Source organism: Oncorhynchus mykiss, chromosome 11 (genome assembly GCF_057628025.1).
Source record: "Oncorhynchus mykiss isolate SJ-2025 chromosome 11, ASM5762802v1, whole genome shotgun sequence".
Lineage (NCBI taxonomy): Eukaryota > Metazoa > Chordata > Actinopteri > Salmoniformes > Salmonidae > Oncorhynchus > Oncorhynchus mykiss.
In genome coordinates, this window is record NC_143032.1 from 15,489,850 (window position 1) to 15,547,500 (window position 57,651).

General features: G+C 45.8%; 2 protein-coding genes across 2 annotated transcripts in view; both read left to right on the forward strand.

Moving 5' to 3' along the window:
• Positions 1-1,175: 1,175 nt before the first annotated feature.
• Positions 1,176-29,818, forward strand: LOC110536557 (suppressor of tumorigenicity 14 protein). The gene is made up of 19 exons (XM_090189195.1): positions 1,176-1,232; positions 6,440-6,647; positions 7,231-7,355; positions 12,669-12,736; positions 12,896-13,086; positions 13,430-13,528; positions 13,670-13,889; positions 15,154-15,294; positions 16,061-16,160; positions 16,309-16,418; positions 16,928-17,061; positions 17,919-18,023; positions 18,159-18,269; positions 22,585-22,698; positions 22,831-22,950; positions 23,870-24,053; positions 25,807-26,078; positions 26,341-26,477; positions 26,643-29,818. The coding sequence occupies exons 1-19, from the start codon at positions 1,176-1,178 to the stop codon at positions 26,808-26,810; spliced, it is 2,664 nt and encodes an 887-aa protein (XP_090045321.1). The 3' UTR covers positions 26,811-29,818.
• A 5,658-nt stretch (positions 29,819-35,476) lies between these two features.
• Positions 35,477-57,651, forward strand: part of flt1 (fms related receptor tyrosine kinase 1) — a 32,721-nt gene continuing 10,546 nt past the window's right edge. Inside the window, exons 1-6 of the mRNA XM_090189522.1 lie at positions 35,477-35,771; positions 42,290-42,395; positions 42,692-42,903; positions 45,499-45,623; positions 56,441-56,603; positions 56,812-56,948. Coding sequence (XP_090045648.1) covers positions 35,714-35,771; positions 42,290-42,395; positions 42,692-42,903; positions 45,499-45,623; positions 56,441-56,603; positions 56,812-56,948 — 801 coding nt within the window. The 5' untranslated portion in view covers positions 35,477-35,713. The remainder of the gene's footprint in view (positions 35,772-42,289; positions 42,396-42,691; positions 42,904-45,498; positions 45,624-56,440; positions 56,604-56,811; positions 56,949-57,651) is intronic.

Sequence of the window (57,651 nt, forward strand, 5' to 3'; positions counted from 1 at the left end):
GAATGTTAATCTGATTTCCTCCTAGCTGATTACTGTCTGCAACCCGCTCTGATTGTGAAGTAATGAAACAGACAGGGAGAAGAGAGCCTGTCCCACAAAACCATGCTGAAGTGGTCAAGTGACATCCACCTAAACACCAAGTTGCTAAAGTCATTACTTGTGGTGCTAATCATTTTTTGGTGAAGTCTATGACTGGGGAGGATGTGCACATTTTTATTTACAGGACAAGGGGAGGGTCATGTGATAATATTTGTAACGTTGGGGGAGGGCGATTATTTTTTATGACACCTCGAGTTGGACCTGGCTCCTAACCCCCCCAGTAAATTTCGATCTGTCTTGTTACACTGTCTGGCCAATAATTACAGGTTATTGTGGTTCCACAGAACCCTATGTAACACCCACGGACATGGCAGCCAAGTTTCCATTTTTGTAATACCTTACACACAGTGGCATCAAACATTCTTTTGTCCAGCCAGGCACGCGGGGGAGCAAGTTTGCCCCCAATTTCTGTCGCACGGATGGTTGTGTGGATTGTACTCTTTCATAGTGGTCCCATTGTGCCGCACTGCATGCTGGGGCTCCGTGTGACACCTGCTCGCACAGGTATATGGGGGAGTGAGTGAGTGAATGCTCCCGCCGCATCCGACCCGCTCAGGTCCGGTTTCTGCGCTTTTTCAAAGGAACTTTAGGGTCGCAAAAAGGATCTCCTCCCTCTGTAATTTCTATGCCTGGGGTATCATTGCATATCGCCGCCACGGAGCCAAACGGGACAGTGCCATGAGGACTTTCCCTAAAAGCAGAACTTGTGAGGTTTACAGTGTCTCGGGATATGGACATTGTTCTGCTGTTGGTTCACCTGCACAGGTAAGAGAGATGGCTTCAGCACTCACCTCACTTTTCACCCTGTCCGCAAAGACAGGGGGAGACAAAGGGATGCTGTTCAGGCTGCACAATCAAAGCAGCAGTCTTCTCAGGTATAGGTTTTTATCAATTTACTTTTCATCATATTAGGTCTACTTTTAGCTGTTATAAATTGTTTCAATTGGATGTGCTGTTATAATTGGATGTGCTGGCTCACCGGTAATGGTTTTGAGTCGGTCGCCAACTTTCCCCACTTAGTTCTGGTTCATCTTAATTGTAAAATCAGTCTCTAGGGATATCTGGTTCTCACTCTCATGAATGTCCGTCAGAGGACGCCGCTTGATTCAGTGCTGACACTGCTGCGCAAGGCCGTGGGAAAGCAGACCCCTGGAGCCACGCTTTGTGTGCTCCCTTGGGGAATCCTGCCAAGACGCCAAATGTTTTATTTCAATTCCTTCAGAAACAAAGGACGGTTCGCTGCTGTTGTCGCTCTCGGTAACTTGATTTAGGTATGTGTTTAGTGTTTACCCTACTGCGCTAAGTAAACAGTAGGCTACATGGTGGAATGGAAAGGTGGGTACTGGGTAGGCCTACATGTAAGATAAATGAAGTTTTTAATGATTTTTTTTATTGACTATGTGGCCTGTTAAACCTTTGTAATGCTGACCACTTGAATATGCTCTAACCTAATGTAGCAGGCATAAAATAAATGGCTGAAACTAGATCCCCCTATATACTAATCTTGATCAGAATAAATAAAAAACGGGGGTGGAGGTTCAATTCTGCGCTGTTCAACCAATCCTGTAAATGTAGAGGAGGAGTTAAGATGGAGTGTGGCCAGAGAGGAAGAGGTAAAGAGAGAGGCCCAACTGTCTCCCACCAACCAAGCAAGGAGTTTTTCTATGGAGGTCTATAGGCTACCACAGTATGAGTTATAATACCCATAAAACCTAGCAGTCAAACAAGGAAATTATTCCAATAATTTTTCCACCATTAATTTTTCCCATTGGGGATTTAATAAACTTCAAATAAGGGCTGTGTTTGGCTTACCCTGGCGTGACGTTTTTATAACTGTGTAAATCTCTCTAGGACAAGCTATTTACCCCTCAAAAATGAAGCGCTTACTAGCAGCTAATGTCGCTATCATAAAGAACTACAAATGCCATGATGTTCTGGATGAGACTGCCGAATCAAGGCAAAGGGAAGAATCTCTGGATTAACTATCTAATGTTAGCTAAATTTAGTAATGAATAAATTAGCTACATTTATTTAAATTGACAATTCTGTAAATTGTCTTGTGCAAGTTTTAAATTGACACAATAGCTGTAAGAAAAGGTCTCAGCTAGAGATGGCGTGTAGGAGCTAGCAGGGAGTTGTAGTCTTGCATGATGTCTACTTTTGTGCTAATTCGCATTTTCGAATCTGAAAGTAGATAGAGACGAATATATTGATAAAAGTCACCTTGTCCGAGAGAGATTTACACAGTTATCAAAACATCACGCCAGGGTCAGCCTACACCAAACACAGCCAAATTCAAAAAATGAATGGTGGAAAAACGATTGGAACACTTTCCCTGTTTGACCGCTTGGTTTTATGGGTATTATGACACATCCACTGTGGGGCTCTATGAGAGAGTGTCGAATTTGGTCAACAAAAACATTTATGGCTTTTTGCTACAGAGGTTTATTTGATTTGATATAAGTTTCGTAATTCTTAGGTTGTTATGAGTGTACTGATATGACATCCCCACAACTTTGAATAAAAATACTTAATATCAAAGTTGTCTCCAGATGGCTATGCATGTTCATGGCATGAGGCTAGTAGCATAGCATCTCTCTCCATTGAATACAGGCAGTTGACGTCAACAAACCTCATCGAATAGTGCAAAAAGTAACGAGATGTATTCACCAATCCAAAGAAAAGATAGGTGGGAGTTAGACAGTCCGCCGTGCCGCTTTGTGGACAACGACTACCATTGTTAGAGCGGATAGAAAAGTATCTTGTCAGTATATCCATGATCTTTGGTGTCACCTTGTTATTAATGTCCAAAAGAGGAACTTGTTCAGGTTCTATTTCCATTTTCCCTGAAAACCGGCACATCCGGTGGTTGGGGACTGGCAGAAACGAAATATGCTGAGACAGAGAGGGAGTGCGAGAGAGACCATACAGAAATATTTTTGTATTTTCTAGGCAAGTCAGTTAAGAACAAATTCTTATTTATAATGACAGCCTAGCCTTGAGCCTAACCTTGTCGGCTCAAGGATTCAATCTAGCAACCTTTTGGTTACTGGCCTAACGCTCTAACCACTAGGCTAACTGCTACCTGACATAGCCTACTTGCACACAAAGAGAGAGGCCTACTCGCACACAAAGAGAGAGGCCTACTCACACACAAAGAGAGAAGCCTACTCACACACAAAGAGAGAGGACTACTCACACACAAAGAGAGAAGCCTACTCGCACACAAAGAGAGAGGCCTACTCACACACGAAGAGAGAAGCCTATTCACACACAAAGAGAGAGGCCTACTCGCACACAAAGAGAGAGGCCTACTCACACACAAAGAGAGAGGCCTACTCACACACAAAGAGAGAGGTCTACTCACACACAAAGAGAGTGGTCTACTCGCACACAAAGAGAGAGGCCTACTCACACACAAAGAGAGAGGCCTACTCACACACAAAGAGAGAGGTCTACTCACACAAAAAGAGAAGCCTACTCACACACAAAGAGCGAAGCCTACTCACACACAAAGAGAGAGGCCTACTCACACACAAAGAGAGAGGTCTACTCACACAAAAAGAGAAGCCTACTCACACACAAAGAGAGAGGCCTACTCACACACAAAGAGAGAAGCCTACTCACACACAAAGAGAGAGGTCTACTCACACAAAAAGAGAAGCCTACTCACACACAAAGAGAGAGGCCTACTCACACACAAAGAGAAGCCTACTCACACACAAAGAGAGAGGCCTACTCACACACAAAGAGAGAGGTCTACTCACACAAAAAGAGAAGCCTACTCACACACAAAGAGAGAGGCCTACTCACACACAAAGAGAGAGGTCTACTCACACAAAAAGAGAAGCCTACTCACACACAAAGAGAGAGGCCTACTCACACACAAAGAGAGAAGCCTACTCACACACAAAGAGAGAGGTCTACTCACACAAAAAGAGAAGCCTACTCACACACAAAGAGAGAGGTCTACTCACACAAAAAGAGAAGCCTACTCACACAAAGAGAGAGGTCTACTCACACACAAAGAGAGAAGCCTACTCACACACAAAGAGAGAGGTCTACTCACACAAAGAGAGAGGTCTACTCACACACAAAGAGAGAGGCCTACTCACACACAAAGAGAGAGGTCTACTCACACAAAAAGAGAAGCCTACTCACACACAAAGAGAGAGGCCTACTCACACACAAAGAGAGAAGCCTACTCACACACAAAGAGAGAGGTCTACTCACACAAAAAGAGAAGCCTACTCACACAAAAAAAGAGAGAGGTCTACTCACACAAAAAGAGAAGCCTACTCACACAAAGAGAGAGGTCTACTCACACACAAAGAGAGAGGTCTACTCACACAAAAAGAGAAGCCTACTCACACACAAAGAGAGAGGTCTACTCACACAAAGAGAGAGGACTACTCACACACAAAGAGAGAGGTCTACTCACACACAAAGAGAGTGGTCTACTCGCACACAAAGAGAGAGGCCTACTCACACACAAAGAGAGAGGCCTACTCACACACAAAGAGAGAGGCCTACTCACACACAAAGAGAGAGGCCTACTCACACACAAAGAGAGAGGCATACTCACACACAAAGAGAGAGGTCTACTCACACAAAAAGAGAGGTCTACTCACACACAAAGAGAGAGGTCTACTCACACACAAAGAGCGAAGCCTACTCGCACACAAAGAGAGAGGTCTACTCACACACAAAGAGAGAGGTCTACTCACACACAAAGAGAGAGGTCTACTCACACACAAAAAGAGAAGCCTACTCACACACAAAGAGAGAGGTCTACTCACACACAAAGAGCGAAGCCTACTCGCACACAAAGAGAGAGGTCTACTCACACACAAAGAGAGAGGTCTACTCACACACAAAGAGCGAAGTCTACTCGCACACAAAGAGAGAGGTCTACTCACACAAAAAGAGAAGCCTACTCACACACAAAGAGAGTGGTCTACTCACACAAAAAGAGAAGCCTACTCACACAAAGAGAGAGGTCTACTCACACACAAAGAGAGAGGTCTACTCACACAGAAAGAGAAGCCTACTCACACACAAAGAGAGAAGTCTACTCACACAAAGAGAGAGGTCTACTCACACACAAAAAGAGAAGTCTACTCACACAAAGAGAGAGGTCTACTCACACAAAAAGAGAAGCCTACTCACACACAAAGAGAGAGGTCTACTCGCACACAAAGAGAGAGGTCTACTCACACACAAAGAGAGAAGCCTACTCACACACAAAGAGAGAGGTCTACTCACACAAAAAGAGAAGTCTACTCACACACAAAGAGAGAGGTCTACTCACACACAAAGAGAGTGGTCTACTCACACACAAAGAGAGAAGCCTACTCACACACAAAGAGAGAGGTCTACTCACACACAAAGAGAGAGGTCTACTCACACACAAAGAGAGAAGCCTACTCACACACAAAGAGAGAGGTCTACTCACACAAAGAGAGAGGTCTACTCACACACAAAGAGAGAGGTCTACTCACACACAAAGAGAGAGGTCTACTCACACACAAAGAGAGAGGTCTACTCACACACAAAGAGAGAGGTCTACTCACACAAAAAGAGAAGCCTACTCACACACAAAGAGAGAGGTCTACTCACACACAAAGAGAGTGGTCTACTCACACACAAAGAGAGAAGCCTACTCACACACAAAGAGAGAGGTCTACTCACACACAGAGAGAGTGGTCTACTCACACACAAAGAGAGAAGCCTACTCACACACAAAGAGAGAGGTCTACTCACACAAAGAGAGTGGTCTACTCACACACAAAGAGAGAAGCCTACTCACACACAAAGAGAGAGGTCTACTCACACACAAAGAGAGAGGTCTACTCACACACAAAGAGAGAAGCCTACTCACACACAAAGAGAGAGGTCTACTCACACAAAGAGAGAGGTCTACTCACACACAAAGAGAGAGGTCTACTCACACACAAAGAGAGAGGTCTACTCACACAAAGAGAGAGGTCTACTCACACACAAAGAGAGAAGCCTACTCACACACAAAGAGAGAGGTCTACTCACACACAAAGAGAGAGGTCTACTCACACACAAAGAGAGAGGTCTACTCACACAAAGAGAGAGGTCTACTCACACACAAAGAGAGAGGTCTACTCACACACAAAGAGAGAGGTCTACTCACACAAAGAGAGAGGTCTACTCACACACAAAGAGAGAAGCCTACTCACACACAAAGAGAGAGGTCTACTCACACACAAAGAGAGAGGTCTACTCACACAAAGAGAGAGGTCTACTCACACAAAGAGAGACGGGGGGTGTTGTGATGTGAATAAGTGAAGCAGGTTTGTATCTGATATAGGGGGTCATTACAGAGCCCACCCAGTCACTTAGCCCCCCCACGGAGTCCAAGGCTCAGAGCGACTGGAAGGACCAGGGCGACAAGGGAGGCCAGGGGGACCAGGGAGGCAGAGGACCTGTCTGTGTGGGAAGGAGGAGGTGGGCTCTGGCGGTCCTACCCCTCCTGCCCTTCACTGTCGCCATTGCACTGAGTCTCCATTTCTTTACATGTAAGTAAGCAGTATCACGTGTGTGTGTGTGTGTGTGTGTGTGTGTGTGTGTGTGTGTGTGTGTGTGTGTGTGTGTGCGCGCAGACTCTGGGTTTCGACACAAACCCTCCCTTTTTTATATATTGTCTTAGAAATGATGCTTCGATTATTTAAAGACATGCTCTGGATCTTTGGTGATTAGTATTTTTTAAACCTCCCGCTTTGGCCTGGGTGTGCATAATCTGTAGTTCATATGTGCATAATCTGTGAACAGAATTACTGTCTTACCTCAATTAGCCGTGAAATCCTTAGTTTGAAAGCAACTGTTTATCTGGAAGCTGTGCTGCGCCTTTTCCCCCAGGTGGGCCAGCCACCTAGCAATTCAAGTTCAATCAGTGAGCTTCGAACCCCTCGCCATATAAGTGACAGCTAGCAAGAGGCACATGATGCACCCACAGCAGAGCGAGAGTGAGCAGTGATGTGGTACCTACATATGCACATGTGTCACGCAGTATGCCATTTTCAGGGGACCATTTTTGGCTCGTGAGCTCTACTTTCAGGACTACTGGCTAAAAAGCATAACAATAATGTGTTTGCCTTCAAGCTCCACCCCTTTCAGTGTTCTACCTTGGTGGCAGCGTGGAGTTTCCCAACATTAGCTTCTCATTGGACCTGACTGACCCCGCCTCTCCACAGTTCCGCCTTCAGGCTCAGGCTCTAAGCCTTTATGTAAGTGTTATGGTCTATCTGCCCTGTCCTGTCTTTTCCTGCCCTGTCCTGTCCTGTCCTGCCCTGCCCTGTCCTGCCCTGTCTTTTCCTGCCCTGCCCTGTCTTGCCCTGCCCTGTCCTGCCATGCCCTACCCTGCCCTGTCCTGCCCTGTCTTTTCCTGCCCTGCCCTGTCCTGCCCTGTCTTTTCCTGCCCTGTCCTGTCCTGCCCTGCCCTGCCCTGCCCTGTCCTGCCCTGTCTTTTCCTGTCCTGTCCTGCCCTGCCCTGTCCTGTCCTGCCCTGCCCTGCCTTGTCCTGCCCTGTCTTTTCCTGTCCTGTGATGCTCTGAGATAAAAAAAATCTTTATTTAACCTGTCTCCTCCCCTTCATCTACACTGATTGAAATGGATTTAACAAGTGACATAAATAAGGGACCATAGCGTTCACCTGGAAAGTGTAGGTGTTCCTAATGTTTTGTACACTCAGATTAGAACATATCAAGTCTAGAACCCTAGTGTTTCTAGAACCTCCCTCCCTGTGTCATTTTAGAGCATACTCCTGAATGATATGCATCTATTTGGCACTTTACAGAATACTGTGGTACTAATTATACTCCTGAAGGCTGCTGGTCTCTCTCTCCCCTCTTCCTTCTTCCCTTCTCTCCCGTCTCTCTCTCCCCTCTTCCTTCTTCCCTTCTCTCCCGTCTCTCTCTCCCCTCTTCCTTCTTCCCTTCTCTCCCGTCTCTCTCTCCCCTCTTCCTTCTTCCCTTCTCTCCCGTCTCTCTCTCCCCTCTTCCTTCTTCCCTTCTCTCCCGTCTCTCTCTCCCCTCTTCCTTCTTCCCTTCTCTCCCGTCTCTCTCTCCCCTTGTACATGTGTGAAACCGGACAAATATAAGCACCCAGCTTCTCTCCCCCATATCCCTTCCTCCCTTTCTCCCCCTCCTTCTCTGTGTCTCAGTGTTAAATGTAAAGCGAGTGTGTAACAGGAGCCCAGGTCTGTGTGTGTGTGTGAGTCCTGGGGCGCTGAGGTCTGAGGCCCCTAGAGACCAGGCCCTTTTCAGCAGCGAGGACAAGCCCAGCGTTTGTGAGAACCGCAGGGCCCAAGTAGCTGGAGTGAGAGGAAGAGCAGGCCCTCAATAAAAACATTGTCTCTCTGGCTTTCACACAATCAGCTACTCTACTCTACCGCCACACCACACAGAAAGAGAGAGAGAGAGAACTGAGCTGCACTTCCTAACCTCCTGCCAAATGTATGACCACATTAGAGATACATATTTCCCACAGATCACACAGACCCGCAAAGAATTTGAAAACAAATCGAACATTGATAAATTCCCATATCTGTTAGGCGAAATACCAAGATTTGTGGCCGTTATCTGTTCATTTATTTCCCCTTTCTTACTGCAACTACTTGCACATTGTTACAACACTGCACATAGGCAATTATATAACATTTGAAATGTCAATACTCTTTTCATGTTTACTAATGTTTCCCTTGTTTATTGTCTATTCCATTTGCTTTGGCAGAGAGAGAGAGAGAGAGAATAAGAGAGAGAGACCAAAACAAAGACAAATAAAAATTGTGCAGTTAAAATGGGCAAAAAACACACATTTCATTCCACAAGGCCGTGAGGTGAGACAGGGATACTGCTTAAGCCCCACCCTCTTCAACATATATATCAACAAATTTGCGAGGGCACAAGAACAGACTGCAGCACCCGGCCTCACCCTACTACAATCTGAAGTCAAATGTCTACTGTTTTCTGATGATCTGGTGCTTCTGTCCCCAACCAAGGAGGGCCTACAGCAGCACCTAGATCTTCTGCACAGACTCTGTCAGACCTGGGCCCTAACAGTACATCTCAGTAAGACAAAAATAATGGTCTTCCAAAAAATTTTCAGCTGCCATGAGCACAAATACAAATTCCATCTAGACACTGTTGCCCTAGAGCACACAAAAAACTATACATACCTTGGCCTAAACATCAGCGCCACAGGTAACTTCCACAAAGCTATGAACGATCTGAGAGACAAGGCAAGAAGGGCCTTCTATCCCATCAAAAGGAACATAAAATTCAACATACCAATTTAGGATCAGTTATTGAACCCATTGCCCTTTACGGTTGTGAGGTCTGAGGTCCGCTCACCAATCAAGAATTCACAAAATGGGACGAACACCAAATTGAGATTCTACATGCAGAATTCTGCAAAAAATATCCTCCAAATAATGCATGCAAAGCAGAATTAGGCTGATACCCACTAATTTTCAAACTCCAGAAAGGAGACATTCAATTCTACAACCACCTAAAAGGAAGCGATTCCCAAACCTTCCATAAGAAAGCCATCACCTACAGAGAGATGAACATGGAGAAGAGTCCCCTAAGCAAGCTGGTCCTGGGCCTCTGTTCACAAACGCAAACAGACCCCACAGAGCCTCAGGACAACAACACAATTAGGCCCAACCAAATCATGACAAAACAAAAATATAATTACTTGACACATTGGAAAGAATTAACAAAAAAACTGAGCAAATTAGAATGCTATTTGGCCCTATAAACAGAGAGTACACACTGGCAGAACACCTGACCACTGTGACTGACCCAAACTTAAGGAAAGCTTTGACTATGTACAGACTCAGTGAGCATAGCCTTGCTATTGAGAAAGGCCGCGGTAGGCAGACCTGGCTCTCAAGAGAAGACAGCCTATGTGCACACTGCCCACAAAATGAGGTGGAAACTGAGCTGCACTTCCTAACCTCCTGCCCAATGTATGACCATATTAGAGACACATATTTTCCTCAGATTGCACAGACCCACAAGAACATCAAAAACAAACCCAATTTTGATAAACTCACATATCTACTGGGTGAAATACCACAGTGTGCCATCACAGCAGCAAGATTTGTGACATGTTGCCACAAGAAAAGGGCAGCCAGTGAAGAACAAACACCATTGTAAATACAACCCATATTTATGCTTATTCATTTTCCCTTTTGTACTATAACTATTTGCACATTGTTACAAAACCTTATGCAGTATAGTCATGACAATGTAAACATATGTTTCCCATGCCAATAAAGCCCCTTAAATTGAAATTGAATATAGAGAGACGGGAGCCCCACACAGCCAGACTGAGAGATTGGGAGGGGAAGGGGTTGGGAGGAGGGAGGGGAAGGAGGGGAGGGGTGATAGAGTAAGAGATGAAGAGAGAGGAAGATGAAAGGAGGATTCGGGGGAAGGGGTGGAGAGAGAGAGAGAGAGAGCGAGAGAGAGAGAGAGAGAGAGAGAGAAAGAGAGAAAGAGAGAGAGAGAGAGAGAGAGAGAGAGAGAGAGAGAGAGAGATCAGGTTGGGACAGGGTGAGGAGTGAGAGAGAGAGAGAGAGAGATCAGGTTGGGACAGCGTGAGGAGTGAGAGAGAGAGAGAGAGAGAGAGAGAGAGAGAGAGAGAGAGAGATCAGGTTGGGACAGGGTGAGGAGAGACAGAGAGAGAGATCAGGTTGGGACAGGGTGAGGAGTGAGAGAGAGAGAGAGAGAGAGATCAGGTTGGGACAGGGTGAAGAGAGAGAGAGAGAGAGAGAGAGAGAGAGAGAGATCAGGTTGGGACAGGGTGAGGAGTGAGAGAGAGAGAGAGAGAGAGAGAGATCAGGTTGGGACAGGGTGAGGAGTGAGAGAGAGAGAGAGAGAGAGAGCGAGATCAGGTTGAGAGAGAGAGAGAGAGAGAGAGAGAGAGAGAGAGAGAGAGAGAGAGAGATCAGGTTGGGAGAGAGAGAGAGAGAGAGAGAGAGAGAGATCAGGTTGAGAGAGAGAGAGAGAGAGAGAGAGAGAGAGAGAGAGAGAGATCAGGTTGGGACAGGGTGAGGAGTGAGAGAGAGAGAGAGAGAGATCAGGTTGAGAGAGAGAGAGAGAGAGAGAGAGAGATCAGGTTGGGACAGGGTGAGGAGTGAGAGAGAGAGAGAGAGAGAGAGCGAGATCAGGTTGAGAGAGAGAGAGAGAGAGAGAGAGAGAGAGAGAGAGAGAGAGAGAGAGATCAGGTTGGGAGAGAGAGAGAGAGAGAGAGAGAGAGAGAGATCAGGTTGAGAGAGAGAGAGAGAGAGAGAGAGAGAGAGAGAGAGAGAGAGCGAGATCAGGTTGAGAGAGAGAGAGAGAGAGAGAGAGAGAGAGAGAGAGAGATCAGGTTGGGACAGGGTGAGGAGTGAGAGAGAGAGAGAGAGAGATCAGGTTGAGAGAGAGAGAGAGAGAGAGAGAGAGAGATCAGGTTGGGACAGGGTGAGGAGTGAGAGAGAGAGAGAGAGATCAGGTTGAGAGAGAGAGAGAGAGAGAGAGAGAGAGAGAGAGTTAGAGAGAGAGAGAGAGAGAGATCAGGTTGGGACAGGGTGAGGAGTGAGAGAGAGAGAGAGAGAGATCAGGTTGAGAGAGAGAGAGAGAGAGAGAGAGAGAGAGAGAGAGAGAGAGAGAGAGAGAGAGAGAGAGAGAGAGAGATCAGGTTGGGACAGGGTGAGGAGTGAGAGAGAGAGAGAGAGAGATCAGGTTGAGAGAGAGAGAGAGAGAGAGAGAGAGAGAGAGAGAGAGAGAGAGAGAGAGATCAGGTTGGGACAGGGTGAGGAAGGAGATGATTTAGGTGCAGTGGTGGAGACAAAGAGAGAGGGAAACTGCGGAGACTGATTGAAAGGACTCACAGACTCACAGAGATAGTGTAAGGAGAGAGTGAAAAGCATTGAAAGACAATAGAAGAGATGGATACACTCTTTAGACAGAGAAAGGTTAATATATATGGTAGAGTTAATTGATAGGGTTGAAAGTCCTAATAGGTCTGCAGTAATTGCTGTAATTTGGCTATACTGGTCTCTGTTACCTTATTAGGTCTCTGTTGATTAAACCCGGGGCCACAGACCCATACCACCAAGGATATACATTACCTCTACATGGCTGACTGGGATGTATGGAGACAATGAAGCTCTGTGCTGCACAAAACCAGTCACACACACAGATGGGCACACACAGACACACACAGACAGACATGCACACATCCACATGCACACAGACATCCACACATGCCCCCCCCCCCCCCCCCCTCCACACACACACACACACACACACACACACAAAAAAGAGAAGGGCTTTTGTTCTCAGGTTGCAGGTTCCGCCAGGTGCGCTGGTGTCACATATACACAGACATATGCACACACACACAGTTGTGACCTCAGTCTTGGTGCTCTGACTCTGTGACATCACATTCAGTGGAACATTTCCTCAGTTAAAAGTTTATCCCATTGTATGTTTTCCAATGTGTGTTTTTTTCTCAACGTTGGGATGACATTATAACAATGTTGTGATCAGTTCTCAGAGCTGTATGAGTCCTCTCCCTGGAGCGCCTACTACCTACGCTCAGGAATTACTGCCTTCAGGTGAGCCCTGGATGTGAGCCTACACCAGGAAACCAGATAATCACTGTTAGTAATGTAGTCCCTTTGTAACGGTGTTTGCTTCTGTGTGTGTGTGTGTGTGTGTGTGTGTGTGTGTGTGTGTGTGTGTGTGTGTGTGTGTGTGTGTGTGTGTGTTGACAGTGAAGGAGCAGATGGACTGAACGTGTTCTACTGGAGTAAGTTCTCGGGCCCTGGGGGCGTTGCCATGGAGATCCAGCGGTGGAGTACAAAGCGTGTACAGCGCCGTCTCCCTGGCACCAATAAGCTGCTGTACAGCCAGAACGAGGAGCGCTATTACATGGAGAGAGACGACGAATCACTCAACCTGCTGGGTACTGTAACTTCTCTCGCTCGCTCTCTCTCTCTTTCTGTATCCCTCTCTCTCTCTTTCTGTATCCCTCTCTCTCTCCCTCTCTCACCCTCACCCTCTCTCTCTCTCTCTCTCTCTCTCTCTCTCTCTCTCTCTCTCTCTCTCTCTTTCTCTGTCTCTCTCTTTATCTCTTTATCTCTCTCTCTCTCTTTCTCTCCCTCTCTGCCTCTCTCTCTCTCTCTCACTCACGCTCTGTCTCTCTGTGACTACAGCTCCCAGAATCCTTTCTTTAGTGTGTATTCTTGCTTCTCATGCCATTTAAAACTCAATTTTGTACCTACCATATTGTATGTATTTGTGTACAGGTTTAGACTATGATTCAGATGACAAGGCAGATAAAATCAAGAACCCCAACTCCCTGCAGAACTCTCTACAGAGCGGCAAGTGGCAGCTGGGATTCCAAGGTGAGGAAACATAAACATATAGATATGGTCAATCCAAAGACTCTTCAACCAAAGACACTTCCAGGTATAACCTATAAAGTATGAACCCACAACCTTGGTGACAGCAACCCCACACTTCCACCAATCTTTCCCTCTCCCTAGCAATGTCCTTTGACCTCTATGCGAAGTACGGTAACAACCGTACCCTGAGCTTGGTGAGTCCCAAGAAGCCATACTACCAGTGGCGCCTTCGTGTCCCGTCAGGTCATGTGGTGCGTCTGGTCGTCCTCACCCTGCACGGAGCCACACCCGGAAGCTGCTCCTCCCACAAACTCTCTGCCTACGACTTCCTGTTGCCACTACAGAACAAGATCATCGCCAGGTAGGACAACATCCTCCATTCCTCTGGAATGCCTTTCCATTAGATGTTGGAACATTGCTGCTTGGACTTGCTTCCATTCAGCCACAAAAGCATTAGTGAGGTCAGGCACTGATGTTGGATGATTAGGCCTGGCTCGCAGTCAGTGTTCCAATTCATCCCGAAGGTGTTCGATGGGATTGAGGTCAGGGCTCTGTGCAGGCCAGTCAAGAAAAATTAAAAACAGCCCCAGAACATTATTCCTTCTCCACCAAACTTTTCAGTTGGCACGATGCATTTGGGCAGGTAGCGTTCTCCTGGCATCCGCCAAACCCAGATTCGTTGGTCAGACTGCCAGATGATGAAGCATGATTCAACACTCCAGAGAACGCAATTCCACTACTCCAGAGTAAAAAATCACTCCAGCCGACGCTTGGCATTGCGCATTGTGATCTTAGGCTTGTGTGCGGCAACTCTGCCACGGAAACCCATTTCATGAAGCTCCCGACGAACAGTTATTGTGCTGACGTTGCCTCCAGAGGCAGTTTGGAACTTGGTAGTGACTGTTGCAATGAGGACAGACTTTTACCCACTTAACTACTCGGCGGTCCTGTTCTGTGAGCTTGTGTGGCCTACCACTTCGGGGCTGAGCCATTGTTGCTCTTAGACGTTTCCACTTCACAATAGCAGCACTTACAGTTGCCTGGGGCAGCTCTAACAGTGCAGAAATTTGATGAACTGACTGCCACGCGAGCTCTTCAGTAAGGCCATTCTACTGCCAATGCTTGTCTATCGAGATTGCATGGCTGTGTGCTCGACTTTACAAACCTATCAGCAACAGGTGTGGCTGAAATAGCCACATCCACTAAATTGAAGGGGTGTCCTTCACACTCTTGTGTATTTAGTGTATGTGCACAATATTATTGTGCGTGGGTGCGTGTGCGTGCGTGTGCATGTGTGCGTGGGTGCATGCATGCGTGTGCGTGGGTGCGTACGCGGGTGCGTGTGTGCGTGTGTGTGCGTGTGCATGGGTGGATGCGTGGGTGCGTGCGTGCGTGGGTGTGTGCGTGCGTGGGTGTGTGCGTGGGTGCGTGAGTGCGTGCGTGGGTGGGTGTGTGCGTGGGTGCGTGCGTGCGTGCGTGCGTACGTGGGTGCGTGAGTGCGTGTGTGGGTGCGTGCGTGGGTGCGTGCGTTCATGGGTGCGTGCGTGGGTGCATGGGTGGGTGCGTGCGTACGTGGGTGTGTCCGCGCCTGTATGTATTGTGACATTTCTATCTGCCTATTCCAGGTGGTGTGGTCTCCCAGTGTCTGGCTCATCTCCTGTAATGAAGCTGACGTCGTCTGGTAACGTGATGCTGGTCACCTTCTCCTTCAGCAGACAGAGAGATGGAGCCATCTTCAAGGCCTACTTCCAGGCCATCCCCAAAGCAGGAAAGACACACTATTACCACAGACAGATATTTCACCGGATGTATAAATATGAAGCATCCGCTTGGCATTTCCTCTAGTGAGAGGAAACCAAGTGCCGGCAGTGGGAGAAGATGGAACGAGATGGATTTTGACCGTCATTCTGCAAATTTTGATATCGATGAAACATCTCAATACAGTTTTCTGTTCCCAAAACTAGAATCTGTTGTGAACAGAGTGGACTAAGTTCAGCAGAAAAAGTTTTCTAAAAATGTAGTTCTTTAGACAGAAGCAAAGGAGAATTCAGTTATTGCACACGTGCACTTCACAGACTAGACGTTACCTAACGTAAATGTGCAAATATATGCTAGAACGCGCCAATAGGATCTCGCTAGCTTCTGCTTGGCTCTGCCCACTATGATTAATTTGTTCCCGTTTGACATGACAGGCTGTGGTCCATCTTGGTTTAGTTATAAAACATATTTTCTATTACCACACACTACAACCCTGGGGATGGCACTGCTTGCCGAAACGCTGGTTGTAAATTAAATTATTGGGTGCATGTTTAGAGTGTTCGACTTTCTTTCGTTCTTTATTAAACCTCTGTAACAGACATTCTAGAATAAAGACCATGTTAGTCCAATGCCTTGGCTCTGGGAGCTAACACAAGTCACCAAGATACCGTCTGTATTTTACAATAGGTCTTATGTCTTATGTAATAACTTGTCTATTACAGCTGTCCTATAGACTCCTGTTGATGTGTGGTCTGTGTCACCGTCGCCCCCTGTAGGTTGTGGAGGCTCTCTGTCCTCCTGGAATGGCTCTCTGTCCTCTCCGTACTACCCTGCCCACTATCCCCCAAACATCGACTGCAGCTGGACCATACGGGTGAGCTCACACCCCAGGAGACCCACAGTGTGTGTGTGTGTGTGTGTGTGTGTGTGTGTGTGTGTGTGTGTGTGTGTGTGTGTGTTGACAGTAGGTCTCTCCACATTCCTGCATCTGAACCACTACTTCTCTCCGTTGTCTCTTTCAGGCGCCGTTGCCTGGATACCTGATCTCCATGACAATTGTGACTTTGAATATCCAGGACTCTTCGTCTTCGGACGGCTGTGAGAAAGACTGGCTGGACATTGGAGGGGTCAAGTAAGTGTTGCCACGGTAGCAGTACTGGTGACATACTGCACAATGAATGTGAATACTGTCTATGTGGTGTGTGCATGTTACATGAACTGTATGTATGTATTTAGTGACTTTAAAAACTCTACCTACATGTACATATCACCTCAATTACCTCGACTAACCGGTGCCCTCGCACATTGACTCTGTACTGGTACCCCCTGTATATAGCCTCGCTATTGTTATTTTACTGCTGCTCTTTAATAATTTGTTACTTTTATTTCTTATTTTTGTAGGTATTTTTCTTAAAACTGCATTGTTGGTTAAGGGCTTGTAAGTAAGCGTTTCACTGTAAGGTCTAGGTCCTGTTGTATTTGACGCATGTGACAGATACAATTTGTGTGTGTGTGTGTGTGTGTGTGTGTGTGTGTGTGTGTGTGTGTGTGTGTGTGTGTGTGTGTGTGTGTGTGTGTGTGTGTGTGTGTGTGCGTGTGCGTGTGCGTGTGTCATATTAACTGTGGTGTGTGTTGTCTCAGGCTGTGTAACCCCATGACTGACAGCAGCAGAAAGAAAACCTACTCCTCTCCCGTCTCTCTACACTTCCACTCTGATGAGTCTGTCACTCACAAGGGCTTCTACCTTCTCTACAGAGCCTTCTCCCCTGAGAGCAGTATGTCTCACACACCTCTACCTCACACCTGTCTCACGCACCTCTACCTCACACCTGTCTCACACACCTCTACCTAACACCTCTACCACAGACACCTGTATCAAACACCTCTACCACAGACACATGTATCACACACCTCTGCCACACACCTCTACCACAGACACCTGTATGAAACACCTCTACCACACACCTGTTTCAAACACCTCTACCACAGACACCTGTATCACACAACTCTACCACAGACACCTGTATCAAACACCTCTACCACAGACACCTGTATCACACAACTCTACCACAGACACCTGTATCAAACACCTCTACCACAGACACCTGTATCACACAACTCTACCACAGACACCTGTATCAAACACCTCTACCACAGACACCTGTATCACACAACTCTACCTGACACACCTGTTTCACACACCTTTACCAAACAGCTCTACCACACACCTCTACCTCACACTTCTACCACAAACTAGTAAGACAGCAAGTGTAGTTCATTTGGATGTGAAACTTACTCCTCAGACTGAAGTGTCACCACCTGCGCCGCCAAATTGTTAACTTTCACTGGCGCCGACTGGTAAGAGGCTTCAAGAGGGCTGTTACGTGTGCTAGCAAGGCAGAGGTGCTAGGTTCAAGACTAGGTGGAATCAGGAGGACGTGATACTGGCTGAGCAAGCAGTGTGACGTCCTTTACACTAGCCCTTACAGAGCTATACAACCGAAATACTCAACTCTACCATACAAACTGAGACAGACCTGTAGATTCCAGGTTCTCACCCATACAGAGATACTGTAGTCAGTCTTTCTTTCTCTCATCTCTCCCTTTCTCAACCCCCGCTCTCTCTCTCCAGCATGTCCTCGCCAGTTCCGCTGTGGGGATGGGAGGTGTGTTCCTCTCAGGAAGGTGTGTGACGGAGTCAGAGACTGTTCAGACGGACGGGACGAGGCTAAATGCTGTATGTTACCCTCAACACTCCTCACATACTGTACATGTATTCAGTAAGGATGACGAAGATCACCATAAATGATCTGCCTGTGCAATAAGTACTGTGTTTCTTCAAAACAAGACCAGTATATTGTGTTGTGTGTAGCGACCTGTCGTCCAGGTGAGGTGTATTGTGGGAACGGTCAGTGCCGGCCTCACAGCAGCCAATGTAACAGCCAGAGTAAATGTGGAGATAGCAGCGAGGAGGCCGACTGTGGTGAGTACCATACACATGCCTGGACCACACACTTTATCTTAATTATAAACTACTTATAATCATTGCATTGTTTGTTCATCATAAGGTTGTGTGAGACCATTTGTTACTTGTCTTCATTATGCCAGCTGCATGGAGGACTGGTCTGTGGTAAGGATGGCCCCTCTCCCCATTTCTGGGTCTTGGTGCATTTCTGTGGTGTGCGTGCGTGCGTGCGTGCGTGTGTGCGTGCCCTAGGTCAGATGTTTACTCTGTAATAATAATGCCCCCGGGGGGATGGCTGCCGTTTTATGTGCTCCTAACCAACTGTGCCGTTTTGTTTGTTTTTTTGCATTGTTTACAACTTATTTTGTACATAATGTTGCTGCTACCGTATCGTATGACCAAACATAGCTTCTGGATATCAGAACAGCGATTACTCACCTCGAACAAACTTAATTTGCGTGAAGAAAAGACGGAAATACAGGGGGTAGAGATTGGGGTGCCTTGTGAGAATTCGTTGGCGAGTGGGTAACCCGCCTCTACCATCTGTTCTATTGGCCAACGTGCAATCACTGGAAAATAAACTGGATGATCTCCATTCGTGATGGTCCTAACAACGGGACATTTAAAAACTTGAATATCTCATGTTTCACTGCGTCGTGGCTGAACCACGACACAGATAATACAGAGCTGGCTGTGTTTTCCATGCATCGGCAGGACAGAACAGCTACTGTACGTCTGGTAAGACAAGGGGTGAGGGTGTGTGTATATTTGTCAAGAACAGCTGGTGCACGATGTCTAACATTAAAGAAGTCTCGGGGTATTGCTCGCCTGAGGTAGAGTACCTCATGATAAGCTGGAGACCACATTATCTACCAAGAGAGTTTTCATCTATATTATTCATGGCCATCTGTTTACCACCACAAACCGATGCTGGCACTAAGTGTAACGGTTGTCGTCTGGAGATAGAGAGGACCAAAGCGCAGCGTGGTTAGTGTTCATCTTTTTAATGGAAAACTGAACACTTCAAAAACACAAAACAACAAAGTGACAACCGAAACAGTCCTATCTGGTGCAGACACACAAAGACTGAAAATAACCATCCGCAAACCCCAACAGAAAACAGGCTACCTAAATATGGTTCCCAATCAGAGACAATGACTAACACCTGCCTCTGATTGAGAACCATATCAGGCCAAACAAGAAACCCAATCCTAGAAACACAAAACATAGAATACCCACCCAACTCACGTCCTGACCAACTAAAACAAAGAAATAACACAAGAACTAGGGTCAGAACGTGACACTAAGACTGAACTGAACGAACTGTGTAAGGCCATAAGCAAACAAGAAAATTCTCATCCAGAAGCGGCACTGCTAGTGGCCGGGGACTTTAATGAAGGCAAACTTAAATCCGTTTTTACCTAATTTCTACCAGCATGTCACATGTGCAACCAATGGAAAAAACTCTAGACCACCTTTACTCCACACAAGAGAGATGCATACAAAGCTCTCCCTCACCCTCCATTTGGCAAATCTGTCCATAATTATATCCTCCTGATTCCTGCTAACAATCAAAAACTAAAGCAGGAAGTACCAGGGACTCGCTCAATATGGAAGTGGTCAGATAATAAGGATGCTAAGCTACAGGACAGTTTAGCTAGCACAGACTGGAATATGTTCCGGGATCCATCCAATTGCATTGAGGAGTATATCACCTAATTTACCGACGTCATCAATAAGTGCATCGACGACACCCCCACCCCACTGTGACCATGTGGAACATATTTGAACCAGAAGCCATAGATTACAGGCAACATCATCACCAAGCTAAAGGCTAGAGAAATCCCACTATGCCCTCAAGACAAACAATCAAACAGAAAAAACGTCAATACAGGACTAAGATTGAATCCTACTACACCGGCTCTGGCGCTTGTCGGATGTGGCACGGCTTGCAAACTATTACGGAAACCCAGCTGCGGGCTGCCCAGGGAATCAAGCATTACCAGACAAGCTAAATGCCTTTTATGTGTGCTTTGAGGCAAGCAACACTGAAGCATGCATGAGAGCACCAGCTGTTCGGGAAGACTGTGTGATCACGCTCTCCTTCGCTGATGTGAGACCTTTAACCAGGTCAACATTCACAAGGCCGCAGGGCCAGACGGATTACCAGGATGTGTACTCAGAGCATGCATGAACCAACTGTAAAGTGTCTTCACTGACATTTTCAACCTTTCCCTGGACAAATCTGTAATACCTACATGTTTCAAGCAGATCACCATAGTCCCTGTGCACAAGAAAGCGAAGGTAACCTGACTAAATGACTACCGCCCTGTAGCACTCACATCGGTAGCCATGAAGTGCTTTGAAAGGCTGTTCATGATTCACATCAACACCATCATTCTGGACACCCTAGACCCACTCCAATTCGCACACCGCCCGTACAGATCTACAGATGACACAATCTCAATCGCACTCCACACTGCCCTTTCCCACCTGGACAAAGGAACACCTATGTGAGAATGCTGTTCATTGACGACACCTCAGCGTTCAACACCATAGTGCCCACAAAGCTCATCACTAAGCTAAGGACACTGGGACTAAACACCTCCCTCTACATCTGGATCCTGGAATTCCTGACATGCCGCCCCCAGGTGGTAAGAGTAGGCAACAACACATCTGCCAGGCTGATCCTCAACACGGGGCCCCTCAGGGGTGTGTGCTTATTCCTCTGTTGTACTCCCTGTTCACCCACGCCTGCGTGGCCAAGCACAACTCCAACACCATCATTAAGATTGCTGACTACACAACAGTGTTGTTCTCTCTTTATCTCTCTTTCTTTCTTTCTCTCTTTCTCTCTCCCGGAGGACCTGAGCCCTAGGACCATGCACCAGACTACCTGATGAATCCTTGCTGCCCCCAGTCCACCTGGTCGTGCCGCTGCTCCAGTTTCAACTGTTCTGCCTGCGGCTATGGAATCCTGACCTGTTCACCGGACGTCCTACCTGTCCCAGACCTGCTGTTTTCAACTCTCTAGAGACAGCAGGAGCGGTAGAGATACTCTGAATGATGAACATTTGAACATCTTGGCCATGTTCTGTTATAATCTCAACCTCGCACAGCCAGAACAGGACTGCCCACCCCTCATAGCCTGGTTCCTCTCTAGGTTTCTTCCTAAGTGCTGGCCTTTCTAGGGAGTTTTTCCTAGCCACCGTGCTTCTACACCTGCATTCCTTGCTGTTTGATGTTTTAGACTGGGTTTCGGTACAGCACTTTGTAACATCGGCTGATGTAAGGGATTTATAAATACATTTGATTTGATTTGATTTTGTAGATCTGATCACCGACAATGATGAGACAGCCTATAAGGAGGAGGTCAGAGACCTCTCCCTCAATGTGAGCAAGACAAAGGAGCTGATCGTGGACTACAGGAAAAGGAGGGCTAAACACTCCCCCATTCACACCAACAGGGCTGTATTAGATCAGTTCCTTGGTGTCAAGTTCCTTGGTGTCCACATCACCAACAAACTATCATGGTCCAAACACACCAAGACAGTCGTGAATAGGGCACGACAACAACTTATTTCCCTCAGGAGACTGAAAAGATTTGGCATGGGTCCCCTGATCCTCAAAAAGTTATACAGCTGCACCATCAAGAGCATCCTGACAGGTTGCATCACCGCCTGGTATGGCAACTGCTCGGCATCTGAACGTAAGGTGCTACAGAGGGTCCTGCGTACGGCCCAGTACATCACTGGGGCCAAGCTTCCTGCCATCCAGGATCTCTATACCAGGCGGTGTCAGAGGAAGGCCCAAATAATTGTCAGAGACTCCAGTCACCCAAGTCATAGACTGTTCTCTCTACTAGCGCATGGCAAGTGGTACTGGAGCACCAACTCTAGGCCCAAAAGGTTCCATAACAGCTTCTACCCACGAACCATAAGACTGCTGAACAATTAATCAACTGGCCACTCGCACTATTTGCATTGACCCCCCCTCCCCTTTTGTTTTACACTGCTGCTAGTTGCTGTTTATTATCTATGCATAGTCATTTTACCCCTACCTACATGTAGAAAGGACCTCGACTAACCTGTACCCCTGCACATTGACTGACCGGTACCCCCTGTATATAGCCTCGTTATTGTTATTTTATTGTGTTACTTTTTATTTATTTTTTTACTTTCGTTTATTTAGCAAATATTTTATTATCTCTATTTCTTGAACTGCATTGTTGGTTAAGGGCTTATAAGTAAGCATTTCACGGTAAGGTCTACTACACCTGTTGAATTCGGGGCATGTGACAAATAACATTTGATTTAATTTGTTGTCCCCCCAGCAGGTCAATGCTACCACATGTGCCACAACAAGGTGTGTGTCTCCAAGTCCTCCGTTTGTGATGGTGTCATAGACTGCAAGGACCGCAGTGATGAGATCAACTGCACTAAAGCATGTGAGTCCGTCTGTCAATTGGTCCATCCGTCCTTCTATCATTCTGCATCTTTCTTTGTTTATATTCATCCAATCCTCAATCCCTCTCTCTTTCTCTGTTTTTCCCTCCCTCCCTCTCTTTCTGTGTGTCCAGTCCATAAGGGCTGCTCTCCATCCTCCTATAAGTGTGCCAATGGGAAGTGTGTGAATAAGATCAACCCAGAGTGTGACGGCGTCAAAGACTGTTCTGATGGATCAGACGAGATGCGCTGCGGTGAGACTCATTACCACTTATCACACACGTATGAACCTATATATAGCAGTTATAACACACGCATGAACCTACAAATACCAGTAATAATACACGTATGAAAGTACATACACCAGTTACAACACACATATGAACCTACATATACCAGTTATAATACATGTATGAACCTACATACACCAGTTATAACACATGTATGAACCTACATATACCAGTTATAACATACGTATGAACCTACATACACCAGTTATAACACATGTATGAACCTACATACACCAGTTATAATACATGTATGAACCTACATATACCAGTTATAATACATGTATGAACCTACATATACCAGTTATAACACATGTATGAACCTACATACACCAGTTATAACATACGTATGAACCTACATACACCAGTTATAACACATGTATGAACCTACATACACCAGTTATAATACATGTATGAACCTACATATACCAGTTATAACACATGTATTAACCTACATACACCAGTTATAACACATGTATGAACCTACATATACCAGTTATAATACATGTATTAACCTACATACACCAGTTATAACACATGTATTAACCTACATACACCAGTTATAACATACGCATGAACCTACAAATACCAGTAATAATACACGTATGAAATTACATACACCAGTTACAACACACATATGAACCTACATATACCAGTTATAATACATGTATGAACCTACATACACCAGTTATAACACATGTATGAACCTACATACACCAGTTATAATACATGTATGAACCTACATATACCAGTTATAATACATGTATTAACCTACATATACCAGTTATAACACATGTATGAACCTACATATACTAGTTATAACATAGGTATGAACCTACATACACCAGTTATAACACATTTTTACACCAGTTACTTTCCCCCCCAGGTTGTGGCACCCGGCCCAGGAAGCGTGCTAAGATAGTGGGCGGGTCTGATGCAGGGACGGGGGCATGGCCATGGCAGGTCAGTCTACAGATGGAGCGCTATGGGCATGTGTGTGGAGCGACCCTGGTCACCAGCCGCTGGCTCATCTCTGCTGCACACTGCTTCCAGGACTCTGACACCATCAAGTGAGATGCCTAGTTATTGTAGTCAGCATTGCTGTGTTCATTCGTTTCTTCGTGATGATGATCATCGTCAACATAATCATAGTCCTCCTCCTCATCATCATCATCATTGTCCTTATCATCATCATCATCATCATCATAATAGTCCTCATCGTAGTCCTTATCATCATCATCATAGTCCTTATCATTATCATCATGGTCCTTATCATCATCATCATAATAGTCATCATCATAGTCCTTATCATCATCATCATATTCCTTATCATCATCATCATCCTCATAGTCCTTATCATCATCATCATAGTCCTTATCATCATCATCATCATAGTCCTCATCATCATCCTCATAGTCCTCATCATCATCATCATAGTCCTTATAATCATCATCGTAGTCCTTTTCATTATCATCATCCTCATAGTCCTTATCATCATCATCATAGTCCTTATCATCATCATCATAGTCCTTATCATCATCCTCATAGTCCTCATCATCATCATCATAGTCCTTATAATCATCATCGTAGTCCTTTTCATTATCATCATCATCATAGTCCTTTTCATTATCATCATCGTCATCATAGTCCTTATCATCATCATAGTCCTTATCATCATCATCATAGTCCTTATCATCATCATCATCATCATTGTCCTTTTCATCATCATCATCATCATTGTCCTCCATCATCATCATCATAGTCCTCCTCCTCCTCATCATAGTCCTTATCATCATCATAGTCCGTATCATCATCATCATAATAATCCTCATCATATTCATTTTCATTATCATCATAGTCCTCATCATCATCATCATCATCATCATCATAGTCCTTATCATCATCATCATCATCACCATTGTCCTCCTCCTCATCATCATAGTCCTCCTCCTCATCATAGTCCTTATCATCATCATCACAGTCCGTATCATCATTATCATCATCATCATCATAATAATCCTCATCATCATATTCATTTTCATTATCATCATCATCATAGTCCTCATCATCATCATCGTCATTGGCCTCATCATCATCATAGTCCTTATCATCATCATCATAGTCCTTATAATCATCATCATAGTCCTTTTCATTATCGTCATCATCATCATAGTCCTCAACATCATCATCATCATAGTCTTTTTCGTTATCATCATCATCATCATCATCATAGTCCTTATCATCATCATCATAGTCCTTTTCATTATCGTCATCATCATCATAGTCCTTAACATCATCATCATCATAGTCTTTTTCATTATCATCATCCTCATCATAGTCCTCATCATCATCATCATCATTTTCCTCCTCATCATCATCATAGTCCTTATCATCATCATCGTAGTCCTTTTCATTATCATCATCGTCATCATAGTCCTTTTCATTATCATCATCATCATCATAGTCCTTATCATCATCATCATAGTCCTTATCATCATCATCATAGTCCTCATCATCATCATTGTCCTCCTCATCATCAACATCATCATGGTCCTCCTCCTCCTCATCATCATCATCATAGTCCTTATCATCATCATCATCATCATTATAAATTGGATTTCAATGTTTAAGGACTCTTGGAAGATTAGTTCAAATGGGGACTAAAAGAGATCCAAATCAAATCAAAAATCAAAACCATCATATTCCTTATCATCGTTATCATCATCATAATAATAATCCTCATCATCATCATCATCATTACTGTAATAATGATTAGTGTGCCTGTGTACTTCAATGTGTGTCCCTGCATGGCTGTGTGTGTAGGTACTCTGATGCGCGGTCTTGGCGTGCCTACATGGGCGTGCGTGTGATGAACACGGCCAGCAACGCTGCAGCCACCAGACAGATCCGTCGTATCATCCTCCACTCCCAGTACGACCAGTTCACCTCTGACTACGACATCGCCCTGCTGGAGCTCAGCACCCCTGTCTACTTCAATGACTTGGTACAGCCCGTCTGTGTCCCCGCCTCTTCCCACGCCTTCACCACCGGGACCAGCTGCCACGTCACGGGCTGGGGGGTCCTGATGGAGGATGGTAAGAGCTGCCCAGGGATAACGGCTGATGTTGGATACCTGGCAGAAAACAGACAATGTGTCCAACATGACAACTGACACACGTTGGTCTCTTTGGAATCCTTGTATGATTTGGCAGCTAGTTACCGTTCATACAACATTCTATAAAGAATGTTCTGTTGAGTTCCAGGTGCTTGCACATATTTTTTTTTTTTGTAAATACTAACTCTAACAGAACTAGCTATATAAAACGAAGTGTTACTGACTTCCTGTGTTTGTTCCAGGTGAGCTTGCATCTCTGCTGCAGGAGGCCACAGTGAAGATCATCAACAGGAACAACTGTAACAAGCTATATGAGGACGCTGTCACTCCCAGGATGCTGTGTGCTGGCAACCTGCAGGGAGGAGTGGATGCCTGTCAGGTGAGGAGGGGTTTCTGAGTGTGTGGTGTGTGTTTGTTTTGTCATTGTGTGTGTTAAAGTGCCTCTACATTGTCTTTGTTGAGTTTTATCTGTGTGTATGTTTTCCTGTGTGTTTTCCTGTTTACGTGTCTGTCTGTGTTTAAACGTGTGTGTGTGTGTGTTTAGGGTGACTCAGGGGGTCCTCTGGTGTGTCTAGAGAGGGGTCGGCGGTGGTTCCTGGCGGGGATCGTGAGCTGGGGGGAGGGGTGCGCTCGGCAGAACCGCCCTGGAGTCTACACACAGGTCACCAAGTTCACGGACTGGATCCACCTGCAGACTAAAGGACAGGTCTGACAGACTGACAGACAGACGTCTGGATGACATCAGCATGTGAACAGACTCAGTGGCTGGCACCATGTGACTGTAACGGGGGTAAAGAGACATCACCACGCAGCCCCTGCTTTATGATTTATACCAGGCCCCATGTCACTGACATCATTATCAACTGTTACCCCCCACCCCATCATACCCACCCCCTCTTCATGTATGGCCAAGCACCTCTCTTTGTCTCCTCATGGTTTCCATTGTCCTCCTGACTGTTCCTCTCTCCCCACTTGTCCCTTATCATCCCAGTGGTCTGTCTGTCCTGACTGTTCCCCTCTCTCCACCTCCCCTGTCCCGACTCCTGATCTTCCCAGTGGTGTATTTGTTCTCTGTGAAGTGACCACTTGATGTGCCTGGTCTATCTTATGTCCGCACTGCACACAGCAATTGAAGTGGAATGAGTTCTCTATGTCGTAGTACAATGTGCTGTAGCGAGTGTGTTATTATGTCTATTTACATTGTGTGTGCATGACTGTATTTGTGAACATATGTACTGTATCATTGTATGAATATATACAGTACCATTCAAAAGTTTGGACACACCTACTCATTCAAGGGTTTTGCTTTATTTTTACTATTTTCTACATTGTAGAATAATAGTGAAGACATCAAAACTATGAAATAACACATGAAATCATGTAGTAACCAAAAAAGTGTTAAACAAATCAAAATATATTTTAGATTTTAGATTCTTTAAAGTAGCCACCCTTTGCCTTGATGACACACTCTTGGAATTCTCTCAACCAGCTTCATGAGGAATGCTTTTCCAACAGTCTTGAAGGAGTTCCCACATATGCTGAGCACTTGTTGGCTGCTTTTCCTTCCCTCTGCGGTCCAGCTCATCCCAAACCATCTCAATTGGGTTGAGGTTGGGTGATTGTGGAGGCCAGGTCATGTGATGCAGCACTCCATCACTCTCCTACACAGTCTGGAGGTGTGTTGGGTCAATGTCCTATTGAAAAACAAATGATAGTCCCACTAAGCGCAAACCAGATGGGATGGTGTATCGCTGCAAATGCCTCCTCCATGCTTCACGGTGGAAAACACACCTGCGGAGATCATCCGTTCACCTACTCTGTGTCTCGCAATGACACGGCAGTTGGAACCAAAAATCTCAAATTCGGACTCATCAGACCAAAGGACAGATTATTTCCGGTCTAATGTTCATTGCTCATGTTTCTTGACCCAAGCAAGTCTCTTCTTATTGGTGTCCTTTAGTACTGGTTTATTTGCAGCAATTCGACCATGAAGGCTTGATTCACGTAGTCTCCTCTGAACAGTTGATGTTGAGATGTGTCTGTTACTTGAACTCTGAAGCATTTATTTGGACTGCAATCTGAGGTGCAGTTAACTCTAATAAATGTATCCTCTGCAGCAGAGGTAACTCTGGGTCTTATTTTCCTGTGGCGGTCCTCAAAAGAGCCAGTTTCATCATAGCGCTTGATGGTTTTTGCGACTGCACTTGAAGAAAATGTTGAAGTTCCTGAAATGTTCTGTATTGACTGACCTTCACGTCTTAAAGTAATGATGGACTGTCGTTTTTCTCTTTGCTTACTTAAGCTGCTCTTGCCATTAAATGGACTTGGTATTTTACCAGATCTTCTGCATACCACCCCTACCTTGTCACAACACAACTCATTGGCTCAAACGCATTAAGAACAAAATAAATTCCACAAATGAACTTTTAACAAGGAACACCTGGTAATTGGAATGCATTCACGAAGCTGGTTGAGAGAATGCCAAGAGTGTGCAAAGCTGTCATCAAGGCAAAGGGTGGCTACTTTGAAGAATCTCAAATATAAAATATATTTTGATTTGTTTAACACTCTTTTGGTTACTACATGATTCCATATGTGTTATTTTATAGTTTCGATGTCTTCACTATTATTCTATAATGTAGAAAATAGTCAAATAAAGGAAATCAATTGAATGAGTTGGTGTTTCCAAACTTTTGACTGGTGCTGTATATTATGAGCCTGTTTGATTTATAGGCAATATTATATTTAGATTATATTTGTTTTGTGGTAAACATTCCCTGTGTAGGGGATAATATTGTCTGTTTCAAATGTACACTGTTATCTTATACTAGTATGATATCCTTCATTGAGACTAGTGACTAAGGCTTCTTTTACTAATAGCCTCGGGACCTGAGTGAGGGTTGCTGCCCCCTCTTTCCAAGATACCAGTGGCTCACAGTGGCCATTGTGTGACATCACACCTCAATCATCCAATTCCATTTCAACATGTTTTATTTCCTAACACTTTTTATTAAGATGTAAATGAAAAAAAAACAATCCTGTTTATTCATTTGTATTTAGATTATTGAAGGAGTTAAATCCATATTAAACAGAGCGCTTATGTGGTATGTTCAACGTGTGTGTTGTCTATTTGTGTTTGTACACAGAAAAAAGGGTTTTAAACGGATTCTTCAGCTGTCCCCATAGGCAAACCCTTTTTGGTTCCAGATATAACTATTCTGGGTTCCATGTAGAACCCTCTGTGGTAAGGGCTTTACATGAAACCCAAAAGGGAACCAAAAGGAGGGTTCTACCTGGAACCAAACAGGGTTCTTTAAAGGGTTCTCCTATGGGGACAGCCGAATAGCCATTTTAGGTTCTAGATAGCACCTTTTTTTCTAAGTGTACCTTTTTGTTTTGTTACCTTTTGTAATGTTGTCTGTCTGCTCATTTGATCTTTGTATGGTGTACCGACAAAATGATTTTACTAGTAGGTTGTGTAGTAGGTTGTGAAGCTCAAACCATCATGCCATTGTATGAGTCTCTCTCTAGATGGCACTATTGTCTATATGTTGTCTATTGTTTATACATGTACACCTGCTGATTGGACTGTACATTTCACCAAGACTCACTAAACATGATAGATATCCTATTTATACTGAACAAAAATATAAATGCAACATGTAAAGTGTTGGTCCCATGTTATTTCATGAGCTGAAATAAAAGATTCCAGAAATGTTCCATACGCACAAAAATATTATTTCTCTCAAATTTTCTGCACAAATTTGTTCACAACGCTGTAAGTGAGAATTTCTCCTTTGCCAAGATAATCCATCCACCTGACAGGTGTGGCATATTAAGAAGCTGATTAAACAGCATGATCACTGCAAAGGTCCACCTTGTGCTGGGGACAATAAAAGGCCACTCTAAAATGTGCAGTTTTGTCACATAACACAACGCCACATATGTCCCAAGTGTTGAGGGAGAGTGCAATTGGCATTCTGACTGCAGGAATGTCCACCACAGCTTTTGCCTGAGAATGTAATGTTTATTTCTCTACCATAAGCCGCCTCCAACGTTGTTTAAGAGAATTTGGCAATATGTCCACGTGTAACCACGCAGGCCCAGGACCACATCCAGCTTCTTCACCTGCGGGATCGTCTGAGACCACCTGGACAGCTGATGAAACTGTGGATTTGCACAACCAAATCATTTTTCACACAAACTGTCAAAAACCATCTCAGGGAAGCTCATCTGTGTGCTCATCGTCCTCACCAGGGTCTTGACCTGACTACAGTTCATCAAAACTGACTTCAGTGGACAAATACTCATCTTCAATGGCCACTGACACCCGGAGAAGAAGGCTTTTCACGGATGGAACCCGGTTTCAACTGTACTGGGCAGATGGTAGACAGTGTGTATGGAGCCGTGTGGGCGAGCGGTTTGCTGATGTCAATGTTGTGAACAGAGTGCCCCATCGTGGCGGTGGGGTTATAGAATGGACAGGCATAAGCTATGGACAACAAACACATTGCATTTTATCGATGGAAATTTGAATGCACAGAGATACCGTGGTGAGGTCCTGATGCCCATTGTCGTGCCATTCATCCGCCGTCATCACCTCATGTTTCAGCATGATAATGCTCAACCACATGTCGCAAGGATCTGTACAAAATTCCTGGAAGCTGAAAATGTCCCAGTTCTTCCATGGCCTGCAAACTCACCAGACATATCACCCATTGAGCATGTTTGGGATGCTCTGGATCGATGTGTACGACAGCATGTTTCATTTCCCGCCAGTATTTGCCAGCAGCATACCATCCTGCATCCCACTGCTGGCTTGCCTCTGAAGCTAAGCAGGATTGGTCCCTGGATGGTAGACCAGATGCTGCTGGAAGTGGTGTTGGAGGCACTCTTTCCTCTGGTCTAAAAACATATCCCAATGCACTGAGGTAGTGGTTGGGAACATTACCCTGTGTAGGGTACCCTCTTTCGGATGGGATGTTAAACGGGTGTCCTGACTCTTTGTGGTCACTGAAGGTCCCATGGCACTTATCATAAGAGTAGGGGTGTTAACCCTGGTGTCATGGCTAAATTCCCAATTTGGCCTTTATACTATCATGTCCACCTAATCATCCCCTGCTTCCAATTGGCTCATTCATCCCCCTCCTCTCCCCTGTAACTATTCCTCAGGTCATTGCTGTTAACTTACCTGGTAAAATAAAGGTTAAATTAAAGAAATAAATATCCAGCAACTTTGCACAGCAGTTGAAGAGGAGTGAGACCAAATTCCACAGGCCACAATCAACAGCCTGATCAACTCTATGGTAATGAGGTGTGTTGCGCAACATGAGGCAAATGGTGGTGACACCAGATACTGACAGGTGTTTTTCATCCACGCCCCTTCCTTTTTTTAAGGTATCTGTGACCATCGGAAGCATATTCCCAGTCATGTGAAATCCATAGATTAGCGCCTAATGAACGTATTTCAATTGAGTGAATTTCCTTATATATACTGTAACTCAGTAAAATCTTTGACATTTTGGCATGTTGCCTTTGTATTTTTGTTCAGTATAGTTGAAACGATTATAAAAAAAATGTACACCGTGACTCGTGCACACTTTTAATATGAGCACTCAAATCAAATCAAATTGTATTTGTCACATGCGCCAAATACAACAGGTTACAGGTTACAACACCTTACAGTGAAATATTTACTTACAAGCCCTTAACCAACAATACAGATTTAAGAAAAATACCTAAAAAAGTAAGAGATAAGAATGACAAATGATTAAAGAGCAGCAGTAAATAACAATAGCGGGGCTATATACAGGGGGTACGGGTACACAGTCAATGTGGATGCTATATACAGGGGGTACCAGTACACAGTCAATGTGGATGCTATATACAGGGGGTACGGGTACACAGTCAATGTGGAGGCTATATACAGGGGGTACCAGTACACAGTCAATGTGGATGCTATATACAGGGGGCACCGGTACAGAGTCAATGTGGATGCTATATACAGGGGGTACGGGTACACAGTCAATGTGGATGCTATATACAGGGGGTACGGGTACACAGTCAATGTGGATGCTATATACAGGGGGTACGGGTACAGAGTCAATGTGGATGCTATATACAGGGGGTACGGGTACACAGTCAATGTGGATGCTATATACAGGGGGTACGGGTACACAGTCAATGTGGATGCTATATACAGGGGGCACCGGTACAGAGTCAATGTGGATGCTATATACAGGGGGTACGGGTACACAGTCAATGTGGATGCTATATACAGGGGGAACCGGTACAGAGTCAATGTGCAGGGGCACCGGTGTCGAGGTAATTGAGGTAATACGTACAAGTATGTGGAGTTCTTAAAGTGGCTATATATAGATAATAACAGAGAATAGCAGCAATGGGGGGGCAAAAAAGTATTTCACCATTTTTAGGGCCTTCCTCTGACACCGTCTGGTATCAAGGCCCTGGATGGCAGGAATCTAGGCCCCGGTGATGTACTGGGCAGTACACACTACCCTCTTTAGTGCCTTGCGGTCAGAGGCCGAGCAGTTGCCATACCAGGCGGTGATGCAACCCGTCAGGATGCTCTTAATGGTGCAGCTGCAAAACCTTTTGAGGATCTGAGGACCCATGCCAAATCTTTTCAGTCCCCTGAGGGGGAATATATTTTGTTGTGCCCTCTTCACGACTGTCTTGGTGTGTTTGGACCATGTTAGTTTGTTGGTGATGTGGCCGCCAAAAAACTTGAAGCTCTCATCCTGCTCCACTACAGCCCTGTTGATGAGAATGGGGGTGTGCTTGGTCCTCCTTTTCCTGTAGTCCACATTCATCTCCTTTGTCTTGATCTTGTTGAGGGAGAGGTTGTGGTCCTTGCACCACGCGGGCAGGTTTCTGACCTTCTCCCTATAGGCTCTCTCGTTGTTGTCAGTGATCAGGCCTAACACTGTTGTGTCATCAGCAAACTTAATGATGGTGTTGGAGTCGTGCCTGGCCATGCAGTCATGAGTGAACAGGGAGTACAGGAGGAGACTGAGCATTCACCCCTGAGGGGCCCCTGTGTTGAAGATCAGCATTGCGGATATGTTGTTACCTACCCTTACCACCTGGGGGCTGACCGTCAGGAAGTCCAGGATCCAGTTGCAGAGGGAGATGTTTAGTCCCACGGTCCTTAGCTTAGTGATAAGCTTTGAGGGCACTATGGTGTTGAACGCTGAGCTGTAGTCAATGAATATCAAATCAAATCAAATGTATTTATATAGCCCTTCATACATCAGCTGATATCTCAAAGTGCTGTACGGAAACCCAGGCTAAAACCCCAAACAGCAAGCAATGCAAGTGTAGAAGCACGGTGGCTAGGAAAAACTCCATAGAAAGGCCAAAACCTAGGAAGAAACCTAGAGAGGAACCAGGCTAAAAGGCTCCTCTTCTGGCTGTGCCGGGTGGAGATTATAACAGAACATGGCCAAGATGTTCAAATATTCATAAATGACCAGCATGGTCAAATAATAATAATCACAGTAGTTGTCGAGGGTGCAACATGTCAGCACCTCAGGAGTAAGTGTCAGTTGGCTTTTCATAGCCGATCATTGAGAGTATCTCTACCGCTCCTGCTGTCTCTAGAGTTGAAAACAGCAGGTCTGGGACAGGTAGCACATCCGGTGAACAGGTCAGGGTTCCATAGCCGGAGGCAGAACAGATGAAACTGGAGCAGCAGCATGGCCAGGTGGACTGGGGACAGCAAGGAGTCATCATGCCAGGTAGTCCTGAGGCATGGTCCTAGGGCGGAGGTCCTCAGAGAGAGAGAATAGCATTCTCAAATAGGTGTTCCTTTTGTCCAGGTGTGAAAGGTCAGTGTGGAGTGCAATAGAGATTGCATCATCTGTGGATCTGTTGGAGTGCAAATTGGAGTGAGTCTAGTGTTTCTGGGATAATGGTGTTGATGTGAGCCATGACCAGCCTTTCAAGCATTTCATGGCTACAGACGTGAGTGCTACGGGTCTGTAGTTATTTAGGCAGGTTACCTTAGTGTTCTTGTTCTATGGTGATCTGCTTTAAATATGTTGGTATTACAGACTCAGACAGGGAGAGGTTGAAAACATCAGTGAAGACACTTGCCAGTTGGTCAGCGCATGCTCGTAGTACTGCCAGTTGGCAGTGTTACCTGCCTCAAAAAGAGCATAGAAGTAATTTAGCCTGTCTGGCTCGTGGCACTGGGCAGCTCTCGGCTGTGCTTCCCTTTGTAGTCTGTAATAGCTTGCAGGCCCTGCCACATCCGACGAGCGTCAGAGCCGGTGAAGTACGATTCGATCTTAGTCCTGTATTGACTCTTTGCCTGTTTGATGGTTCGTCGGAGGACATAGCGAGATTTCTTATAAGCTTCCGGGTTAGAGTCCCACTCCTTGAAAGCTGCAGCTCTACCCTTTAGCTCAGTGCGAATGCTGCCTGTTATCCATGGCTTCTGGTTGGGGTATGTACGTACAGTCACTGTGGGGACAATGTCCTCGATGTACTTATTGATAATAAGCCAGTAACTGATGTGGTGTACTCCTCAATGCCAGTCTGTGCTCGCAAAACTGTCCTGTAGTTTAGCATCTGCTCAATCTGACCACTTTTTATAGACGAAGTGGTCAATTTGTGGCTTGATGGTGTTCAGCTATGGACGGAAGTGACTTTTCATAGCAGGTTAGGATAGCATTTTAGCCAGTCCTAACCACCCTAACCTTTTTCCTAACCTTAACGTAATTATCATGACCTGCTCGGTTGATTATCCTAACCTGCAGCGTATGTTCTCATAACCTGATATGAAAGATCACTTCAGCCGGTAGCTGTGTACCATCTAGTCAAAACTCTTGCCACCCCTACTGTCATGCTGTTGCCATGAATAAGTGAATGAATTATGTGCGTCCCTGACACCAGGTAAGGTAATGCCATGGGCATACACCCACCACTGTCATATGGGACCTGGGTGGGGGAGATACAGTAGATAGACATTGGTGGTGTTTTATAGGATAAAAGCTGGTAATTGTCCCAAGAAAGTCTCACCTGTTGGCGATATACCCTATTGCCTACGTGCCACTTTTCCCGCAGCCACCCAGGTCACTGCGATTTAGGCAGCAGTGGCGCGTAATTGCTTGGGTATGCTTATGTTGACTCACTGTTTTTGAGTAAATCGTATGATGTTTGTGGGTCAGACAGGGTATCAGTATCAATGCATCATCTTCATTGTTTCAATTAGTCTAGAGTGACTGTGTAAGAATGGGTACTGTTCGGGTGGAACTCGGCTTTTACGCGCCATGGGTGTGGCGATGGGACGTCACTGGAAGGCCCGTTATCCGCTTGCTATGGGAACTGTATAAAACCGGTGCCCACGCTCACATTGGGAAAAAAGTTTACTGGAGTTGATGCGCGGTGTTCTGTAGCGTCTCCCACGGTTCTCCTTTCCTCTATTCGGGAAACCTCTCCTACTCGTCAGAATCAATGCGAATCAGCAGCGATAAGCGCGCTGATGCTGTGCGGTCTGTAGCTTTCTATTCTCTGGAGAATAAGGACTAAACCCTCTGTTACACGTTTCTTCTTGCATAGCTCTTCAGTGCAACGGGGAAGACAGACAACATGATTTGCTTTATCTTCATGGTTCTATGTGGATTGTCTGGCAGTGCGCTTGCAAAAGGTAAGTAGAGAGTTCACTGATTGATGAAACTATCGGTCGCCTAAGGACAAATCCCACAAATTATTCCATATTCAAGTGTGCTTATATTTATGATTTAATGTGTTCATGTTTTAAATAAATATCAATATTTCTTCATCAATGTATTATGGACACATTGAGGCATGATGCGCAATTATTGTCTAAATCCTTGACGCAGGATGTGCGCATAGGTTGCCAACTTGCCATCTATTAGTAGTAGTCCTATTGTGCAATACCATGTAAGATGGATTGCCACCATAATCAGGAGGAACGTGCGTATTGTCACAGTAAAGAGATAGTATTGACGCCAGGGGAACATTCTTCAAACACTTGGCACTTTAGCCAGCATCCCGAGCTTTGAACATAACGGACCAAGTCTTCTTGGCGCTATTCCGTCGACTGTCTCATTAATCGGCCCATTGAGATATCAGTGTGGTCATATAGCACGGGTGGTTGAAGAAGTGCGCTTCTTTTACAGCTAACTGTTGTTTAGTAGATAAGCCTTGTCCTGTGGGATAGTTGTTTAGATAACGGAGACCTCTGTGGCCCTGCTTTGTATCCGCCTTTCTGTGCGCTCTTTGACCCGGGTTGAATCGGCACACACAGGGCGTTAGGCTACTTCCTGACGCTGATGAGTTTGTGAAATGGAAGTTCTAATATAAATGAGTGTGGGGTCATGACCAGCACAAGGAAACTTTCTAGAGCGCAGGAACTGGCGCTAATCAGTGCTTATAGCTAAAACAGACGCACGGGGAGGAAACTGAGGTGAACTGGCTCGAACTGGCTCCTGTGTGCGTAAAGTATGGACGCAGCGCATATGGTTATTGGTCAACAACTTTATACTATACTGAACAAAAATATAAACGCAACATGCAACAATTTAATTAATTGCAAAAAGGTCAAAGATTCTACTGAGTTACAGTTCATATGATGAAATCAGTCAATAGAAATACATGCATTAGGCCCTGATCTATGGATGTCACATGACTGGGAATACAGAATGCAGATATGCAGATACCTTTAAAAAATGGGCCTCACAATGGGCCTTAGGATCTCGTTAAGGTATTTTTGTGAATTCAACTTGCCACCGATCAAATGCTATTGTGTTTGTTGTCTGTAGCTTATTTCTGCCCGTACCATAACCCCAGTGCCACCGTAGGGCACTCTGTTCACAACGTTGATGACATCAGCAAACCGCTCACCCACATGACGCCATACATGTGGTCAGTGTTTGTGAGGCCAGTTGGATTTCCAAATTCTCCCAAACTATGTTGAAGGTGGCTTATGGTAGATAAATGAACATTCAATTGTTTGGCAACCGCTCTGGTGGACATTCCTGCAGTCAACATGCCAATTGTAGCTTCCTTAAAACTTGAGACATCTGTGGCATTGTGTTGTGTGACAAAACTACACATGTAAAGTGCCCTTTTATTGTCCCCAGCACAAGGTGCACCTGTGTAATGATCATGCTGTTTAATCAGATTCTTGATATGCCACACCTGTCAGGTGGATGGATTATTTTGGCAAAGGAGAAATGCTCACTAACATGAATGTAAACAAATGGTGCAGGGTACCCATGTAGCAAATAATGTTCTGAGAACTATATGTTTCTTAGGTGGGAATTTCACATAGAGAATGATTGAGGCCTCTGGTGGCCAAAAGGCCGTTTTAGCATGGGCTTCCACCAAGCATCCACCATTTAAAAGTAGTCAACTAGGTGGGGATTCCTAAGGGTTGTAGCCTCAATGGCACTGCCCATGCTTTCACAGATGCTATAATGTCACAGATATAAAGATGAGTCCTCTATTCACCTCTATGGAATTCCAGTACTTAAGCATAGCGCTTCCTATAGGTTTCTTCATTGTTCTATTTAAAGTAAGGATCTCAAATTGTTCCAAGAATGTTAAGAAACAACGTTCTTCTGTGTGAATTTCAGTACTTCAGCATAATGTTTTCTACAGGTTTCCTCATGGTTCTCTTTCAAGTCATGTTCTCAGAACATTAAGAAAACTTTCTATAAAAACCACAAGAAAACATTAGTAACATTCAAAGAATGTTCGAAGAATGTTATTTAAGAACATACATTCTGTTCTCAGCGGAGAAATACTCTCTCTTTTCTTGTGTTCAGGTGTGTTGGTTTGAATCTCACTGACTTCATGCCACAATAAAAAGTTAATGTGTTTGCATAATTAATGCCTAAGCAAATTAGTTACCATGTGTCCTATCTGTGCTTGGAGTTCAAAACAGTTAACCCAAAATAAGCTAGCCATGTTATTAGAAGTCTTATTGCAACATGCTCTCTGAACTTTATTTATTTACATTCAAATAACCTATAATATCATTTCTCAGAGCGCTGATAAAACTTCCCAGGAAAACTTGCAGGGAACCATAGAACGTTCAGTTTATACGGGCAGGAAACAACATTTATGGCTTCATTCCCAGAACCAATGGGGAACCAAAGACTTACGCTCCCACAACTTCCAAGGAACCAAATGTGCTAGCTGGGATTTACCATACTGTTTCCATTTCTAAATACTGTGTTATTTTGTGTGTCAGACTTTTTTCTTCTGTATTTAACTAGGGGAGTCTGTACATAACTAGGCAAGTCTGTATTTAACTAGGTAAGTCTGTACTTAACTAGGTAAGTCTGTATTTAATTAGGTAAGTCTGTATTTAACTAGGTAAGTATTTAACTAGGTGAGTCTGTACATAACTAGGCAAGTCAGTATTTAACTAGGTAAGTCAGTATTTAACTAGGTAAGTCAGTATTTAATTAGGTAAGTCTGTATTTAATTAGGTAAGTCAGTATTTAACTAGGCAAGTCAGTATTTAACTAGGCAAGTCAGTATTTAACTAGGCAAGTCAGTATTTAACTAGGTAAGTATTTAACTAGGCAAGTCAGTATTTAACTAGGCAAGTCAGTATTTAACTAGGTAGGTCAGTATTTAACTAGGTAAGTCAGTATTTAACTAGGTAAGTCTGTACTTAACTAGGTAAGTCTGTATTTAACTAGGTAAGTCTGTACTTAACTAGGTAAGTCTGTACTTAACTAGGTAAGTCTGTACTTAACTAGGTAAGTCTGTATTTAACTAGGTAAATCTGTATTTAACTAGATAAGTCTGTACTTAACTAGGTAAGTCTGTACTTAACTAGGTAAGTTAGTATTTAACTAGGTAAGTCAGTATTTAACTAGGTAAGTCTGTACTTAACTAGGTAAGTCAGTATTTAATTAGGTAAGTCAGTATTTAACTAGGTATGTCTGTATTTAACTAGGTAAGTCTGTACTTAACTAGGTAAGTCAGTATTTAACTAGGTAAGTCTGTATTTAACTAGGTAAGTCTGTATTTAACTAGGTAAGTCTGTATTTAACTAGGTAAGTCTGTACTTAACTAGGTAAGTCTGTACTTAACTAGGTAAGTCAGTATTTAACTAGGTAAGTCTGTATTTAACTAGGTAAGTCTGTACTTAACTAGGTAAGTCAGTATTTAACTAGGTAAGTCTGTATTTAACTAGGTACGTCTGTATTTAACTAGGTAAGTCTGTATTTAACTAGGTAAGTCTGTACTTAACTAGGCAAGTCTGTATTTAACTAGGTAAGTCTGTATTTAACTAGGTAAGTCGGTATTTAACTAGGTAAGTCAGTATTTAACTAGGTAAGTCTGTATTTAACTAGGCAAGTCAGTATTTAACTAGGCAAGTCTTTTTTATTTACAATGACGGCCTACCGGGGAATAGTGGGTTACAGAATGACAGATTTTTACCTTGTCAGCTCAGAGATTCGATCCAGCAAACTTTCAGTTACTGGCCCAACGCTCTAACCACTAGGTTACCTGCCGCCCCTGATAAGGATCTGAAAAGAATGATTTGTACCATGTGAACACAAGATATCAAAGGTCAAGCATTATTATTTCCCTCTAATGATATGCAAGTGTCACCACACTATGTAAAATAACTTCTGTGGTTTAAATAATTGGAATAATATGTACAACACATGAGGAAAACATGTCCATTTAAAAAAAATGTAATCTACATTCAGCTCATGAACTTATTCCTGTCGTGCAGGCCCATTCTGGGGTTTCAAACGGCCATGTCCTTGAAGTGCATGAGATCCTACACTAGGGTTTGTTGGATGAAAGCTCCAGCTGTATTGAATGAAATGGGAAGTGACTTTCTGTCCAATTCACAGCCTGTTGAAATGCCCCTTGGGTCCGTGCTGAGATAGACTTGACTTCCCTTCCTCCTTTAATCTATTTACCCCGACATATAGACTCTGCTGCAGGACTCTGGGTGTGTGTATTTGTATGTATGTGTGTTTGTGTGTGCGTGTGTGTGTGTGTGTGTGTGTGTGTGTGTGTGTGTGTGTGTGTGTGTGTGTGTGTGTGTGTGTGTGTGTGTGTGTGTGTGTGTGTGTGTGTGTGTGTGTGTGTGTGTGTGTGTGTGTGTGCGTGTGTGCGTGTGTGTGTGTGTGCATGACTCAGAGTGGAAGCAGAGGAAACTACCAGAGTGAGTCAAATTAGAGCATCCACTGGTAACCAAGACAATGAATAGTAGTAATGGGGTTACATTCATATTGTCCAGCTGAGGTGGAACTCAACTCATGCATCATCATAAGGTCAACCTCATTTGAGGGTTGCTAGACACTGAGGGGTCAGATAATGGTCATAGGGCAATGATGTGTTTGATCAGGAAGATAGTAGAGAGGATAGCATACTGGCACACTTTTGGTAAATTGAAAGTGCTTGACATGCTGGTTATGACGTGGAGGACCCAAAGAAAGACTTTACTCAAAGCAGGAGAGTGAAATGACTGTTAGAAGACCTGAGGACATGGGAAGTCCCCCCCCAGTCTACTGTACTATGACGAGTTATAGACCACATCATTAAAGTCATCCATACCCTGCTGTTGGCTCAAGCCACAACTCATTGGTCATTTGTAACATGTAAATCATCTCCTTTAAATAATGGCTGCAACAGTAAAAACACACTTGATTTCCTAGAAATAGATTTTTAGATCACTCAGTACATTGCTATGCATAATTTCCTTTTTTCCTGTCATAGCTATATCAGTTTAATCAAGTACACAGTATAGTGAATTAGGTTTGTGTATGTTCCAATAGGATCCAACAGCGTGATTAGGTTCCATTCATGAGTTGGCTGGTTTAAGGACGTGTCTGTGTGAATTTTTCCGTTTGGACTGAGAGGAAGGAAGGGTGGATGGACAGCACCATTTATCTCTCATTAATAAACCTCACTTACCATGGAGTAGAGCGTTGCTTTTATTTAATAAACAAAAGTGACACTGCTTACGCATTTCCACTTTGGTCCTCAAGTGGTTTAGTGGCATGGGAACAAGGAGGTGACGAGGGTCTGGTGTTTCTGCCTGGGAATGTCTATGATGAAGCTGTCAGTTGATCTGTCAACACCACTAGTGTTGTGGTCAGTTGTTGTATTGTTCTCTGTTATTTATTGGTTCATGTTGTTGTGGCCAGCATAGCTCTGGACCAGGGTGTTAGTGTGCATTCCTTCACGAAGGAAATAATTCACACTAACCCCCTGGACCAGAGCTATGGTCAGTAGTGTAACAGTGAGTGGTCAGTGGTATTATTGGCTAATATGGTGGGAGTGGTTGACTATTGTGTTGTTATCACTTGTGTGCCATCGTAGTGGCTAGTAGTTTTGCGAAATTCAACCTGTATATATGAGTATATATATATATAAATTGATTCAGATTTTCCAGAGGAAATATGTTGATCAGTCACTGATTGTTATGAGCAAAGAGCAATGTATGGGGGCCTGCCTGGCCTGCAGCCTTTAAGACATCTCTGTTCTCTCTCCCAGGTAAAGCCACTTAGACATCTCCTCTGTTCTCTCTCCCAGGTAAAGCCAATAAGACATCATCTCTGTTCTCTCTCCCAGGTAAAGCCACTTAGACATCTCCTCTGTTCTCTCTCCCAGGTAAAGCCAATAAGACATCATCTCTGTCCTCTCTCCCAGGTAAAGCCAATAAGACATCATCTCTGTTCTCTCTCCCAGGTAAAGCCAATAAGACATAATCTCTGTTTTCTCTCCCAGGTAAAGCCAATAAGACATCATCTCTGTTCTCTCTCCAAGGTAAAGCCAATAAGACATCATCTCTGTTTTCTCTCCCAGGTAAAGCCAATAAGACATCATCTCTGTTCTCTCTCCCAGGTAAAGCCAATAAGACATAATCTCTGTTCTCTCTCCCAGGTAAAGCCAATAAGACATCATCTCTGTTCTCTCTCCCAGGTAAAGCCAATAAGACATCATCTCTGTTCTCTCTCCCAGGTAAAGCCAATAAGACATCATCTCTGTTCTCTCTCCCAGGTAAAGCCAATAAGACATCATCTCTGTTCTCTCTCCCAGGTAAAGCCAATAAGACATCATCTCTGTTCTCTCTCCCAGGTAAAGTGGATAAGACATCATCTCTGTTCTCTCTCCCAGGTAAAGCCAATAAGACATAATCTCTGTTCTCTCTCCCAGGTAAAGTGGATAGGGAGCCTAAGGGGAAGTTCAGTGTTCCTGTTCTGGATGTGAAGAGTCGACAGCTGGTCCTGGAGGCCAACCAGACGCTGACGATCCACTGCAGGTGAGTCTCTCTGGAGTCAAAGGTTAGAGGTCAGAGGTGATAGGTGGATGGGGTGGGTGGGTGGGCGGGCAGTCAGTGCAGATCAGTGAGCGCTGGTTGGGGGTCGGGGTGTGTGGGTTGTAGGTTAGTGAAAGGGGTCAAGTGGGAAATGTCAAGATAAAGGAAAGATTGTCTGCCTAGACTTATTCACTGATCAGATTAGCTTTAACATACACCTTCTTATGGTCAGCTTTCAGAAGTTGTGATGCAATGAGAGAGATGGAATGTTTTACAGCAATCTACCTTTCACCAATCAGGGGTCGGTGGGAGCTGTCGTGGGTGTTCCCTGGAGGTGTGGCCAGAGATAAAGAGAGTGTGCAATTGGAGGATTCTCGCTGTGGGAGGCAGAGCCAGCATTACTGCAGCCAACTGATTATTAGCTCAGCCCAGGCCCAGCACACAGGATCGTTCCGGTGTCGGTACAGCCAGCGGACCCGCAGGCAGAGTGCTGTCTACATCTATGTCACAGGTAACATTTAACAACTACCAACTCATTACAGTGTCCTGTACTCCCAAATCCCTGTCAGTGTCACTCCGTCACAAATGCTAGAGCTCAGGAAATGGAAATAAGGTTTAGGATATGAAACATCTGTCCACCTCTTTCTCACTGATGGACTCTCTCTGTCTCGCTCTCTCTCCCTCTCGCTCGCTCTCTTTCTCAATTACACTTTCTCTCTCACCCTCTCTCTTTATCTCTCCCCCTCTTTCCCTCCTCCCCCTCTCTCTCCCCCCACTCCCTCCCTCTCTCTCTTCCCCATTGATGGAGTGGTCTCTCTCTCTCTCTCTCTCTCTCTCTCTCTCTCTCTCTCTCTATATATATATATCCCCCCTCTCTGATGGAATGGTCATTGTTTATATGCTTAGGTTAAACAAAACATAGTGGGTGCTAAATACACACCAATACCAGAGAGAAATGTATATCTCAGCACTGTTTGTACCAACAATACATCCTAATGACTCTGGCACAGTTTTCTCAGCTTCCCTCCCTCCCTCCCTCCCTCCCTCCCTCCCTCCCTCCCTCCCTCCCTCCCTCCCTCCCTCTACCAGGTCTATATATAAAAGCTTTTTACTTTCGTTTACGTGCTACCTTAGTCCTCGGGGCCAGGAATAGCCCAGCTGCTGAAATGCTCAGGTTTGGGCAGAGTTTCCCAGGGCACCAGGCTTATCTGCTCCCCTCAGCCCTGCTCACAGCATCCTGTGCTTGGGGACGGGAGGAGGCCGCAGGGGGTGGAGGTGGGAGGGGAGCTGGAGGTCTATAGACGGGGGGGGGTCTCTGGTTCTGTTCAAAGGTGACAGGAGTGGAAGGTGGGAGGGTAAGGGGGGTGAAATAGGATGAAGGCCAGGCAGGATTCATGATTCAGGGACATCCAAGGGCAGAGGAGACACCTTGACAGCCCTGTCTGCCCCACTCTGCCTTTCCCTGTCCTTGGTAGAGGCTGGCTAGGCATGGAGCTGGGCCAGGGGCCAGAGGAGATAGCGGCACCAGAGGTGCCAGGGTCACAGGGTGGGGCTACGGTTTGGCCAATAGGAGCCCTGGGGCCCATCAATCACTCTGGCTGCCAAGTCCATTAGGCGTCTGACTCCATCACCCGCTCTGCTCTCACTCTACTGCCCCTCTCTGCTCTCTCTACTGCCCATTTCTGCTCTCACCCTCCTGCCCCTCCTGCCACTTTCTGCTCTCACCCTCCTGCCCCTCCTGCCCCACTCTGCTCTCACCCTCCTACCCCTGCTGCCCCTCTCTGCTCTCACCCTCCTGCCCCTCCTGCCCCTCTCTGCTCGCACCCTCCTGCCCCTCTCTGCTCTCACCCTCCTGCCCCTCTCTGGTCTCACCCTCCTGCCCCTCCTGCCCCTCTCTGGTCTCACCCTCCTGCCCCTCCTGCCCCTCTCTGCTCGCACCCTCCTGCCCCTCTCTGCTCGCACCCTCCTGCCCCTCTCTGCTCTCACCCTCTTGCCCCTCTCTGCTCTCACCCTCCTGCCCCTCCTGCCCCTCTCTGCTCTCACCCTCCTGCCCCTCCTGCCCCTCTCTGCTCTCACCCTCCTGCCCCTCTCTGCTCTCACCCTCCTGCCCCTCCTGTCCCTCTCTGCTCTCACCCTCCTGTCCCTCTCTGCTCTCACCCTCGTGCCCCTCCTGCCCCTCTCTGGTCTCACCCTCCTGCCCCTCCTGCCCCTCTCTGCTCGCAGCCTCCTGCCCTTCTCGGCTCTCACCCTCCTGCCCCTCTCTGCTCTCACCCTCCTGCCCCTCCTGCCCCTCTCTTCTCTCACCCTCCTGCCCCATTCCTGCCCCTTTCTGGTCTCACCCTCCTGCCCCTCTCTGCTCTCACCCTCCTGCCCCTCTCGGCTCTCACCCTCCTGTCCCTCTCTGCTCTCACCCTCCTGCCCCTCCTGCCCCTCTCTGCTCTCACCCTCCTGCCCCTCCTGTCCCTCTCTGCTCTCACCCTCCTGCCCATCTCTGCTCTCACTATCCTGCCCCTCTCTGCTCTCACCCTCCTGCCCCTCTCTGCTCTCACTATCCTGCCCCTCTCTGCTCTCACCCTCCTGCCCCTCTCTGCTCTCACCCTCCTGCCCCCCTCTGCTCTCACCCTCCTGCCCCTCTCTGCTCTCACTATCCTGCCCCCTCGCTAGCTCCTTCATATGTAATCAAAGCAGCAGGAGGAAGCCCTGCGGTCCAGGCCACTAGTCCTTGGGGTACTTTTGTTCAAATGTTCAGAGATTATACTTTCCTTGAATAACACAGTACAGTAGCTGACAAACAATGAGGTGAGCTCCACCCGCCCACGCCTTTCAATGGCACAGGAATATTAGAGGGTGGGTGTGGAGGGGGTAATGTACCTGGAAGGATCACAGGCTGTTTGATTGCCTCGAAACAATCTGTGTGTGTTTATTGTTGACTCCAGGAGACTATTTGCTGAACGGGTATTAAGTGTGTGTGTGTGTGTGTGTGTGTGTGTGTGTGTGTGTGTGTGTGTGTGTGTGTGTGTGTGTGTGTGTGTGTGTGTGTGTGTGTGTGTGTGTGTGTGTGTGTGTGTGTGTGTACCTATCCCTAACCTCAGTGTTGTGGTTTCAGACAGACAGCGGCCATTTGTGGAGGAGCAGAATAACAGTCCAGACGTGGTGTATATCAAGGAGAGCCAGCCTCTGGTCTTCCCCTGTAGGGTCACCCACCCTGACGCCACCGTGTCATTGGTCAAGGTGAGTTCCCTTCACTATTTCCACTACTAGCACTCCTGACTACATCTTAGAACAAAACACTTCTCTCTGTTTCTCCATCAGCACTCTCATCTGTACACAAGTCACAGTCATGTTGTTTCTGCTAGTACAGATCATTCAACACATTGTTCTTATCTTGGCAACCGTCCTGCCTTGGAGTGTGTGTGTCCGTTTGTTTGTCAGTCTGCGGATGTGTGTGGAAGTGTGTGGATATGTTTGTGAGTGTTGCTGCCTGAGTGGCGAGGGAGTGTACGTAAGTGCAATGAAGTGCAGTGTGTGTGTATGTATGTTTGTGTCAGTCTGCGGATGTGTGTGGAAGTGTGTTTGTGGCAGCGTCTCAGTGTGTGTGTATGTTTGTGGCAGCGTCTCAGTGTGTGTGTATGTTTGTGGCAGCGTCTCAGTGTGTGTGTGTGTATGTTTGTGGCAGTGTCTCAGTGTGTGTGTGTGTGTGTGTATGTTTGTGGCAGCGTCTCAGTGTGTGTGTGTATGTTTGTGGCAGCGTGTCAGTGTGTATGTGTGTTTGTGGCAGCGTCTCAGTGTGTATGTGTGTTTGTGGCAGCGTCTCAGTGTGTGTGTGATTGTGGCAGCGTCTCAGTGTGTATGTGTGTTTGTGGCAGCGTCTCAGTGTGTATGTGTGTTTGTGGCAGCGTCTCAGTGTGTGTGTGTGTGTTTGTGGCAGCGTCTCAGTGTGTATGTGTGTTTGTGGCAGCGTCTCAGTGTGTGTGTGTGTGTTTGTGGCAGCGTCTCAGTGTGTATGTGTGTTTGTGGCAGCGTCTCAGTGTGTATGTGTGTTTGTGGCAGCGTCTCAGTGTGTGTGTGTGTGATTGTGGCAGCATCTCAGTGTGTATGTGTGTTTGTGGCAGCGTCTCAGTGTGTGTGTGTGTGTTTGTGGCAGCGTCTCAGTGTGTGTGTGTGATTGTGGCAGCGTCTCAGTGTGTATGTGTGTTTGTGGCAGCGTCTCAGTGTGTGTGTATGCATGTTTGTGGCAGCGTCTCAGTGTGTGTGTGTGTTTGTGGCAGCGTCTCAGTGTGTATGCATGTTTGTGGCAGCGTCTCAGTGTGTATGTGTGATTGTGGCAGCGTCTCAGTGTGTATGTGTGTTTGTGGCAGCGTCTCAGTGTGTATGTGTGTTTGTGGCAGCGTCTCAGTGTGTATGTGTGTTTGTGGCAGCGTCTCAGTGTGTATGTGTGATTGTGGCAGCGTCTCAGTGTGTATGTGTGTTTGTGGCAGCGTCTCAGTGTGTATGTATGTTTGTGGCAGCGTCTCAGTGTATATGTGTGATTGTGGCAGCGTCTCAGTGTGTGTGTGTGTGTGTTTGTGGCAGCGTCTCAGTGTGTGTGTGTGATTGTGGCAGGGTCTCAGTGTGTATGTGTGTTTGTGGCAGCGTCTCAGTGTGTATGTGTGTTTGTGGCAGCGTCTCAGTGTGTATGTGTGTTTGTGGCAGCGTCTCAGTGTGTGTGTATGCATGTTTGTGGCAGCGTCTCAGTGTGTGTGTGTGTTTGTGGCAGCGTCTCAGTGTGTATGTGTGTTTGTGGCAGCGTCTCAGTGTGTATGTGTGTTTGTGGCAGCGTCTCAGTGTGTATGTGTGTTTGTGGCAGCGTCTCAGTGTGTGTGTATGCATGTTTGTGGCAGCGTCTCAGTGTATATGTGTGATTGTGGCAGCGTCTCAGTGTGTATGTGTGTTTGTGGCAGCGTCTCAGTGTGTGTGTGTGTTTGTGGCAGCGTCTCAGTGTGTGTGTGTGTGTTTGTGGCAGCGTCTCAGTGTGTGTGTGTGTGATTGTGGCAGGGTCTCAGTGTGTATGTGTGTTTGTGGCAGCGTCTCAGTGTATATGTGTGATTGTGGCAGCGTCTCAGTGTGTGTGTGTGTGTTTGTGGCAGCGTCTCAGTGTATATGTATGTTTGTGGCAGCGTCTCAGTGTGTATGTGTGTTTGTGGCAGCGTCTCAGTGTGTGTGTGTGTTTGTGGCAGCGTCTCAGTGTGTGTGTGTGTGTTTGTGGCAGCGTCTCAGTGTGTGTGTGTGTGATTGTGGCAGGGTCTCAGTGTGTATGTGTGTTTGTGGCAGCGTCTCAGTGTGTATGTGTGTTTGTGGCAGCGTCTCAGTGTGTGTGTATGTATGTTTGTGGCAGCGTCTCAGTGTATATGTGTGATTGTGGCAGCGTCTCAGTGTGTGTGTGTGTGTTTGTGGCAGCGTCTCAGTGTGTGTGTGTGATTGTGGCAGGGTCTCAGTGTGTATGTGTGTTTGTGGCAGCGTCTCAGTGTGTATGTATGTTTGTGGCAGCGTCTCAGTGTGTGTGTGTGTATGTTTGTGGCAGTGTCTCAGTGTGTATGTATGTTTGTGGCAGCGTCTCAGTGTGTCAGTGATACCTATTTTTTACTGCCATGCTCCGAGTGAGCGGCGCCTGCAGTTTCCTCTGTTGGCACTGTTGTTACCCCCGGAGACAGGACGTGGGGTCTGGAGGGCCCCCTGCCTCCGCCCACCTCCCCCTACTCACACACCCCTCACTCCTATCCTCTCCTGGAGGCGATCTGGCTGCCAAACTCCTCCTGATTCCTTAACCAGCCGGCCTTCAGGCCAGAGGACGATGAGGTGCCAGGAGTAATGGGCTGGCCAGGACTGACTGGTGCTAGCAGGGCAAGGCATGCCCCTCAGGCAGATCTGTTAACAGTGGTGTTGTACGTAGGTTGCGTCTTCTGTGTGCAGAGACTGCACAGTTTGACCTTTACAATGCAACAACATCCAGGTGAGAGAAGTGGGCTACTTGTACTTTATCAGGTGAATGAAGGAATTTCCAAAGAGAGTTTCAGGAAACTGAAAAAGAGCGAAAGAACAAAATGAACCCCTCAGTCATCTCTCCTCTTGTCCCTGCTCTCCCTTCAGGATGTGAGACGGACCCCGAAACGAAGCGTTGCACAACACACACATTCTCACACACTTCTGTTGGCTCTCTGTGTTTACGTCCTGCTCCTAAATCCACACAAACGTCCAGCCTAGAGCCACAAAGGTAATTATTCTAAAAATATCCTCTGTTCTCTCACTCCCTCCATCCGCCCCGGCCTGGCCCAGCATTCCGAGCCTGGAGTCCACTCCACACACAAACACTGTCACACACTCTGCAGTCTTTTTTTCCTGGAAGGATTTTGCACTCTGCTTGGATCTTTAATTTGTTGTCCCAGCTCTCAGCAGGGAAAAATACCCAGGGGGCCATTCCCTCTCGCTGCCGCCGTGAAGATGACCCAGTGGGGCGAGGAGTGGAGGCAAGCCGAAGGGGGTAGTGTAGCATGACCTAGGGTTCCAGTCCAGTCCAGTCTCCATCCTGTAGTTACAGGATATGAGCAGATGGACTGGAGTCACGTTCCCACGTCCTTACTTCTCTCTCACCTTGCAACCCACCTGCACCCCCTTCTGAGAGGGGGGCACCAAGGGCATTCACAGGGGCCTAACAAGACAGAGGGGACATAGAGGTATTTACTATAGTGTAGTGTATAAGGCAGAGGAAAATAGGAGGGAAAAGAGGCGTCTTAAGGTTGGACGAGGGATGAGGGGGGCTGTCAGCCAGGTAACACTGGGGATGAGGGGGGCTATCAGCCAGTTAACACTGGGGATGAGGGGGGCTGTCAGCCAGGTAATACTGGGGATGAGGGGGGCTATCAGCCAGTTAACACTGGGGATGAGGGGGGCTGTCAGCCAGGTAACACTGGGGATGAGGGGGGCTATCAGCCAGTTAACACTGGGGATGGGGGGGGGCTGTCAGCCAGTTAACACTGGGGATGAGGGGGGCTATCAGCCAGTTAACACTGGGGATGGGGGGGGGGCTGTCAGCCAGGTAACACTGGGGATGAGGGAGGCTATCAGCCAGGTAACACTGGGGATGAGGGGGGCTATCAGCCAGTTAACACTGGGGATGAGGGGGGCTGTCAGCCAGGTAACACTGGGGATGAGGGGGGCTATCAGCCAGTTAACACTGGGGATGAGGGGGGCTATCAGCCAGGTAACACTGGGGATGAGGGGGGCTGTCAGCCAGGTAACACTGGGGATGAGGGGGGCTATCAGCCAGTTAACACTGGGGATGAGGGGGGCTGTCAGCCAGGTAACACTGGGGATGAGGGGGGCTATCAGCCAGTTAACACTGGGGATGAGGGGGGCTGTCAGCCAGGTAACACTGGGGATGAGGGGGGCTATCAGCCAGTTAACACTGGGGATGGGGGGGGGGGGGGCTGTCAGCCAGGTAACACTGGGGATGAGGGGGGCTATCAGCCAGTTAACACTGGGGATGGGGGGGGGCTGTCAGCCAGGTAACACTGGGGATGAGGGGGGCTATCAGCCAGTTAACACTGGGGATGAGGGGGGCTATCAGCCAGGTAACACTGGGGATGAGGGGGGCTATCAGCCAGTTAACACTGGGGATGAGGGGGGCTGTCAGCCAGGTAACACTGGGGATGAGGGGGGCTATCAGCCAGTTAACACTGGGGATGGGGGGGGGGGGCTGTCAGCCAGGTAACACTGGGGATGAGGGGGGCTATCAGCCAGTTAACACTGGGGATGGGGGGGGGCTGTCAGCCAGGTAACACTGGGGATGAGGGGGGCTATCAGCCAGTTAACACTGGGGATGAGGGGGGCTATCAGCCAGGTAACACTGGGGATGAGGGGGGCTATCAGCCAGTTAACACTGGGGATGAGGGGGGCTGTCAGCCAGGTAACACTGGGGATGAGGGGGGCTATCAGCCAGTTAACACTGGGGATGAGGGGGGCTATCAGCCAGTTAACACTGGGGATGGGGGGGGGGTGCTGTCAGCCAGGTAACACTGGGGATGAGGGGGGCTATCAGCCAGTTAACACTGGGGATGGGGGGGGGGCTGTCAGCCAGGTAACACTGTGGAGGAGGGGGGATATCAGCCAGTTAACACTGGGGATGAGGGGGGCTATCATCCAGTTAACACTGGGGAGGAGGGGGGATATCAGCCAGGTAACACTGGGGATGAGGGGGGCTATCAGCCAGTTAACACTGGGAGTGAGGGGGTATCAGCCAGTTAACACTGGGGTGACAGGTTATCAGCCAGTTAACACTGGGGGTGAAGGGTTGAGGGGGCTATCAGCCAGTTAACACTGGGGGTGAAGGGGTGAGGAGGGCTATCAGCTAGTTAACACTGGGGGTGAAAGGGTGGGGGGGGGGGGAATCAGCTAGTTAACACTGGGTGTGGAGGGGTGAGGAGGGCTATCAGCTAGTTAACACTGGGGGTGGAGGGGTGAGGAGGGCTATCAGCTAGTTAACCACTGGGGGTGGAGGGGTGAGGAGGACTATCAGCCAGTTAACACTGGGGGTGGAGGGGTGAGGAGGGCTATCAGCTAGTTAACCACTGGGGGTGGAGGGGTGAGGAGGGCTATCAGCCAGTTAACACTGGGGGTGAAAGGCTATCAGCCAGTTAACACTGGGGGTGAGGGGGGCGAGGTGGAGGGTCCACATGTTCCCCTGAGAGAGGGCTGGATGCTTCCACCATGTCACTGAAACTCTAGTAAACATTTCCTTGAGTCTACCTCCTCCAAGAAAACAACCCTTTTACACAATACTCTGTCTCTACAGTAACACAAGACTCTGTCTCTACAGTAACACAAGACTCTGTCTCTACAGCAACACAAGACTCTGTCTCTACAGCAACACAAGACTCTGTCTCTACAGTAACACAATACTCTGTCTCTACAGTAACACAATACTCTGTCTCCACAGTAACACAATACTCTGTCTACAGTAACATAAGACTCTGTCTCTACAGCAACACAAGACTCTGTCTCTACAGTAACACAATACTCTGTCTCCACAGTAACACAAGACTCTGTCTACAGTAACACAAGACTCTGTCTCTACAGCAACACAAGACTCTGTCTCTACAGTAACACAATACTCTGTCTCCACAGTAACACAAGACTCTGTCTACAGTAACACAAGACTCTGTCTCTACAGCAACACAAGACTCTGTCTCTACAGTAACACAAGACTCTGTCTCTACAGCAACACAAGACTCTGTCTCTACAGTAACACAAGACTCTTTCTCTACAGCAACACAAGACTCTGTCTCTACAGTAACACAAGACTTTGTCTCTACAGTAACACAAGACTCTGTCTCTACAGCAACACAAGACTATGTCTCTACAGCAACACAAGACTCTGTCTCTACAGTAACACAAGACTCTGTCTCTACAGTAACACAAGACTCTGTCTCTACAGTAACACAAGACTCTGTCTCTACAGTAACACAAGACTCTGTCTCTACAGCAACACAAGACTCTGTCTCTACAGTAACACAAGAATCTGTCTACAGTAACACAAGACTCTGTCTCTACAACAACACAAGACTCTGTCTCTACAGTAACACAAGACTCTGTCTACAGTAACACAAGACTCTGTCTCTACAGCAACACAAGACTCTGTCTACAGTAACACAAAACTCTGTCTACAGTAACACAAGACTCTGTCTACAGTAACACAAGACTCTGTCTACAGTAACACAATACTCTGTCTCTACAGTAACACAATACTCTGTCTACAGTAACACAAGACTCTGTCTCTACAGCAACACAAGACTCTGTCTACAGTAACACAAGACTCTGTCTACAGTAACACAATACTCTGTCTACAGTAACACAAGACTCTGTCTCTACAGCAACACAAGACTCTGTCTCTACAGTAACACAAGACTCTGTCTCTACAGTAACACAAGACTCTGTCTCTACAGCAACACAAGACTCTGTCTCTACAGTAACACAATACTCTGTCTCTACAGCAACACAAGACTCTGTCTCTACAGTAACACAATACTCTCTCTCCACAGTAACACAAGACTCTGTCTACAGTAACACAAGACTCTGTCTCTACAGCAACACAAGACTCTGTCTCTACAGTAACACAATACTCTGTCTCCACAGTAACACAAGACTCTGTCTACAGTAACACAAGACTCTGTCTCTACAGCAACACAAGACTCTGTCTCTACAGTAACACAAGACTCTGTCTCTACAGCAACACAAGACTCTGTCTCTACAGCAACACAAGACTCTGTCTCTACAGTAACACAAGACTCTTTCTCTACAGTAACACAAGACTTTGTCTCTACAGTAACACAAGACTCTGTCTCTACAGCAACACAAGACTCTGTCTCTACAGCAACACAAGACTCTGTCTCTACAGTAACACAAGACTCTGTCTCTACAGTAACACAAGACTCTGTCTCTACAGTAACACAAGACTCTGTCTCTACAGTAACACAAGACTCTGTCTCTACAGCAACACAAGACTCTCTCTACAGTAACACAAGACTCTGTCTACAGTAACACAATACTCTGTCTCTACAGCAACACAAGACTGTCTCTACAGTAACACAAGACTCTGTCTACAGTAACACAAGACTCTGTCTCTACAGCAACACAAGACTCTGTCTACAGTAACACAAGACTCTGTCTACAGTAACACAAGACTCTGTCTACAGTAACACAAGACTCTGTCTACAGTAACACAAGACTCTGTCTCTACAACAACACAAGACTCTGTCTCTACAGTAACACAAGACTCTGTCTACAGTAACACAAGACTCTGTCTCTACAGCAACACAAGACTCTGTCTACAGTAACACAAGACTCTGTCTACAGTAACACAAGACTCTGTCTACAGTAACACAAGACTCTGTCTACAGTAACACAATACTCTGTCTCTACAGTAACACAAGACTCTGTCTCTACAGCAACACAAGACTCTGTCTCTATAGTAACACAATACTCTGTCTCCACAGTAACACAATACTATGTCTACAGTAACACAAGACTCTGTCTCTACAGCAACACAAGACTCTGTCTCTACAGTAACACAATACTCTGTCTCCACAGTAACACAAGACTCTGTCTACAGTAACACAAGACTCTGTCTACAGTAACACAAGACTCTGTCTACAGTAACACAATACTATGTCTACAGTAACACAAGACTCTGTCTCTACAGCAACACAATACTCTGTCTCTACAGCAACACAAGACTCTGTCTCTACAGTAACACAAGACTCTGTCTCTACAGCAACACAAGACTCTGTCTCTACAGCAACACAAGACTCTGTCTCTACAGTAACACAAGACTCTGTCTCTACAGTAACACAAGACTCTGTCTCTACAGTAACACAAGACTCTGTCTCTACAGTAACACAAGACTCTGTCTCTACAGCAACACAAGACTCTGTCTCTACAGTAACACAAGACTCTGTCTACAGTAACACAATACTCTGTCTCTACAGCAACACAAGACTGTCTCTACAGTAACACAAGACTCTGTCTACAGTAACACAAGACTCTGTCTCTACAGCAACACAAGACTCTGTCTACAGTAACACAAGACTCTGTCTACAGTAACACAAGACTCTGTCTACAGTAACACAAGACTCTGTCTACAGTAACACAAGACTCTGTCTCTACAACAACACAAGACTCTGTCTCTACAGTAACACAAGACTCTGTCTACAGTAACACAAGACTCTGTCTCTACAGCAACACAAGACTCTGTCTACAGTAACACAAGACTCTGTCTACAGTAACACAAGACTCTGTCTACAGTAACACAAGACTCTGTCTACAGTAACACAATACTCTGTCTCTACAGTAACACAAGACTCTGTCTCTACAGCAACACAAGACTCTGTCTCTATAGTAACACAATACTCTGTCTCCACAGTAACACAATACTATGTCTACAGTAACACAAGACTCTGTCTCTACAGCAACACAAGACTCTGTCTCTACAGTAACACAATACTCTGTCTCCACAGTAACACAAGACTCTGTCTACAGTAACACAAGACTCTGTCTACAGTAACACAAGACTCTGTCTACAGTAACACAATACTATGTCTACAGTAACACAAGACTCTGTCTCTACAGCAACACAATACTCTGTCTCTACAGCAACACAAGACTCTGTCTCTACAGTAACACAAGACTCTTTCTCTACAGCAACACAAGACTCTGTCTCTACAGTAACACAAGACTTTGTCTCTACAGTAACACAAGACTCTGTCTCTACAGCAACACAAGACTCTGTCTCTACAGCAACACAAGACTCTGTCTCTACAGTAACACAAGACTCTGTCTCTACAGTAACACAAGACTCTGTCTCTACAGTAACACAAGACTCTGTCTCTACAGTAACACAAGACTCTGTCTCTACAGCAACACAAGACTCTGTCTCTACAGTAACACAAGACTCTGTCTACAGTAACACAAGACTCTGTCTCTACAGCAACACAAGACTCTGTCTCTACAGTAACACAAGACTCTGTCTACAGTAACACAAGACTCTGTCTCTACAGCAACACAAGACTCTGTCTACAGTAACACAAGACTCTGTCTACAGTAACACAAGACTCTGTCTACAGTAACACAAGACTCTGTCTACAGTAACACAATACTCTGTCTCTACAGTAACACAAGACTCTGTCTCTACAGCAACACAAGACTCTGTCTCTACAGTAAGACAAGACTCTGTCTACAGTAACACACGCCTCTGTCTACAGTAACACAAGACTCTGTCTCTACAGTAACACAAGACTCTGTCTACAGTAACACAAGACTCTGTCTACAGTAACACAAGACTCTGTCTCTACAGTAACACAAGACTCTGTCTACAGTAACACAAGACTCTGTCTACAGTAACACAAGACTCTGTCTCTACAGTAACACAAGACTCTGTCTCTACAGCAACACAATACTCTGTCTCTACAGTAACACAAGACTCTGTCTCTACAGTAACACAAGACTCTGTCTACAGTAACACAAGACTCTGTCTCTACAGTAAGACAAGTCTCTGTCTACAGTAACACAATACTCTGTCTACTGTAACACAAGACTCTGTCTCTACAGTAACACAATACTCTGTCTCTACAGTAACACAAGACTCTGTCTACAGTAACACAATACTCTGTCTCCACAGTAACACAAGACTCTGTCTACAGTAACACAATACTCTGTCTACAGTAACACAATACTCTGTATCTACAGTAACACAAGACTCTGTCTCTACAGTAACACAAGACTTTGTCTCTACAGTAACACAAGACTCTCTCTACAGTAACACAAGACTCTGTCTCTACAGTAACACAAGACTCTCTCTACAGTAACACAAGACTATATCTACAGTAACTCAAGACTCTCTCTACAGTAACACAATACTCTCTCTACAGTAACACAAGACTCTGTCTACAGTAACACAAGACTATGTCTCTACAGTAACACAAGACTCTGTCTACAGTAACACAAGACTCTGTCTCTACAGTAACACAAGACTCTGTTTACAATAACACAAGACTGTTTTTACTCTAACAAGACTCTCTCTACAGTAATACAGATTTTTTCGTAATCGTTTTGTGTTATGCAGTAATAATAATAACATGAGTCTTGCCAATGTGGCCTAATTTGAGTCATTAATGGCCCCCATACTGTTCTGTGTGGATGTGATGTTCATGATTTGCTCAGGAGTTGTGAATGTGTGCAGTGTTGCTTTTGTGTGACTGTAAGTATGGTTGTGTTGTGTTCAGGATGTGGTCATGGTTCTGAATAACTCATGACATGGCTGGGTTGACTTCATGATTGGTTGGTGGTTGAGTTCCCAAAATGGTTGTAGTTGTGTTGGGTTTATGGTGTGGCTATGGTTGTTGACCATGTTTTCTAATCCCTAACCGGAAACAGATATCTCATTTTGTGTGACATTGATTTTATTAGACTGTTTGTACAGTTGTGGTTGTGGTCATGACCGTGTGTGTTCATGCCTCCAGTTCCCTGACCGTGAGTTGACCCCAGACCAGAGGAACATAGTGTGGAACAGCAGACAGGGCTTCCTCATCCGCAGTCCCACCTACTTCTACATCGGCCTGTTCTCCTGCAAGACCTCTGTCAACGGGACCACACACTCCCTCAGTTACCTCACACACAGACAAGGTGAGCACACACACACAAATGCAGACACATACTTACACACATTACACGCACGTGCACACACACTTATACACACTCACACACACACACACACTTACATGACACACCTATAGACCAGGTGAGCACTACCAAGGCCAGATTGCAGATCTGCAGATTTTATATATTGCAGCAATTAAACGAGTGTCTCTTCCACTCCCCCTCTCCTCTCCAGTGAATAAGATTATGGAGGTGTATCTGAACAGTACTAGTCCCGTCCAGACTTTACAGGGGGACAGTCTGGCCATCAACTGTACTGTCACTGCAGAGTGGAACAGCAGAGTGTCCATCAGCTGGGACTACCCTGGGCAGGTGAGAAACATATGAAGTACACTAGAATTATGAAGTGCACTACAATGAGGTGCGCTATGTTATGTAGTACTGTATGTAGAATTACTTCGAAGTATTTATACAGTACCAGTCAAAGTTTGAACACATCTACTCACTTAAGGGTTTTACTTCATTTAAAAAAACGATGAAATAACACATATGGAATCATGTAGTAACCAAAAAAGTGTTCAACAAATCTAAATATATTTTATATTTGAGATTCTTCAAAGTAGCCACCCTTTTCGTTGATGACAGCTTTGTCAAAGTTCCTGAAATAGATTTGTTTTATGGAATATTCTCAGGCCCATTATCATCAACCATCACTCCTGTGTTCCAATGGCACGTTGGGTTAGCTAATCCAAGTTTATCATTTGAAAAGGCTAATTGATCATTAGAAAACCCTTTTGCAATTACGTTAGCACAGCTGAAAACTGTAGTGATGATTAAAGAAGCAATAAAACTGGCCTTCTTTAGACTAGTTGAGTATCTGGAGCATCAGCATTTGTGGGTTCGATTACAGGCTCAAAATGGCCAGAAACAAATAATTTTCTTCTGAAACTCGTCAGTCTATTCTTGTTCTGAGAAATGAAGGCTATTCCACGTGAGAAATTGCCAAGAAACTGAAGATCTCGTATAACGTTGTGTACTACTCCCTTCACAGAACAGTGCAAACTTGCTCTAACCA

Coding starts and splice junctions, on each gene's coding strand:
- LOC110536557 (XM_090189195.1), top strand. CDS start 1,176: ATGAATGTCCGTCAGAGGACGCCGCTTGATTCAGTGCTGACACTGCTG. Junction 18,024..18,158: donor ACGGGACGAGGCTAAATGCT/GTATGTTACCCT, acceptor TGTTGTGTGTAG/CGACCTGTCGTCCAGGTGAG. Junction 18,270..22,584: donor CAGCGAGGAGGCCGACTGTG/GTGAGTACCATA, acceptor TTGTCCCCCCAG/CAGGTCAATGCTACCACATG.